The sequence below is a fragment of the Glandiceps talaboti genome, chromosome 3, assembly GCF_964340395.1.
Source record: "Glandiceps talaboti chromosome 3, keGlaTala1.1, whole genome shotgun sequence".
In the NCBI taxonomy this organism is placed as follows: domain Eukaryota; kingdom Metazoa; phylum Hemichordata; class Enteropneusta; family Spengelidae; genus Glandiceps; species Glandiceps talaboti.
The window spans coordinates 8,352,600-8,424,688 of record NC_135551.1 but is presented as its reverse complement, the minus strand read 5'-3'; the positions used below and the strand labels follow the sequence as shown (position 1 = coordinate 8,424,688).

General features: G+C 36.7%; 2 protein-coding genes across 2 annotated transcripts; both read right to left on the bottom strand.

Moving 5' to 3' along the window:
- Window positions 1-32,512: 32,512 nt before the first annotated feature.
- On the bottom strand, window positions 32,513-35,123 carry LOC144432994 (uncharacterized). Its single transcript, XM_078121306.1, has 4 exons — window positions 34,941-35,123; window positions 34,306-34,452; window positions 34,002-34,127; window positions 32,513-33,388 (listed from the first exon to the last, which is right to left on the bottom strand). Exons 1-4 carry the CDS (start codon window positions 35,121-35,123, stop codon window positions 33,242-33,244), a joined length of 603 nt encoding a protein of 200 aa, XP_077977432.1. The 3' UTR covers window positions 32,513-33,241.
- Window positions 35,124-42,059: 6,936 nt separating this feature from the next.
- Window positions 42,060-45,643, bottom strand: LOC144432993 (uncharacterized). Its single transcript, XM_078121305.1, has 5 exons — window positions 45,256-45,643; window positions 44,055-44,162; window positions 43,240-43,386; window positions 42,555-42,710; window positions 42,060-42,214 (listed from the first exon to the last, which is right to left on the bottom strand). Exons 1-5 carry the CDS (start codon window positions 45,635-45,637, stop codon window positions 42,060-42,062), a joined length of 948 nt encoding a protein of 315 aa, XP_077977431.1. The 5' UTR covers window positions 45,638-45,643.
- Window positions 45,644-72,089: the final 26,446 nt, after the last annotated feature.

The following is a 72,089-nucleotide window of genomic DNA, read 5'->3' as shown; positions in this document are numbered from 1 at the left end:
TCCCATTTCCATTGGGACGGTAAAACGCCATTTACTAGGGAAAAATTGAACAGATAATGTAAGGGACGGGCAATTTCGGAGGCAGCGAGTTTGTAAACCCTACTGGGTATGCAGTCAATCCCTCCAGCTTTCTTGGTAGAAAGCTTGTTGAGTTCTCTTTCAATGTCAGCTGCACATAATTTTTCAAAGGCAAATGGACTGCACTGTTTGACATCATGATTTGGTTGACAGGTGTTAATAAGGTTTACAGAGGAAAATTTGCAAGCTAGTTTTGCACCAATGGTACTAAAGAATTCATTGAATACAGATACAATGGATTTAGGTTCATTTACGATCTTGTTATCAATGTTTAGTTCATGAATATCTTTACACTGACTTTGTGGAATAATCTGTTTAGGCGTATGCCATTTTACCAATGTATTGAGACTGTCGCCAGTATATGCACTTTATAGCTCGCGCAACGACCACATAGCAGCTCGATGACTATTATGCATGCGTGTCCTATATAAGATACTCTCGAAGTTTTTGTGGTGGTTTTACCCAAGGATGCATTGCGGCGCACTGGCTACGCATGCGCATTCTATACTATACGCATTCTCCACGCGGAGGGCGCTATCTACAATATCATCGTGAGACAGCCGGTCGGTCACTGCACGAGCTTATGAGCTTTGCCTAGTTATGATATTAATCAATTATTGGTTCATTCGTTGTCAGAATTAGTTATACAAGGTCAGTAAAAAGCTCAGAATAGTAACAAATTGGTGTGTATATATAGATGTGTGTGTATACACACATACATACATACATACATACATACATACAGATAGACAGACAGACAGACAGACAGACATACATACATACATACATACATACATACATACATACATACATACAGGTAAGTGTATGTAAAGTCGTCTAATGGACCTTTAGATATGATACAATAAATATTATGCCGCTTTGAGACAAAGTAGACTCAAGTTTGGGAGTTTTCGAATTTTTAAAATAAGAATTGGATGTCACGGAATTGTTATATCTCAACATGAAGAGAGGCGAAACTCTGTCGGTCTTAGAAATGATTGCAATTGTTTCAGTCAGTATATATAGTAACTTTTGCTTGGAATCAGAAAAAGAAATTCCGTCACTTCCAGGTTGCAAACCAATCTACTCTGCATTTGCTGTGTATATGTTTAAAATAATGTTTTACTATGACATTTTAAAAGGTGCAATTGTTGACCTATGTACAGATTAGAAATCGGTGTATGGTATTATTGTAATCAAAACCAAACTGAGATATAGGAAAATCCAAAAACAGATATATGTATTTACGATTATCCGGACATATGAATCCAGTAGTGCATTCTGTAGTTTTAAAGTCGTCCCCTGAACAGGTTCCTCCACAGGTGGATGTACACGTTCGATATGCAGTTTTGATTCCTGTGCCTTGACAAGTAGCCGAGCAGGCTGACCAGCCCGTCCATCCCGACCAATCTGAAATAGAAAAAAAATTAAAATAAGATTGCAATTTACACATTATGAAACTATTATAATTATTAATATTACATACACACCACATTTTAAGTTTAAAGACACACAACTATAAGTTGATTGTCACAAAAGGATAAAGTTCAGTATTGCTGTTATTGCAATACTTATGGATATGATCGACCACTAATTAATATGTACAATATCTGATTATTGCATTGGTATTTCAACACTAGTGCAGTTATAACACGGTTACAGATTCAAAGGCAAGCTTTGGCACAAGATTAATACTTGTAACTATATATATATATATATATATATATATATATATATATATATATATATATATATATATATATATATATATATATATATATATATATATATATATATATATACCTACCTAGTGATAATGCTGTGCCATGATTCGCTAGAATTATGGAATCATAATATATTGCATAATTAGTTGATTTCATTAATATGTATATTTCTCTAACTAAACATTAACAGATCTGGCTCAAAACCCAATGAGGTCTAGCCATTGCCCTAGATATTTTATATTCCAAATTTCATTACAATTGAGCAAGCCAATTTTTAGAAAATGATGACACAGACAGACAGACAGACAGACAGACAGACAGACAGACAGACAGACAGACACACTGACAGACATTCCCTCCCGTACCATTACTGGAGCTAAAAATAATGATTTATAATCTTAATGACAAGTTCATTTTGCTTTTTTTCATAAAAGATAACAATATTTTGTTTAATATTGTTTTTTATTTGATAATTGTTCAATATAGGGGGATTGCACATTGTTGGGTTTAAATAAGGACTTCTCAGGCATCATTATCTAAGACTGCACAGTACAGCAAATTTCACATTATGCATATAACAGTGCAAGTGATTCAGAGTTAGCATTCCACATGGAGAAAAAATAATCATGGTAACCTTGCCCATGCCAAAATCAATCTAAATGTTAGAGACTAAATACATATGATGACATATAAAACCTCCAAAATTACCTCAGCAACAGGATCTATGGGTATTAAGATTGCAACCTGCCTTCATCCTGACAGCATGGACTACATTGTTAAATACAATGATAGCTACTAGTAGTATATTACAACATCCCCTTTTGTACGATTTATTAAAAAGAAAATTAAGCCGTTAACTGACCTGCAGAAGGGCAACATCCTTCATCACACAGTTCAGTTTCAGCTTCTGATGAAGGCGATGAACCCAAAGCACACAGTGTTGATCTTGTACGTGTTCCACTACCACAGCTAACCGAACAGCTTGTCCAAGGACCCCATTCAGACCATACTACAATTACAGAGGTATGTTAAACATATATCAAGTGAATCTAAACATACAGCTACATTCAGAGTGTATGGGGATCTAACTTTGATTCACAACCGTCCACACACACTCTCTCTCACTCTCACTCTCTCTCTCTCTCTCTCTCTCTCTCTCTCTCTCTCTCTCTCTCTCTCTCTCTCTCTCTCTCTCTCTCTCTCTCTCTCTCTCTCTCTAAATTTCCTTCTTTACCGGTTGCTTTTGTATCAACAATATAATACAATTGCGTTTTCTAGTCATATAATCTGCCCACATGTCATTTGAGAACTGCTGTGTCATTTTGACAACATTTGGCATGTGTTTTTTTATAACGAGATTTGGTCAATATTCTATAATGCGAAATTATGATCTGATCATAGACAGATGACTTTACGTTCCTACATTTAAAACAAACCGTTAAATTACTCAAATGTATGTTGTTTTTTCAAAATGATAAACAAGTACGAAATCAAAGGGTTATTTTTTACTTTTACTGTTTTATGTTTCACACAAGAACTACATCACGAACGAATGGCTATTAATGACACTAAGATGCACTTTCCCTTCAAATTGTGAAAATTTCTCGTGCTCGTCCATAAAGTTGTGGATTTGTGTTTGTGTGTGTGTGTCTTGTTTTGTTTTGTTTTTGTACTGAAGATTCCGTCCTTGCTACGAACTTTGCATTTCTTTCGAACGCTATGGTTATCAAGCAAAATAGTAGTGTCACCTGAGGCCATTTTTCGCGTTTTGACTGCCGGTCGATCGCTCGTATGCTACGCCGGTATTTGCCAAAAGCAAGAACAAATCAAACCCATCATCAGTTCACGTCTTGACGAAAATGGCGTTAGCTGCACATTTGAAGATGTATGCCTCATTATAATGGCAGTTAATATCGCTGATGATGTTCCATGAAGAATAATTCGAAAAGTCTGAGGAGTCGGTACCGAAATTAATTTGATCAGGACGTCCTGGTGTCTATATTTTCAATAACAAGATATGATGCGCTCCATTGTATGTATGTCAGCAAAGACATACACGAGAGCAAATCATGATGATCTAAATGAAACATTTCGACCTGAGAGTTTTATAGAGAGATGTTATAGAAAGGTAATATCAACAATTGGGTCATTCTGAAATGACATTATACCCTAATGGGCATCTGTAGAATAATCACTCTAGTTATCATCGACGTTGCAAAGTTTAAAAATATCACACCTGTATGTCGAGGAATCCGTGAAAGCGTCTTTTGTGATGTTCACAATGCAACGTTGAGTCGTTGAAGTAAAAACTCACAGGCAAAACGTTTCCTGTTGTGTGTCACAGTTCTTATAAGAGACATAATCAATTGTACACAATTCTTGACTTGTTTTTAAGCGCCGACGTTTTAACACACATCTTCCGATTATCTACAATGGTAAGAATTTACGGCGACATAAATCTCGTGACTACTATAGCTGTGTACAACAATAAAATCCTCCTTATGAATACAACAGGTAGAACTAACTTCACTCGAAAGGCTTTACCTTTACTATCTTTGAAATCGTTAAAACGATGTGGGTGGCGTTGCTCGTAAACTTTTACTGCAAGCTCAATAGGTTATATGGCAACATACCACCAGCATGCCAGAATAGAACACCCAAGTGCATTTTTTAGGTCACTTCTAGTTGGTCGGATTTCCAAACCCTGCTTTGTGTAGAACCTACCCTTTTATACCATAATGAGGGACTTTCAAAAAACACCATTTCAATCCTTCCTAGTGATCACTTACTATAGTGATCATTTCGTACTGCTCTTATTACATGGACTATAAAACACTACAAAGCTACTTACGCCGCCAGTTGTTGATTTCTGCAATCACCATTTCCAAGTTTGTGATTCGATCTTCTTGCTGATTTAGGACCATCGATTGATTTTCAAGTTGCTGTTTGAGATCGTCAATCAGAGCCGATTTCGCTTCTATGGTTTCATTTTGTTGGACAAGTTTTTCATTGACGTCTTGTAACTTCAATATCGCCTGTCGCACTCTAGGACAGTCCTCGCCTTCCTCGTTCCTCAGTGCAAAGGTAAACTGGCATTGGTTTTTATTGTGACACCGATCATATTTGCTTAAACACTGGAATCCTGGTGACGATGTCGATTGGGTGAGTACTGGTACACTCAAATGTATGAGTAGAAGAGCCGTTATTAGCATCTTACTTATGCCGTGTTTCGCCATTTTTTTCATTGTCACCTTTTGAGAGATTATTAGCATATTCTTAAATACTATTTGTATTGAAAGATTAGCGCCCCCAAGCACCAGTAGTTGACCAGTTTTAGAATCAATACCTAACTGCGAAGTAGGGTATATCAATCATTTTTATATTATCAAAATGGTCATATGATTAGCAGGTCAAAATATACAACCAGTAATGACTAAATTGTTATCTCTAATTTGTAAGTACAGTACTGTGGTTTTGTTAGTAAAGTACCATCAATATTGTACAAAGTAAGTGTTGAATTGATTAATTAATCTATAAACTAGGATTATTGATTAAAGTATGGACACTATTATTAGGTTTCGTGTTTACAGGTCAACAAACATTAATATATCCTCATTGGTGAATGACTGATTGACGTCTTACATTATGTCAACTGTAGGTAGGGTAGGGACGGGAGTAAAATACTGAAACAATTAAATCAGATCCTTAGACCGGGCATCATCCACTAACAATCTGGAAGCCAGACACCAGTTTTCTCTGAATCACCGTGAGAGGGCTCGATTTGGAGTCATCAATCGAAGGGAAGTATTGTATTGCCTTTCTTCCAAAAATAGTTTGAGATTTGAAATCTTAAACATGTCCCATACAATGTTAATATATAGAGAGAGAATAATGACAAAAATCATTGCTAGGCTTAAGCCTAGTGTGAAGCAATGTTAACACATGATAACACATTTTCAATAATTTATTAATGTTTAAAGAACAAAAATCATTTAGTTTCTGCAACATTGTTACATATTACAACACACTATCACGAAGAGCATTCCTGCAATTAGTACTTAACTAGTATGCACATACACTACAATATAGTACATGTTGACCTACATTTGTCTTTGATTTCGCCATTCTTTGAAATAAGGTTGAATCTAGCAATTTATTTTAGCCGTGGGCACTTTCTGTGCCTTGTGACATTGAAAAGGACACGTGAAAGACATCGAATAAAATAAAGTGAATGTTATTTTCAGAAGAAAAGTGACACTTATTAGCACAAGACTTCCCTCCGGCTGTGCCCCACATGGTGAATCAGAGAAAACTGGTATCTAACTTACTGGTTTTCTAATAACTGATATTCAGTCTTAGTATCTGATTTAATTGTTTCAACAACCGTCTCTATATACTACCCGTGACAGGTGAAAAATTACACACAATCAATGTATCAATGCTAGCCAATTTTTATTTGCCATATATATGGAGTATTTAACCAGTACAAACGAGGCACACGGTCATCATAGAAAATCATATTGAATATTCTTCATGTGTTCAAAGAAGAATCAGTAAAAACGTGATTCATATGTTAGATTGAAATTATATTACAAATCATCAAACGTTACTGTGATATTCGGTTGATGTACTAACCAGGCAAATTCCTGTAGTGTTGCAAGGTAACAATAAAGCTCTGCGTTGTCAAGTAGAAATACCACTCGTAAATCGAAACAACTTGTAATTTCTTTGCAGGGAGTTAATTTCAGCACATGCAAACGTATTTTATTTTTTCACAATGTAAGTGTTCTAATTGTTTCTATCAATTACATAGTCAATACAAATGATGCGTATGTATATCTCCGATTTTATCAAACCACAACATTTTCGAAAAAAATATATGTTGGTCATCATCGTTACACAGCATGTGTAATTCGTATTAACTGGTATGCAAATGTCTAGGATCACTAATCTACGAATCGAATGACCTGGTCACACCCTCCACATTGCTTTGTAATTTCAACCGTGCCATTCGGAGGAAGTTGTATGCCTGACTCTGGAGATGCGAGCGGCAAGATATGACACATGTTTGGATTCGCACAGCCATCATGTGGGGAGGGGTAGAGACAAAGGACCCCCAAGGTGTAGGTTGCAGCGAGGTGTGCGACCGTCCTGTTCCAAATTTCTTCCAAGTACATGTTTAGCTCATGCAAGATTTGGAGTGGATTATTTCCACTTGTCGGTCTCACGATGACCTTTATCATGTGTTGCTCAGCTAAGCAGTCAAGAAGTTCCAGTCGTAAAAAGAACTTGCCATCGGCACTGAAATATGCAACATTTCGATAAACTCTGACAAATTGACAAACTGGTATATACTTTGATATTAACTGGTAGAGGATGATGCTTGGTTCAAAGAATCCAAAATCGATGTAATACACCTTGGACAAATAGGTTGGGGGTCCTAATATTTCTGGACTATCGTGATAGTTTGGAAGCACTAAGGGGAAGAAATATTCCTCTGGTTTCAATGGAAAGATGAACTTGTATTCTTCAAGGACAGCCGTAAGAACTCTGATAAATTCTGGATAGATGCTTCTCGTCACATCCAATAGTAGATGGTAATGGCATATACCACATGTTTCCAACCGCTTCCACCATCTTGCCATGTCAGGTGTTATATCTCTGGTGCAAGGGGTAGTCAGAAGCAAGCTTAAAGCACTGATGATAAACTTGGGATCTAGGACTACGAAATTTGAAAGCATTGGATTATCTGCTTTATAGATGATACTTCCACATCGATGGTGATAAGTTAACATTCTCCTGACATCTTCTTCTGATATACTGAAGTCTGTTGTTTCTTCTTTGACCGTTTCAAGATTGATAACTGGCCCTTCCTGTTGCACCCGTCTCAGTTGAGTGGTGCAAGGCTTCACCCAGGTAAATAGATGACATTTTGAGAAATAGTCAATCCATCTATCCTTTAGACTTGAAGTTTTATCATTCCGCAAGTATTTGTCAAAGAAACCATACCAGCGAATTGGAATTTCGGTTGCCTGGCTCAGACTTGTAGCTGCTTCTCTTAATGTTGTGAGCAAGACTTCCCTGTCTTCACGTGCACATTTCTGTGTCCATGTTTTATTGTCAATAACAAATAATGGAGCGTGGTTATTTTTATTTATTGCTAGTTTACCACTATATATCGAATTACTCATGTGAAGCTTGTCACAAAGATATGAGGCAATTTCATTTCGGACTGTCTTTTTCACATCATCTTTGTGAGTACCAACAAGGAAGATAGATGAGCTTGGACCTGTTCTGTGCATTACTATGGAACTAAGCCAAAACAGAAGCCTAGATAGTTCTTTGTCTCTATCAGCTACCCTTTGAAACTTTCTTAGATCAAATACAACTATAAATATTGCCGTCACTGGCATCAACAATCGGTGGACATCGCGATAAATATTACCGATGGCGAAATCTACGAATTCCATCGTTACTTGAACGGCTCTACGGTTTTGCAGTCGTACAATATCATTTGCAATCTTTTCAATTGGTACAGATTTACTGTAAAAGACTTGTCGGTACAGTTCTCCTGTTGTCATGGCAATGAATGAGAAGATCGCAACAATTGAAGACATAGATACTTCTAAGGGTAATTTCAAACCAATAAGATGACCATAAATGAAACCAAGTATTACCATGAAAGGTAACAACATGGGATTACCCATGTCGATAAGAATATTCAGTTGAGCACCGTATGGTACCCCTATCATCATGAAAAAACCTGGCATGTAACCAAAAGTAAAAAATAACCGGGCATCACTTATGACATTTGGTGTGCCATGGGCACAAACTATCATAGAACAAAAAAGGCATACCAAACATGAGCCCAGTGCTTTTGGCCATGGCTTAATAGAAAATAATTTGTTAATCATCAAGTAAGAAATAACCCCACTTAAACCTCCAACAACCGCTGCAGCTTTTTGGTCAAACGTCGGTGGTGAGAGCTTTGTACATGATATAATATTGTCCGCTGTATTTTGGAATTCACTGTGTGGAACAACCATACTGCAAAAGGCAATCATTACACCAGGGCGAAATCTCGAACCCGTCACAACCCCATTGGAGAAACTGAATACTCCGAGAAGGACGAGGAATATATAGTAATGTATCACTAAATAATCATTCTCATAACAAAAATAATCATGTGCCATAAAAATTCCATCCACTATCACAAAGAAAATGGCATAACCACCAGCAATCTTTGAAGTTGTGATCGGACCATAAATGGGGCTACCAATCACCAAGGTGAGGATTGTTACCAAAGCAGCGATGTTTGGATTTAAAATTATTCTGTCGCTCAAAAATAATACCCAAAAAATTGAAGATAAGCAAAATATACTAATATAGTACGGGGTTTCCCAGTTTGCAAGGCCATATAGCTCCGTTTCCTCAACTTCTCGTTCGCGTGCAAGATTCTTTGCAATGTAGCGTTGTACTCTTTCTTCATAGGTAGGGGTTTGTTCGATACGTTGAAACACTTCATCTACTGTTCCACGATGAATGTCATTTGTGAAAACATTTTCTTTCTCTTTTGATTGTTTTCTGGTAATGTTCTGCCAGAACACTGTCTTACCACTGCCTTCATCTCCAACTATTTGGATGTTGATTTTGTCAATTGTATCCACTGCTCTCGTCTTTGCTTGTCTGTATAACTCTGTGCAACGATCAATTTCATGTTCAGAAAGATCGTTCGGCGTCATTAATCTCAGCCGTCGATACTTGTATGTGTTGTGGGCTCCGGCCATCCTGTGGGTGTTGTATGCCTGAAACAAATGTAACAGAATATACAGAATATGTACACAAATAATTATAATTATACATGCCCTATCTTCATAATTAAAACTGCTATGACAAACTTTTTAGAGATAACATACCATGTCCTCCAAATCGAATCGAACGGTTTTCGACAGCATTGTTACAATATGGCACGACCTAAAAATTACCAGCATAAAAACCGGATATAACTACTAGATACCGTCCGCAGCCTGATATTGGCCGATCGAACGGTATGTAGGGAGGCTCATACGACACCTAGCTGAGCATGGTATCTATTTTGTAACAACAGACCATTCTCGTAGCATTTATCATACACCTTTTCCCCATAGACTACCCATTCACTGCTACATACATCGCAACAATTATTATCTTTTAATAAGAGTCCGCCCATAGACAAAGCATTGGCTGTTTCATTTTATTCGTTCAACGTAAATGTTGCTTTGTCTAAATCCCATAACCTCTGTGATGTGCGGTTAATTATAAAACGACATCACACCTTCATGGCGGCTGGTTATAGAAACGTTGACCCACCCCCTTGGGAAATGAAAAGAAATCATTCAGGGCTTCAACCCATTCCTCCAAAGACGAAATGAGATCATCCTGAAAATGTCACAGCTACTGCTCACCAGAAATGTCGATGGACAACGAAAAAAAAGGCATACAACACTTTCATCAATATGCCAGTCATTGTATTTAAGATATATTACATCGGATCGTCTACTTAAGACTCTGCTATCCACCAATGCAGTACATATATTCATGAAATTATCTTTCAGAATTTAATTCAATACATCAGCCATTGTTTCAATACAAACTACATTGAAATATTATCCAATAAAAAGTTCAAGAAATAAACTAACCGTCGAAAGTAAAAAGCTACTCGTGCCAAGTTTTTTATCAATTTTTTTGAATATTTGACATTGAATAATGTGATGTTTGTGTAGCAATTGGGCAACTGGTAAGGGGCCGGGTGGGGGCGGTAAATCGGGGGGGGGGGGGCAATTATTTTCAACAACTGAACGAAATCATGAACCACCCTGCTGTACTTAAATTTCCATACATCAAATTTATGTGCATACAATAAACCATAAACAAGCTATAAATATACGTTCAAATATAACAAACTCTTTGTCTCTTGATACATCCCAAGCATGTGACTTGGAGTCATAACATTGCACCTTTTAAGGGGGGAGCTGTCAAATTCACAAAAGTAGATAGATTTTTCTTATACTTTGCATACCTAAGCAGTGATATCTGAATATGTAAAAAAATCCAAAAAAAAAATACTATGTCACCACCTTTGTTTTCAAGATAATGACCGTTTCTTCTATCTACACATATTGGTTTAGGTCAAAATAAGTAGATTTACAACAATTAACTTCATCATAATTTTTGATGGTTAAAGATTATCCCTGGAGCACTTAATGAACTTACATATTTTAGTGCAATGCATATTATGTCCAGACATATTTGTTTGTAATTTTTTTTTCATTATTTCATACAATACTATGTTATTTTATCCCCAGCTGCTTTACGATTTTTAAAGAAAAATGTAAGAAAACTGCAAAATAGGATAAAAGTCTGTGATAGATTATTTTTTGTGCTGTATGTGTACAATGTATTATTCCAGCTATTTATCAATGACAAAAAAATAGTGGGTCACCACATCTGTTTAAATTCTAGAATTGAAATTGTAACCCCACATCCCATCTAAATTTATAAATTTTTGACAGACATTTGTTATGAAATATTGTTGAATTTTAACAAAAATTAAAATGAGCTTGTTTAACTTTGCACATATGTATAATGTACCAATGCCTCTTTATAATTATACAATAAAAATAATTGTGTGTATCCTAACTTTAAAATGCCACTAAAAAATTAGACCCCCACCCCATCAAAATTTCAACATCACTTGACATTGTATAATGTTGGAACACACATGCACCAAGGTATATTTCTGTCAGTTCATATGTATGCTAAATCAACTGAACTATTCATGTGTAGAGTTTATGTATTTCTCCCAAAGCCAAAGTGGTCATAATATTCATAATTATGACCCCCCCCCCCTTCCAAACATTGTTTGGACAAAATTCACATGACATTTCATAATGTTGGAACACATGGGCACCAAGGGATAGTTCTGTCAGTACAAAATTATGTATGGTAAATCAATACATTAGGGGTGAGGTCAATAGTTCAATGTAGGACAAAAAAAATTAGTCCCTTCCCCCTAACTTAATTGGCCAAAATTTAAAATGTCCATCCAATTCCAAATCACTATGTAGTTATACTGTGAATACAAATCCAGTATGCAGTGAGGAAAAATAGTTCTTTTGTTGACACTTTATGTTAGTGATTTGCTATAGTGACAATTCTTCCATTTCTCAATTTGTGGGATATTTTAAAAAAAGAAATAATTGCATGTTTAGGGGTACAAACAGACCCATTAAAAAGTAAAATCGTTTCTGTAGGATGAGAACTAGACAACTAAAAAAACACCCCAAAAGTAAAAGAATTTAATTTTTATCCTACATTGATTTGAAAAATATATTGATCTCACACCTTGTATCTCATTCTCGCATTGTTGAAACAGTTAAATGTTGATTTCATGTAAGGAAATTGCTAGTGTTGTATTGTGGGGTGTGGTCACTATGAAATAGGAAATAACTCATATCAGTACCTGTTGATCCACTGAACACGACCTGCAATATACGTACCTAGCCACATGATAAAGTGCACACTGTTATCATTTCGAGCAGTACACACTGAACTGTGAGACTCAAAAGTTATGCTACTAGATGTATTTATTGATTTTGGGTACAATATATAGAATCCCTCATTGAAATCTTAATAATGTTACCATGGATACTTCTTTCATGGGGAGACAATGTAGATAGTTTTTATACAACTTGTATAATTTGATGCAATTCGAACGGTAGGCTTTACGATACATAAACACTCAGTCAGTGTGACTAGTTACTAATACTATAAATTATAATACTAGTAAAGTCGGCGAGACAGCTGAAAAATTATCTATTTTTGATTGAATACATCTACTGAAAAACAAACCATAAATTCATTTATTTTAAATTGGCACGACGTTACTATCCTGATACAGGGATGTGTAATGGCCCGGGGTTCCATTGGGAATGAATACATGTTTCGGAAATTCATAGACCCCTGTAGTCCATCTTGCTCGCATATAGCAACAATGTGTATCATGCAAAACAGTGAACAGCAAAAGGGGTTCCTATCCCAAGGTGAAAGATGGCGATATTGAACCAATAGAACCTTTGAAAAAGTCTTCCATGATATACCGAGCACTAAAGGAAAAAATAGTGGAGTATGGTGATATTACCAAAGATGTTTCTATCGGTACTTTTGGATGAGTGGTGAGAACTTGATTATAAGGTGCGCTAGGTGGTATGTCGTACGGTCTTGGCCCAGTGAAGAAGTATTTTTTTTCACTGTCTATTGTCCACGACCAGTCGCACGGTCACGGCCCAGTGAAGTAGAAGTATTTTTTTCACTGTCTATTGTCAATACGGTCGTAGCCAAATTTTAAATACGGGAATTAGCTTTTTCACTTTTTTCTCCACGATCGGTCGTACGGTTTCTAATAATTATCATTGTTGTTTTTCTTGTAATGACAAACATTGTTTTAGGATGGATAAGACATCAATGGTTTGAGAAAATACGCACAAACAATCAAATTATTGAAATAGTGATTTGACCCCATCAATCACCCTCTAGCTCTGGTGACACTGCTGACCTATCGAGCGATATGCTTCCAAAACGACGTATAGCAAATCTCGTTACCATAGTAACAAAGCAAAAACCAAAACACAGTACTTCATTTAATGGCGATATGGAATTATGGTCAGTATGTAAATTTTATGTGAATACCATACGATACATTGTTTTGAAATAATGCAATTAAAGTTTCTGAGTGTCATGTCAGTTTCATTTCGAGCAGTCGAAATCAAAGCAACTAAGGAGAAAATTAAAAGAAAATATAGGGAATGTGGTTGTTGATACATTTCATCAAGTCTAACATTTATAAGACAGTTTATAAGACAGTTCCTCTTTAAGTCATGGTAGTAAAGCTAATTTTCTTCGCAAGGACTTCTGAAACTCACACGAAATTACCTTCCGTTCACCCAAAATCTCCAATTCATACAGCGTACATACAGCGATCGAAAAACATATAACACTTCACTTCACTTCCAAAAGTAGTATAAAAACTTGCATGTGTAGCTGTACACGTAACACATAAAAAATGAAATACCTTGTAATTTACTGGATGGACTGACTCTAAATTCTGTGCCTCCATTGACCCGAACATATTGAATTGCACACAAACATAGCTAATAATAGAGACACACTTTCAAATAATTTAATGAATTTGTATATCTAAATGGTAACTGACCTCCACAGTGTGCATGTTTTTCACAAATTTTCTCACTTTCTACTTGATCTTTATTTATTATTATTTATGTCAGTATGACTTGAAATGATTTAAACTTTTGAAACCCTTAATTCGTGATATTTTTATGATATAACTAAGTTGGGTTTTACTTCTGGATGGTGCTCTAAGTGGCCTCCAAAGGAGGGGTGTTCATTTTCCAAAGCACTTACCATGGGAGGGGCGACACCCCCTCCCAACCCCCCAACCCCCCATGCCTGCATAGCAGGCGGGGCACGACTTGAAATGATTGAACTTTTGAAACCAAAAAATCTTGATACTTTTATGATAGAACTAAGTTGTGTTTTACTTCTGAATGGTGCTCTACATGGCCTCCAAAGGGAAGGGTGTTCATTTTCTAAAGCACTTACTACGGGAGGGGCGACACCCCCTCCCATAGCAGGCAGGGGGGCACAACTTGAAATGATTTAAACTTTTGAAACCAAAAATTTCGTGATACTTTAATCATATAACTAATACGTTGTGTTTTACTTTGAATGGTGCTCTAAATGGTCTCCAAAAGGTGTTCATTTTTCAAAATGTTCTTACCATGGGATGGGGACCCCCCCCCCCCCTTGTATAGTAGGAGAGCACGCGCATGGCGTGCACTTCTCCCCATACTGTTTCCAGTTCTCTCCCTACTTTGAAACTTACTGATTTCAATTATATTAACTCCATTTCTAATATTGCACTTCATAATTAGCTGAATTAATCTATAATATTAATGGTAATAGTTCACCCAAACTTAGAAATATGCTAGAATTTTTGGTTACTAATCCATGAATATTTTGCATGGCCATAAACAGACAATCATACTTCTTATAGGGTTCCTGTCTAAAGAGCTTTATATAAGTGAAGCAATGGATTTGGAATAGCAACTTAAAAGTACCGTAAATATAACAAGTAGAATTAACTATGCAGTGTGCTGTATTGTGCTTTAAGAATCTAGAGTGTCATTTGCAAGAACAAGAAGAATGTTTCTTGTCGACAGATTTCGGGGAGGGGGTTCAGTGGGGTTTTTGTATTTGTCAGAGGGGGGTTGGATTGTTTTGTGGGTGAATCGCAGGGGGAGGGATTATTTTTAAGTACAACACGAACAAGAAGTCACTGGCCCACCCCGGCCATAAAAACTGATCGCTCCCTAAGTTGTTGGACATTTTTCTTAGCTAGCAATTCAATTCCTTTGTTTATTTGTCAGACTAAATATAACATTCTGATATATATCTGTCTAGCAGCGTTTGGTAGTCTGAGCGTAAAGAATGGCGACCTTGACATTTTTAGTATAAGAAATGTATACAACTCTATGACTGATGAGATCACTGTATAGTCCTCGAGCCATTGTATTGTAAATTTCATAAAGGCCTGAACCAAATACAAATAAAGGCATACAATATGGCAATAACGACGTGTACATGTATAGTCATTCAGTAGAACTTTTGGTTCCCCTACACACCAAATAATGCTCTTGGAATCGTTGGTGAATTTATTACTTTAGTCGTTCTGTTGTTTCATGTTTCTTATGTTTGCTAGTAAGGTAAATCTGTTTCTCCTTGGTCCTGACATAGTTGTTAGTGTCTGAATTTACAGCGTTGTATTATGTAAATTCCCCGGTTACTATAACGACACTGGTAGTTGTCCTAGTTTCCTTATTTATATATACTCATCTACGACTACACGTGGGCGACGTCGTGAAAGAAAAGTAGCGATTCCATGTATTTAACATATACAAGCACGTTAAATATCGTATTTCACGGTAGCCGTCGCCGCTGTTGTTACATGTTAACACTACATACACTTAAAAAAAGTGACGCCATTGATAAACACTGACAGGATAACATATGCCCCTCTTAAGGGACGATCGCACAATGCCCATAGGGTTTTTTCGTTCTTTAACTTTAACTTTAAGACAAATCAACGGACGTGCACAAGCGCGACATCGACACGCCATGCATAAACATTATGGTAAATCCAATACAATACTACCAGAAACCCAGTACTGTATATCCATTAGAGTACATTTTAATCACAGATAAGTAACACTATCTGTGTTTTAATCAACAAATTACAGTAGTAAGTATAGTAGTAGTATAGAACTGGTTATCATTAAAGGTGGGAAAGTTTGTTGACATTGTGCGATCGTCCCTTAGTGTCTGGAATACTTGACCACACAATATGTCTACGACTTGTCGCAATGGTGCAAACACGGAAACAGTTTACTTACTGTCAAATCACAGATGTATCCGGGATGTCACGTTATTTGTCTCTCTGTAACTTCCCAACCTTTTCTTCTTCAGACTACAATTACACAACACACTCTTTTCAAACCAAAAAGATTTCCTGAGACAAATCCACCACCACTAAACGAACGTGGCATAGACGCGACATCGACACTTGTAGCTGTCACACCACTACGTGTACGATCGATGCAATGTCTGTTTGTCCAAACGTTCTTTTGTTAGTACACTTAAGACAAGTCATGGCCTGTTCACAGCAAGGTGAATAGAGGACACACACGACAGGTGCACCCTGGGTAGTAAGTTGTAAGTCATAGTAAGCTGTATGTGTTGAATCAAATACATTGGACGGAAATGGATATACTAATGCGAACATTCTTCATGAATTTTCGATTATTTAAACAACAGCCCCAAACGTTGTTTGAACAAGTCCCATCAGCCAATGTACAGCCGAACTTTAAGCTAGATTTGGTAATTTTTACAACTCTATTTTAGTGAAGTCATGTGATAAATGATTGATAGAAACAAGATGGAAATTGACTTTTATGGGTCCCATAGCCATACAAAAACACTGCTACGACAGCATCAGCCTCACCTTTGGTCCCCATTAACGACCTGTAGATTGGCACCGGTATTTTCGGAGTTTTTTGAGTATCACATTCATCAAATGATTTGAGTTTGTTATTCACTTTTAGATTTGTATTAGATTATGCCCCCAACTGTTTATTTTTACGCCAGTTACTAGTGGTCGCCGAAGACCGGTTTAAGTAATGTCACTAGCGCCTGTATGTCTTAATCAATGGAAAGTGGCTATCAAGATTATATTTATCAGTATTGAGCAAAGATAGAATGATAGGTCCAAAGATTACTAGCTATTAAGCTGACAAGATGACAATTAAGAATAATTTGCACAACTTAAGGTTGACCACGCAAAAATTAGAAAAAAAATACAAAATTTACATTTTTTGGGGGAAATGACTTCCAACCATCTCAGCTATCCGATTGTATGAAATCGAATTTCATGTAACCCTTCTCAATCATGAGATATGGGCACGAATAAAAAACCAAAACAAATGCAAGTGGTTTTTACAACTATTACTACTGATCTTCGCACACAGCTGATAGACCAAGTAATAACACTCGAATCACTCTCATATCTCGTATCCGACTCAACTTCTGTATGTACGTACCAGGATCACACTTGAACTTTAGGGAATTAGCTCAGACTACACACAGTGTTCATGGTTAACCTGGATCATTTGGAAGTGGCCACGGAGCAGATCGAAGCTCCTGACCTGGGACCGTCTCTTCCAAAGACTGAATCCATAATTTTATTATTCCATTAAATTCTTATAAACGTAAAATATACAATACTCAAATGATTGGGTGATAAAATAATCAGCACCATAAATGACTAAAACGGAAGTATTGCCGTCGTCTTAATTCAATGCAAATGATATTGACAAATATGAAAACTAGCTAAACAATGTGATCACGTCATTGTTCTTCCAACTGTCTGTAATTAGACCTCGCAAAACATCAAAACTTAGCGAATATCAAAAAGTTGTATTCTGTCATCCGTAACACTATCACCTTTTCCCAAAGTGTGGCGTCCCCGCCACACATTAAAATATTCAAAATAATTGCCTTTCATAAATGAAACACTTTCTATGATTTTGTAAATCGATAGAAAAGGATAAAAGTACAAGCAATTAAAGAAATTAAACTTGGAATATTATGGATGTGTGCTCATTTCTTGAAAAAACGGTCTGGTTTCGAGACAGGCAGTTTACTTTCAAAGATTGGAATTGCAGCCATTATCTTTTTCAACATTGACGATAATGCGAGAGGTTATTCAAGAAGTACCTTTAGAGTCCCTCTGTCATACAGCGTCTTGACCAGACTATACAATCACTCACACAGCCGTGCCTATCTTTTACCCAGAAAAAAATGAAATCCTTTTGAATTTTGACTTGTAAAATCTATCATACAGGTACTCTTCAATGACAACTCAAAAATCGTGAAATAGATGATATATTCATTAAACAAGTGATGTCATTCTTTTTTGTGAAAAAACAACAACTTTACGTCGTGTACGATTGAAAAAAAGTTGGACTAGCAGTTATCATACGGGTTTTTAGCATTTGAGGCATTTCAGAAATTGTGGAATTTGAAAGGAATTTTTGCATAGACAATAATACAGCTCATTTCGGTCGGATCTCTGATTTACACTCAAATTTGAAAATCAAATATTTATCTTGTACTGCAGATTCAATAAAATACTATATTAACATGGTTCCTTCCTTTACTGTAGGAACTTTAAACCACACAGTCCGACTCAACGTGTGAGCAACGCATTTCTGTAGCGTTTTCGGCTCACAATAACTCAGAGTCAATAAAGCTTCGAGGAGTTTCCAATACTCCATACTTCAATAAATATTCTTATTAAAACAAATATTTTCTCCATAGATAAATCAATAATATTCTTTCTGCTTGTACGCGACCGTTGAGATGTAAAACAGCATCACTAAAATGATTCTGCTAAGAAAATAGATTTCAAAAAGTGTTCATCGTCAAACTAAATCGAACATACAATTATTATTTCTTACACATGTCTCTCATGATTAGCTTTGTACACACAGTAACAAACTCGCTGATCGTGAATAGAAATGAATTGAGCAATAATAATAATGTCAATCTTTAAAAAAAAAATTACTACCGTATGATTAATGAGTTGTTTGTCCTTCAAAAGTCTTAAACATGTAGTTCACATGCGAACTGCTTCGGTCTACATCAGCGTCCGATACGCGATATCTCCAATCGCCTGTCAGCTGTTCGGTCCCCGTTGAAGGTTTCACTGCTACAACGTTTGTCAAAGTCTCTATCGCTGTCTGTTTATTCACAATTCCACGTTTTGAAACACAATCCCTCCTTCTGCGTTGTCTTAGTCCATCACTGCAATATTGTACAAGTTCTAGTTCGAGTTGAATTCCTACCATTGCGACATAATCATTAAAAGTTTCCTTTCGAAAAGTTCTCGAGTCATCGATTTGTCACTCACCCAGCGGCGTTGTGTTTTTTTCTTCTCAAAGGTTGTCAATTGTTCTTCATAAAGTTTAAATTTGTCTCATTACGCGCACAATGGTCCTTCTAGTGCAAGGCCGGTTTTTCCACCAATGTAACAAATTGGGGGGGGGGGCTCTATTGTTTAGGTAAACCCCTAACCCCCTTCATGTTACTCTCTCTCTCTTCACTCTGTACTCTCCACTCTCCACTCTGTACACGGGATCGACTTGGACTTTTAGCTCAGACTACACACAGTGTTCATGGTTAACCTGGATCATTTGGAAGTGGCCACGGAGCAGATCGAAGCTCCTGACCTAGGACCGTCTCTTCCAAAGACTGAATCCATAATTTTATTATTTCATTAAATTCTTATAAACGTAAAATATACAATACTCAAATGATTGGGTGATAAAATAATCAGCACCATAAATGACTAAAACGGAAGTATTGCCGTCGTCTTAATTCAATGCAAATGATATTGACAAATATGAAAACTAGCTAAACAATGTGATCACGTCATTGTTCTTCCAACTGTCTGTAATTAGTCATTATTTGACACTGTTGATCTTATAATAACTTAAAGTTGTCATCTTACAGAAGAATACTATTCGCGATATGCAAACATTTGTTCAAAGTATTAATTCATGACAGCTGAGAGTTCACGGTGACCTCGCAAAACATCAAAACTTAGCGAATATCAAAAAGTTGTATTCTGTCATCCGTAACACAACCATTTATCAAACGGCTACACTCCGTCCACCAATCAGGGTCCAGGATTGCCGTAGGTTATAAGCCATAACCCACTCTTCACTAGTGCATTATGACCATAATCCACGGCACGAGTCTTGCCTCTGATTGGTTGACAGGATATAGCCACCTGATATATGGTATGCAACAATACATTCATCAACATGAACATCAACATCAACAAATACACTTCTAGGCATGACAAACAATCAGTTTTATTCAAGACGATGTGTGACTGCAATTTGAAAACGCATTCATTGCTAGAAAGCATTAGAAGTCAAACGTAATTGTCATTTTCCCCGGATCGTTCCAAACACACTGAGTCAACTCCGTCAGGAACAACGATGTGTAACACGTTACTCTGAGTACAAGACGTACGTTCTGCTCTCTTTGGACAATATTTAGCGTCCGGTGTTCTCTCGTGGGAGAGCTAGAGATCTTTAACTCCTTAGGTTTAGGAGGCTGGAGGCACTGTGCAATATCTTACCCACAACTCTCTCTGATTGGTATGCTTGGAAGTTCCTTATTTTATAACTTCTTCAATAACCCATATTTGTCAACATTTTAAGCGCAGTAATTACGTTTAATTAATATGTAACAAAAGTACGTTTGGGAATCAAGAATAAAGTTCTAAATTTTGCATAAAATGTGCTAACAAGTAAATGAAACATGTACTGTGAATAAAACACTTTTCGATGTCAAAGTATCAATAACTTGGGTAGACAGTGTTTATGATGAGTTTTAGTATGTAAATTTCTTTTGTCATACCTATTCAAATAAATCTATATCTTTGGCAAACACATAACAGGTGCATATATTTTCCTCAGTTTAGTGAAAAATATTCTGCATGTCTTTCAAGAAAATCTGTTGACAAATTTCTAAAATTGCTACTGCCTCTACAATAAATCATTGATACCAGAACCAATGAAAATAATATTCAGAAACTCATCAGTGTCAATTCTATGTTTTGAAAATGGCAAAAATATTCTTACAAAATCCTGTACACAGGTGAGATTTGTCTGACTTCAAGGAGATGATGTCCATAAGTACAATTCAGAGAGAGTTGTGGGTAAAATCTAGTACAGTGGGAGGGTGTTTGAAATATTTTGCAATAAATCTTCCGATGGGCGTTTGTAGCTTCTCACGGCTGTCGAACGATGACCACTTCTTCCGGTTATTGACTGTTCATCGAACCCTTTTTCGCACAGTCATGTGCAACAGGTAAATATACCACTGTGGTTTGTAATGTTCCGATTTTGAGATTCGTAGTCGATTCCGGCTTCTTTGTACATGGCCTTCAGATATTTTCTGAATGCCTATAGCTTGCTGTGAAAAGACTATTTGACATGAACTGTCTGTTTGTCTATTTGGCATAGGTCGTCGATAAAAGCGTCCCGATGAACCTATCAGTCGTAGATATTGCTCAAAAAATGGGAACAACACATCGTTGATTAGATGGGTCAGAATACTGTCTAATTACCTTAGGGCTTGATTTGCAATCAATGTGTTTCCAGTGCACGTCTTAGATAAACGACCGTCGTACTGCAAAAACTTTCGTCCCTTGTCATCCAATCCGACAGGAAACTGACTGGCATCCATCTTTACATGCTCATCCATGGCTCAGAACCCAAACATTTTACAGTTATAAAAGTAGACGATATATGACAGCCCTCGCGCTGTCTTTGTATCGAAAACGCCACTTTCCCATAGAACCTTCTCGTCATCTTCCGTCACAGGATCGGCTTTTCTCACAACAACCCTTACACTTTCAGACATTAACTCTTTCTTACGCTTTTCCAATACATCCCGAAATGTTTTGAATGTCCCTTCGGTCTTTTTAAACAAATGGCCATCCCTACGATCACAGAGGTCGACTAAGTGACGTTGCAATCCGGCAGCTACATTCGTCAATGTATTAGGGGGATACGGCTTGCCATCTTTTCGCTTTATTTCGTATATAAACCTTGCTAACCAGTAATCAAGGGATTCTAGTGAACCGGATTCCAAAGTGGGTATCGGCCAATGATAGTCTACAACGCTGTAAGTCTGAACTTTTCTCCAAGTTGCCCATTCATTGTAGAGAGACAAAGCCCAACTGTTGGCATGCCTAGTTCGCACTGGTATTCTTTCGCTCAAACTTTGTCGAAATTGAGACTCCGTTAAGGGTTTGGCAAATCGATTTTCATTAATCGGTCCACTCACAGGACAGAGCTCTTGTGTTGGAATTGAATCGAGTTGAGTTAAAGTCACTTCGTCCCACTGAACCCCGAAATTGAAGGATGTTTCGAGAATCATACTTAGGCCATCAATCACTGCATTTGCTCAACTGAACAAAGTGTGGGAAGAGTCAATAGCAAAAACAAAAAGATTGTAAAACTAGTTCTAGCTTGCCACCTGACAGACTTGGAATACATGCAAATTCTATTGTTATGGTCGTGGTGATAAGTGAGGTAATGAACTCGTTTGAATTGGTTGATTATGCGTCAAACACTCGGGCTACGCCCCCTCGTGTTATAACGCATAATCAACCAAACTCGTTCATTATCTATCACTTGCTCATGTCATTATAATATAGCGGAAAGTGTCAAGTTCTTGACAGCTTATTAGCATACATTTGATAAAATGTGTCAAGTACGAGTCAATTCATTTACATAAACTTGAGTTGCATACTGGGTACAGGGTATCACAAGTACGAGTAACTGATGAAGTGCTAATCAAAATGTGTCGTAAAAGAAGAGGACGTCCTTCAAGTTCCAGACTAAAAAAGATGGCGAATAATGTAAAGGACGAGCTTAAAAATCTGACCAAGGCTCGTACTATCGCCAAGAAGAGTTGTTACATACGGGGTCAGATCTGTGCACACCAATTCAACGCAGAACATTGGTATTTCGAAAAGGAAAATACCCGAAATACCCGAGGATAAAACGGAGAACGAAGAAGAAGTTTCAGATTAAGGAGGATCAATTCGCTTATCGATCTAGATATCATTTCTGAACAACTCCTTAAACGAGCAGTATGTGGCTTGTGTAAAACGGGTATTCTAAACCTCGGTGAGAATCCCGAAACGATGGGATGGGATGGGGCTCGTATCTGGAGCTTAAATACTCCAACCTCAAGTGTGATACCCCATCTGAACCGTTCCCGTCGTCAACCAAAAATGAGAGTTTTTTTAAATAAACCGGAAATCAGTTATTGCGGGTAGGTGTATTGGAAAAGGTCGCCGTGGTCTGACAAAATTTGCCAGTTTCATGGGATTACCTCCTCCAGTTCGGAAAACACCGTTTTCCCGTTTTCCGAACACACCAGAGTCTTAACAGATGCGGCCAATAAGGCACTGCTAGCCGAACTTGATGATGCGGCTAAGGAGTTGAAGAAACGAAGGACGATTGAAGAAGCTTTAGGTGAAAATGAAGATGAAGCAAAAAATGTAACAGTGTCTGTATATGGCTCTTGGTCCTCACGAGGATTTGTCGCCAAAAATGGTGTTGTTTCTGCAATATCACTCGACACCGGTAAGTAACATATGTTGTCGTTTAACATGCATTGTGTATCGGCATTCGCCCAGGTATTTATCAACATATGTCTGACCGTCGTTATTTACGTGTTTTATTTTTGCATAAAAATGTTACATTGCTTGGAATTTGTTAATCGACGTGTGAAAACATGAATAATATGTCCCACTTCGTTTACATTTCGTCTTTCATGTCTGTAGCTTCATTTATACATCTGTCATCTGTCGTGTTTCCACAGCTTTGAACTGGTTGTGCAGCTCTACTTTTATAAACCTTCCATTTTGTCTCTAATTGTCATATGAAATTAGCAAGGATGAATTTGTATAAAATTGGATTTACATATAAGGCGTAAAAAACAATTGTGTGGTTCTGATTACTTTCAATTTTAAAATAGATGGGGTTAGGTAGATTTTTTATTTTATTTTATTATATTTTATTGTCATGTGTGAGTATCTAGTTCAGGTTTTCCATTGTTTTCCTAATGGTCTCTGTGTTGTTTATTTCTTCCTATGAGAGGTACAGCCATTACAGATTGGAAGAATAGTTTTTTATTGTATTTTTCAAGTTGATGTCAGTTTCCGCACCCACTATTTCTTGCGAGACATTACGATTTTCGCAATTTTATTATTATTTTTCTCGAATACGTAAAAAAAAAGGTTTAGGGTCGGCGTGAAAAACAAGATGGGGTCGGGTAACCGGAACCAAACAACTTTTTTTAATTTGGCCTAATGGATGTTTGAATGAATAAACCGAGAAGTATCCATTAGGCTGATAATCTCTATTCACTAATGATATTGGAATCATATGATATTTGAAATTTTCATTTATTTATATAATAACATGGTTACCATGATAGATAGATAGATAGATAGTAAGATAGGGAGAAAACCACAAAGGTTTATGTAACCCCATCTAGTGTTTGGTCAAATCTAATTAGTTAAGAACTATATTGACTTGAATAACATGTTCTGATAATTTCGTCCATTGACTTATGACGTGTTGAAACAATGCACGTATGGTGTGAATGCAGTGACTTGCAATGATAAAGGCATTTGACATGTGTTTGTTTGGCATAAGGTGGTTTCTAGTCCTGTAGGATAAATGCGTTTAATTAAGTGTTGAATTCGCATTTATACAGGCCTGTACATGAATGAAAAAGCTTCATAGTGTTGTCCTCATAGGAAGCATGCAGTTCACGTCTTGCCTATTATCTCGGTTTTTTTTACACTACACAAGCGACGTATCATAGTTTCGGTCAGAATAGATCTGCTGGGTTTTTGTTGTTTTTTTTTTGTGTGTGTGTGTGTGTGTGTGTGTGTGTGTTTGTTGAGTGTTTTAAATTGTAATGTGTAGAGGTGGTTCTGTTGTTCAACTCTTCCACTATGGAGTAATACAGCAATTTTCCCAAAAAATTTATTTTACCCCTAATTTACATATTAATGACCCAGTCAATTTGTCTTGAAGAAACTTATATCTGCTCATCCCAAAACATCTACACAACAAATATCAACTCAATTGTTCAATTCAGTTTACAACAGACAGCTGTCCTTGAGATTTGATGATCATTTACTTGCCAAAGTTAGTTTTATTAACGAATTACATCAGTGTACCCGGCACCAATGTCTCTTATCAGTATCAAATGTCGCACTAAATAATTTCAAAATGTGTTGCTTCCCATCAGAATATTTAACTGACAGTCTTGGATTTCTTGATTGTATCATATACAGTCATAATATCATCAGGTTTCTGACAATTTCCAATACTTGTTAAGAAAGAATGCAGTCCAAGAACATTTGAAAACAACACTCAAAGAAGATACAAACAAGACTAATGTAGAACTATATGAACTAAGACAAAAGGTCCTTAAAGCTTGATGTTTAATTCAACCAACTTTGATTTGAAAGCAGTGACGAGAAGACACGTTTTTATACAGGCTTGCCAAACTTCACAATTTTACTTGTAGTGTTTGAGTTTTGTTCAACATTTATCTAATCCACACATACAAATATTCTTCCAAAATTTGAGGAATTTATTTTAGTTCTATTGAGACTTAGACTTAACTTACAGCTTCAAGATTTAGCTTATATGTTTCAAATATCCCAATCTACAGCCTCAAGAATATTTACAAAATGGATAGATGTAATGTCAGTTAGTCTTCATTTTCTCATTATTTGGCCGGAGAGAGAAGTTCTAAGAGAAACTATTCTAGCCGAGTTCCGTAAGTCTTTTTGAACCTTACTATATACTACTGTTCCTATCAAATCATGAAATGTAAAACAAGTCTCTGCTATTCCAACATGCTGTATCAAGTGTTATTAATCCAATTCATTTTTTTCACTTTCTCTGTTTGTAACAGGTACCATTCATCAAAGGTCTGATGTCTGTACAATTGTTAGACAATGAACGTGTCTTAATATTTGTAAAATCACAACTGTTTACACTATGAGCATACAGTTTTCACTAGCCGAGGCATCAAACTGAGGTTAATCGCAAGGTGCCATGTTTAAAGACAAACAAACTAAAGATAGCATACAATCATTGCTTCCAAATTAAAGCTTCTTTTTTGTGTGGTTAGTATGATGAAACAGACTTTTTACAAAGCTGCATATTACCCACTACTAATTTCAGAAGAAGAAAAAACATGATAGAATGCATATGTTTAAACATTCGCATATCCAACTTCACATATCCAACTAAACAACCAGACAATGGGACTATTCTACAGTCACAGGTCAATGTTTGGTATGTGTATGGTAATTAGGTTCATAAAAAGAATGGACTATGTGCTATCATAATATAGCCTTGGCTATGTACTATGATGGAAATATATCTGGCTATGTACTATCATGGAAATATAGCTGGCTATGCACTATGATGGAAGTATACCCGGGTATGTATTATCATGGAAATATAGCTGGCTATGTACTTTCATGGAAGTATACCTGGGTTAGTCTAGAATTCTAAACTGGTACAGTGTATTTATGTATTAAAAACTTCATTGCACTTCTCCAGTTTAGTCAAGACGATTGTTCGAACACATATATCTGTGCTACCCCCAACCACGTTCATATAAACACAATGACGACGGCGCATCCCCATGTGATTTTAGACTGGAGGTGGAGTCCTGGTTGGACATTTGCATATCGATGCAGTCCTAGAAACGTTTGAATGGTCAAAAACGTTGCTGTATCAAATGAATAGTAATGATCGATGACATCAGCCTGTCAGTTTGTGATGGATTACTACTGACATGCACCCTTTGCGCATCATTCACTACAGGGGATCCCCACAATATAACACATTTTGTAACCATCTTGACTAGACTGGAGAAGTGTAATGAAGTTTTTAATAGTAATACAGTACCAGTTTAGAATTCTAAAATATACCTGGGTATGTTCTATCATTGAAATATAGCTGGACTATGTACGAGTGACCTACAGTCATAGCTGGGCTATGTACTTTCATGTATTTGGTCTGGAATGCCAGTGGGCAAGCAATTCTGGAAGGATACCACATTTGAAAAAGGTGGTCACCTTTTCCACTGTTTCCTCCCAGAATTGCTTGTCTGGATATACTCTCTCGATGTGCATTTCAGTTGTTGTCCACACAACGAAGTCACAGTAGTCAATTTCCATGATATGGATCTGTGCCTGCACTTGGAAGTAATAGCTGTGACGACGATTGAGTCTAATGTTGCCATCCTTGTCTCTAGCAAAACACTTATTTAGACCAATAATGGTTTCTAAAGTTTCACATAGTGGGCTCTGTAAAACAGAAAATTAAAGAAAGAAAATAGCTTGTTACCAAACTAAGTTATTTACAGATTTATTTATGTGCAGATTCCTCTAAAAATTAATATTTTAATTTTTCACTATACGTTTACAAATCAGCTGAATTCCACTCACTGATACAATAAAGTTATCATATCTACTTTCTGTTGTGCTTTTTCATACTCTCTCCGAGCCATATCTTCATGCAATATTCCCCAACTGAAAGGTTATACATTGATAATCAGTTAGAAAAGAACAAAAAATTGCATACATTTGTTCTACCTGTGAATAAATTTTTACAATTTATTTTAGTTGAAATGCAAACACAAAAGCTTTGTCCACAATGGAGCCAGTTTTAGCTTGCAAACAACTTTGGTAATACATTACTCATGTAAGTGCCACACATCGTCTATGCTCGCCATGTCTAACAGTAGTATGCATGTGATATCACATCATGTGATCGTGAATGTGGATGTTAACATGTGACTTAATTACTATCATGTTAACTAAAACTATTTCAATATTGTATTTTCACTACACTTATATACAGTTGTAAAAAGGTATTTGTCATTACCCAAGATAAGCTTAGCGATGGTGTGTGGTTCCCCTAACCCAATCAATGATCTAAAACTTGCAATACTTACTCTGTGGCCTTACTGCTGAACTGGTGTTCCTCAGGGTAACAGATTATTTGTATTAAACTCATTGATGGGTCAGATTGAGCAGCTGCATTCATATTTGAAGTTGTCACTCGTCCAGCTCTGTGTTGGAACCACAAATGTGATTTAGCTTCTTTCCTAGTTTCTAGTTCTATAGATTTACAGTCCCTCTCTTTCAGCTCAAAAGAGAATGTCTTGCATTCATTAAGTAACTATGAATATTTCAAGACTGCATACTTGACATCAAAATAACTTGTCAGTGGCTTTAGCAGGCAGTTCTTTGTGCATGATGAAATATAGGCTTTGTGATAATTTGGCACGAAAGCATGCATTGTGATTTGGTTTTAGCCTGTGAATTTTTGTGAAAAAAAAACACTTTGCAATACTGTCATGTAGATTTCTAACAATTTATTTTTCCTTCTCCTTTACAGTTTTATCAACAACTTCGCCACCCTCCAATACAGTGTCAATTTTTTTTCCTTTCGTTTGGCGGATGTAAAGTCTATATTTCGGCATTCTTCATAAGTGACCTGTGAAGAGAAAATATTTTCCCCTTGGGAACACTCCTACGTTACTTATTACCACTTTCCTGTGACAAATCCTCAGTATTTCAATCAGTATACAGGGGTTCATCCACAGATGACTGGGAACGCTGTCTTTTTATCACAGGGAGCAGTACCCTATTTACCACAGGGAACAGCACCCTCTATGGTACGAGTGTTTCCAATGCCTGGCAGCAAACCATTCAACATGGTTTTCAAGGGTGGACTCCACCTGTTGCTAATTTCATTAGAAATTACAAATTTGAGAATAAGTCTTTATTTCTACAACAAAAGTGTTCAACAACATCCTAGTTGCAGCTTGTACAGCTTTTAAACCTGAAAAAGGGACAACTTTAACTCTGCCATACAATTACAGTGAGCAGTTATGACAGTGCCATTCTGTTCAGCTAATATCCATGTTTTGAGAGGTGTCTCCCTCGACCTTTTGGAGTGATTAGTGCCGCTATATGCCTAGCAAATATAAGCTTCGAAATAAAAAAGACATCTCTCCCAAGTCAACAAATTCAGAAAAAAAAACTTTCATACATGATTGAAAGATATTATAGACTTAAAAAAGTAATCTTGGTTTGATATAATACGTGATAATAAATAATAATAAAAAATTATTGTTTAAAGACAACTACACAAACAGTCTCATCAGCAGTCTGAACATTACTAAATGAGAAAGACTAGCAAAAAAGCAACAACAACAAAAATCTAGCATAAGAACACATTGTATATTTAAAAAGCGCCTCTAAAAACAAGAATCGGATTTACAAATTAGCAATCAATTTAAAAACATCAGTATCTGTCGTCACTAACTAATTTAGCCGTGCAACTATTTCACAGTCAAAAAAATACTTGGACAGTCTAAGCTTATGAGAACATAAAAAAAAACGTGAAGAAAAATACGATTCTTCATCGAAATTTACCAGGCAGGTATTCATAAGCGACATGCGAATGGTCGAACAATCTTAACTAGGTATATGATATTTTAAAACAAGTTAAAAGAAGAGAAAACGTTGAAAAACATGAAAAAGGGGATAAAGTATGAACAATAATTCAATCACAGTGATTCCATTGAGTACAAATAGATTTGGAGTACATGTGAAATTAAACATAATCAATTGTCAGTTCGATGCTGCACACGAATCACTGAAATTCTTGTCAAAATCATGCATACCAATTTAAAGTAAATCCCCAGAAGTTATCTTTCCTAGTCTGTTTTGCGTACATTGTTACGAACTTGAAAGATCCCCACAATTCAATGAAATGACGTCCAGCATCCATATTCTTTGAGTCCTGCCATCCATTCTTCTGATAAATTGGTCTCAGCTCCGTAACACATACCAGCGCAAGTCATCAGTTGTTGGGCCTTCGTGCAGCTGAGCTATGGTGTCATTGACATTCCCATCGGCGAAACAGTCTGATCCGTTCAGTGGTCGTCAGGATGAGGACAGCCATCATGATCGATGATAGTCTTCTATAACTGGGGTAGTGCCGATGGCTGTGGCAGTGGCGGTGCTAATTGAATGTCTGCTTCTGCCATCTTTGAGTGTCTCGTTGTCAGCAAATGTCTGCCAGAGCGTAATATCATCATACATCATACTTTCCACCATAATATTTAAGATTGAGATTCAAGATCATGCCATATGTAAATGTTCACGTGTAAGACAAGTGTTGATCACGCCATTGGAAAATTAAGTATTAATTTGAATTCGATAATGAGAAGTTATCTTGTTTACAAGAAATCTAAGTATGTTGTTTGATCAAGACACTTGACATTTGCTAGCTACTAGAGATAAATGTAATTAGTACCAGATTAGTAGATAAATCAACATATTTGTAGATTACGCTGTTGTTAGCTACTGTTTGTGAGTAAGTAGTGTAAATGTGAATTTTTACGTTAATTTAGGTGAAATATGCCAAATTTCCAAATGTGAAATCTGGATTGTAACAGTAGTATAGAACTGGTTACCATTATAGGTGTGAAAGTTTGTTGACCTTGTGTACATTGTGCAATGGTCCCTAGGTTTCTGGATACTCGACCACACAATATGTCTAAGACTTGTCTAAATGGTGCAAATACGAAAGCAGTGTACTTGCTGTCAAATCACAGGTTTATTCGTGATGTCGCGGTTTTTCTGTCTGTAACTCCTCAACCTTTTCTTTGTGAAGTTTTCAATACTCCTTTGAAGACTACAGTTACACAAACACCTTTTCAAACCATAAACAGTGCCCACCATTGTCTGTTTGTCTATCAGTATTTGTCTACTGGGTGTAAACACACTTAAGACAAGTCATGGCGTGATCACAGCAAGGTGAGCAGAGGACACACACGACAGGTGCACCCTGGGTACTAAGTTGTAAGTCATAGTACGAATGCGATCATTAAATATTATTGATGAAGTTTCAATTATTTAAACAATAGCCCCAACGTTGTTTAAACACAATGTTAAAGAGGTATGAAGCTCATAAAATGCCCGTCTCCCAGGATATCCCGGGCTCATGTAGATTTGGTAATGTTTTCAGTTCTATTTTAGTGAAGTCATGTGATAAATGATTGATGGAAACTCAGCAATCAAACGGGATGGGAGTTGATTTTTATAGGTCACATCGCCATACAAATAATATTTCGACAACATCAGCCTCACCTTTGTTACACTTTGACTACCTGGTAGACTGCCACCAGTCTCTTGGGAGATTTTTGAGTATCACATTCTCCAAATGCTCTGAGTTTGTTATTTCTATTTAGATTTGTACAAGAATACGTCCTCCACTATTTAGTTTTTCCAATGATATGAGGATAAGTATACATTAGGTTGATAATTTCTATTCACTTATGACATTGCAATTATATTTTACAAGCAATTGTCATTTATTTATCACGATTACCTTGGTAGCATTTTAATCATTGCAAGACAGGGGAGAAAAACACAACAATTATATCATCCCTTGTCGTTGAAGTTAAGAACTATATTGACTTGCATAACATGTTTTGGTAATTTCATTCATCGGGTTATGACGCTATAAATCAAAACCCTTGTAGTTTGCATCCAGTGACTTGCAATGATAAAAGCATTTGACATATATTTGGTTGGCATAAGGTGGTTTCGAGTTCTGTAGGATAGATTCATTTCGTTAACTGTTAATTTCGATTGAAAAGGCTTCGTCGTGTTGTCCTTATTCAGTTCCCGTCTTGCTTATTATCCTGTGTATTTATATTAAAGAGGAGGAGCTGGAGGGGCATTTATAGGATGTATTAATGGCATGTTGCATACATTTGTATTTGAAACACTGCCATTTTTATTAGAAGAACAGTATTAAAATATTACAATATAATGAGCAAAGGAGTAAAGGTAATTTTCACAAAATAGACTCTCAAAGCCAGAATTGATTAGACAGAGTAACTGTTGTACTTTCTGTTTCGTTTGGATACTGTGGTTAGAATGAAACTAGCGGAGCTGCTCAAGGTCAATGTTTTGTTTCGACACGAAAAGTATTGTTTTGAGAAGTATCTGGATTTATCTAGCCCTATGACATTCAGAATAAACAAGTAACCAGTACAGATATGTCAATATTATTCCAAAATAGTTCTCTTCGTTCAACCGAGAAAAATAAGAGTGATTTAAGGGGCCTTTTCCAGTATGAGGCACTAGGTCACGAGTATCTCCCGGCTGAATGAAAAACTAATATTGAAGAATAACATATTATTTATACCAGGGCCAGTAATATCAAAGAAAAGTCGGGGAAAGTCAAGGCAATTTTGAACTTTTTGACTCACATTTCGAACACAGTGACGAAGACATTCATTGTGACGCAGAATGACCAGAGTATACATTCCATATAATTTGTTCAACTTGGTAGATTTTAACAAAAATAGTCATTTTTTTATTCCCCATCACCACTATAGACATACAGTCACGCGTAAATACATATACAAGAATACAACAGTGGTAATAAAAGTAATCGATAACTATCACAATTCACAGTTATTACAAGTTGTGGTTGAACAGCCCAAAATATGTTACAGATATCTTCCATCACTACATGTCCGTACACTACGGTGGACTTATATAGATCTTCTAATAACTTTCTAATAAATTTTAGTGGTGAGATTCATTAACCTGATCATTTGTGTCTGCCCATGCGTAGTGGAGAAGAATTCTGTCTTGACCAAACAACGTGTAGTTTAGAGTCGACCCGTGAATTCCAGTCGGCAAGTGCACTTGTTCGGTGGTTGATGGCGGCGGAGGTTTGATACTTGGTTGTGTATTTGTCAAGATCCAATACTTCGGAAATTGACGATCTGGTTGTTATCTCGACTGAACCAACCAATCTGATTTACGTCCCATGTATCCAGGGGAGGTCGGCATGGTAAAATCGTGACAATATTACAGAATCCATAACTTGCACTTACCAATGCTTTGTTCAAAATCCAAAGTGGTGAGAATTGATGGGTTTGGTCCTGGTACTAACAGACTAGTTCACAGTATAATTATATAATTAGCTAGGCAAACCATCCATTTAATGACTAAACAATTTATCATTTAACATAGTAATAACAATTTCAGCCTTCAGTAAAATTTTAAACCAATTGTTTTGCAACAAATTCATTAGCAATTATAATCGCTCGTATTGGCATATTCGATAGTCTTCTGCTGTTTTTGTACGTTGAGTGTTGGAGAATGGGTTGTTATAATTGTTAGCAGGGTTACTATATCGTGTCCACTTTCTATGTATGCAGCGTTTATGGAATTTGCCCATCACCTGTATAAATGACACAAAATATAAATTTTGATTTGATTTGATTTTAACAAGAGTAATCGTGATAGTGGAAACGTGTATATGCAAATGTCATATATACGAACATTTGGGTGTTGACGTCGTCCTTCCTGTGCTACTAACGTATACAATAACTCACAAACACACATGCACACACGCAGTTAAACAGAGAGACATACACACACACACACTTATATATATACATCTTGGTCCTTAGATAATCGCAATAACCACACAAAGAATTTGGTGCAAACCGTAAACAGGAGAACATATTAGTAATTGTTTTAAAGCTTGTACATATGTGTATGTAGAGCTGAATACATCAGAAAGCTAAATAATTGCCAATAGGTGTGATGCTACCAATAACAAACAACCATTACTTGTGAAGTTCAAACACAGTTTAAGGAAATCTGGTGAGTACTGCCGCCAACTTTAACCACGGCTGTACGAGACATGGGAATGAATAAACGTATATAATGGTAACATATATGTAACAAATTTTGTACAAATTAACATTTGTATATTATGAAAGCAATTGCTGCGCTATGTCTTTCTAAAACAGTACTCTACTGGCATGTCTGTAAATAATAGAACTCACAATTCCAACACGAGATGGTCTTGGAGCTAGATCCACTACAAGTTCCTGTTCCACATGGTCGAATACAGTAACGTGTTCGTAGTCCAGTGCAACTGCCTCTACAGCCTCCCTCCCAGCTACTCCAACCTGAGTGAAATCAAATTTTGATGCTGTGATAAGAGTTTGAATACGGGACTTAAATTGATGATAAAGTGGTTTTGAAAAGGTAAATATACATGTTCAAAAAGTCGACACAATTACATTTGAAGTGTCTTTGCCACAAACATATTGAAAGTATACATTAGTAACATTATATGTGCCTTACTTGCTGTGCAATCCTGAGGACAATCATGTGTATTACATGATGAAGTTGTTGAATCTGATCCAGGACAGGAGTTGCATGACCGAGTACCAGTTTGTGTTCCCCCACCACACGTTCTGGAACAAGTATTCCAAGTCCAAGTTCCCCAAGCTATAATGTAAGACACTAAGATGTTATAAATGTCAAATGACATGAGAAAGATATGGAAACTACGAACGACCAAATGCAATGACGAAATAAGCTTGGGGCATTGTAGAATTTACTGGGGGAAGAGCCGAAAGATGTGTATGTGGGTGTGTCGTCTTTCCCATTTTCTCCAGTACTTGTGGTCTCTAACGTAAAGTATGACGTCATAAATTTAAAAGCACTAGTTTTGTGACATATTTACGCAATAGCCAACGGTATTACATGTATCCAATTTCGTAGTTGTATCTCTAAAGAAGTGTGAAAGTGTGCAGAATACTCGAAACCAAGATATCCAAAGCCAGAATCACCATAAAGTTAAATTTGAGAACAAAATTCAATTTGAGAATAATATTCAATGTAAATTAAGTAAATGCATACGTTCGAATTTGTCTAAATGGCAGAATGACACACACGTAGTGTGCACGTTGTAAAGGAATGTAATTCATATTTACATGGACACGTAAATCCAACACTGCAAACGTTCGTTTCACGATTAGACCCAGGGCAGGTTCCTCCACAGGTTGATGTACATGTTCGACTTCTGGATTGTATTCCTGTACCTTCACAAGAGGTACTGCAAGATTCCCAGTTCGTCCATGTCTGCCATGCTGTAGTAAAGGTATGTGGATACTCATCGAAGTATGAAATATTTCTAACTAATGCACATTAATCCTAATACTTATCCCCACAATTCATTTCTGTAACTCACTAACAAGTATGTATTACTTAATATATCACATTTTGAGTTTCTAGCAAAGCGCAAAGACAGTGTACTATTTTTCAAGTTGATCAAATGGTGTGGGTTTTTTTACATCTAAAAGGAGAAATTTGATAGGTTTTCCATATAAAGTTCAGATATGATGCAAATGCCTTGCCTGCTTCTGGTCAGCAGTGTTAATTGTATTGACCACTACTTTCAGTTTCTGGTTATGGCGATGAACCCAAAGCACACAAACAGTAAAGACAAACTCTTATATCATTATTGCCTTCCAAGGCGTGAGTGAACACCATTCATATACCATTCATTGTGTTCACAGTAAGTTCTAGGAAGGTCAATTTGCGTCATATGTTGTATCCTCATGAAATATGACGTAAATGTTACACCATGTTATATTAATATAACAGGGTCGTCAAATTGATACTGGAATTGTTTGTAAAGTAATTCGGTTAAATGTAAGTGATCGCAAGAACAATGAGCAATCTTCTTTCAAGGACTTTGAACGTTGTGCAGCAATAGTAATCATTAGCAAAAGATACAATGTTGATGGTTGATGGAATAATTGTGCGTTCAAGGACTCGGTGGGCAGAAAAGGGGGAAAAAGTAATAAATATTTCTTAGGCTTAGAAAAGAGAAAATATCGTAAAAAACAATGCAATAATTTTAGACAATGGTACAGAACTTGTGGACTGTGATTCTATTTTAAAGGCACAGTATGAATATCACAACAACCTGTATAAATCTAAGACTATAGCAGATGTGTTTGACAGTGATATTCTTTCGTACTGTAATGACATTCCAAAGCTTCTTGAAGCGGATTCAAAACATTGTGAAGGCAATCTTTTATTGGGTGAATGTTTTAATGCACTTAGTAAAATGTCAAAGAATAGAAGCCCTGGTAATGATGGTCTATCTTGTGAATGGTATTTGCAGTTTTGGGGCAAAATTGGCTCTATTTTAGTTCATGTATTAAATATAGGTTTACATAGAGGAAAATGTCAACCAAGATGTTATTACCTTGATTGAGAAAGAGGGTAAAGACAGGTGTAACTTAAAGAATTGGAGGCCAATTTCTTTGTTAAATGTAGACTATAACGTTGCATCAAAAGCCCTAGCTATGCGTATTGACAGTGTCATTGGGAAATTGATTCATACAGATCAAAGCGGCTTTGTCAAAGGTAGATATATAGGGGAATCAGTTCGCACAATAGAGGACATTATGGATTATTCCAAAAATAAGAATATTCCTGGTTTATTACTTTTCTTAGACTTTGAAAAAGCATTTGATTCATTGGAATGGAATTTTATATTTAAAGCCCTTGAAAGTATGAATTTTGGTCCTGACATGGTCAGTTTTGTAAAGGCCCTGTAAAAGGACGTTAGTAGTTGTATTTTAAATAATGGATTTACTTCCAAGTATTCCCCCTTAGAGAGAGGGGTGCGCCAGGGTGACCCGTTGAGTTCTTATTTGTTTATTATAGCAATTGAACTGTTATCATGCACAGTTCGTGCGGATCCACTTATTTCTGGTATTGTTGTAAACCAAGTAGAGATTAAATTAGTCCAATATGCAGATGATACTACTTGTGTTTTAGATGGAGCACAATCTGCGAATCAGATGTTACATGTTCTTGAAAATGTTTCCAAGGTTTCCGGGTTAAAGTTAAATGTATCCAAATCTCAAGGTTTGTGGCTGGGTTCGAAAAGAAATTGTACTGATAAACCTTTCAATGTTTAAGTGGCCAACAGAACCTACTAAAGCATTAGGTGTTTACTTTTCATACGACTGTACTGCAGCCGAGAACATGAATTTCACATCAAAGATCCAACAGATTAGAACAACTCTCAATATTTGGAAATTAAGAAATTTAACGCTTATTGGCAAAATCCTATTGATTAAAACATTCGCACTGTCCAAATTTATTTATTTGTCCACTGTTATTCATATCCCTGATAAAATTATTCAGGAAATTAATAAGGTGATTTTTAGTTTCTTATGGAAAGGTGGTAAAGGCTTTATCAAAAAGAGTACGATCATTGTTGATTTGGACAAAGGTGGTTTAAAAACGGTTGATGTGAAATCCATGTTCGACGCTCAAAAGATTAAATGGGTTAATATGTACAACAGTACTTCCTCCTCACCTTGGGAAGTAATTTTTGATGCTTCATGTCTCCATATGGTGGAGGTGAGGTAATCTTTCATTGCAATGTTGATCAAAGGTTTATAAATAAGGCAGAGAACATTCCTAGATTCTATAAGATATTTTAATATGTTATTTTAACTTCATTAACCCTGATATTGTAAGTCCCCTACAGCAATGTATCTGGAATAATCGCCACATTCACATAGATAACAAGGCATGTTTTTATAAGCATTTCTTTGATTGTAATATTTGTATGGTGAGCGATCTCTTAAATACAGATGGTACAATTATTCCTTTCAATGTATTTATCCTGAGATGACTTTCTAACAGGTATTTTTTACAATGGAGAAGTCTTTTATCAGCTATTCCAGTTGTATGGAAACATATCATTTAAACAAGGTTTTGAGAGACACTCTTGTAAATTGAAAGGTTTCACCCTTTGTGAAGAAGGTGGGGATATAGAAATTAGCAATATGACTTCTCGTTGTATATATCGTATTTTAGTGAAGAGAATCTTTATTCCACCAACTTCTGAACATTGTTATAGTGAAGCGCTTGAGATAAACGATAGTGAATGGAGTAATATATACATAATGCCATTTAAGTCTTCCTATGACGTGCATACATGAGTTTTTCAATTTAAAATTAATCTCAACTGCTTAATGACAAATACCAGATTATACAAGATGAAACTTATTGATAGTGAATTGTGTTCCTTCTGTAATACTTTTTGTGAAACTTTGGAGCATTTGTTTTAGGATTGTACACACGTCAGTAATATCTGGAAAGACTTTAATACATGGTATAAAACATACTTCAATATTGATGTAGAACTCAACTACAAGAACATCATCTTGGGATTCGGGTCAGACCCATTGTTAAATATGTGTCTTACTTTAGTTAAAAAAGGTGATCTATGCAAGTAGATTTCATAAACGTGTCCCAACTTTTGACTCATGTAAATACTGGATTAAATTTCAGTATCAGTTAGAAAAACAAATAAGTATGAATATCAATTCAATGCACAAATTTACAATTAAATGGAACAATATTGAGATTTTTTGTAATGAACAAAAGATTGATGTTTTCAAAGCTATGTACATTCTTTTCTAATTTGTCCTGTTTTTTGTCATTTTCTGTATGTATTAAATTTTCTTGTTCTTTTTTCTTTTGACCCTTGAGCACAGGGAATAATATATATATAAATATATATATATATATATAACTCAGTGAGTATCAATCTGCTAAGACAGTGCTCTATACCGCAGTGGCAGAGCGTAATAGTTTTGGTAGTACTGGAACTCTTTCTTGGGTGTAACTCGGAGTTTCACGCATATTGCGATCATCAGACACTCTGAGGCCTACTCTCTGGGTGTGCTGTATATATAGAGTGTAGACAATAGAAATACCATCACTATTGTCTGTGTCGGTGGGTAAGTGTTGTATGTGTGGAGGTGTTGGTTGTTATTGTGTGGGTTATTGGGTGCGGACAAGTAAGTGTTGGCGGGTTGTTACATGTAGGGCTTTAATGTTCCGTTAGTTAACGGGTTTAGTTTAGGTGATAGATGCTCTATTGAAGTTGGACAAATAAAACTTATTCTCGTGTCGGCATTTGGATATCAACTCAGTTCTTTTGTTTAGTGTGGAGCTTTTGTCTGCTTTAATAATAGTTAGTTTTTCGGTTAAACACAGGTTGCATCGTTTTGTTTTATTGGTGTATGCTTGGGCTTTCTTGCTGATGGACCAGGATACGGAAAAAGGCTCATTGCTTCTTTTCAGTTTCCAAATGTGTTTTGATAGTTCTGTGCTGTTTTCGTGTTTTTCATGTTTGAATGACTGTTTGTGGTTGGCGTATCTCTGCTTGAAGTTGTTCTCTGTTAGACCGATATATACTTTTGTTTGTTTTCCGTGGACGGTGGCTTGGTATACGATGTTTTCCGTTTGGCATTCGCCGTTCAGAGGGCAGGTGTCTTTCTGTCTGCAATTACAGGGTTTTTGAGTGGGTTTAGTTTCGCTGTTGGATATGGTGGCGTTATGCGCTTTGATTATGGTAGCCATGTTTGGCATGCAGCTATAACTGACTTTGACATTGTTTCTGTTGAATATTTTGTGTAACTTAGAGTCTGCTGGGAAGTGTTTTGTGATTAGGTTGAGGAATCGTTTGCCTACATTGGTGGCTACGTTTTTGCTGTATGGTGGGTTAAACCAGATGGTGTTTCTATTTCTGTTTTTCTTGTTTTTCTGCGTCAGGGTGCTGGTGTACGTGATGTTCTCTTTGTGGCCGCTGGTTTTTAGTGCATTTTGGTACAGTGGGGCTGCCTGGTTGAAGATGTGTTCGTCGGATGATATGTCGGAAATTCTACGGCCGATGGCTGACGATATGTTCTTGATGATGCTGGGTGGGTGGTTAGACTGCGTGTGTATGTACATGGGGTTGTCGTTGGGTTTCCTGTAAGGGTAATATTTACCGTTGTTGAGGTTGAGCGTTATGTCTAGAAAGTTGACGGTTTTCAGATTGGTGAGTATGGTTATTTTTAACCCCATGGCTTTGAAGGTTTTAGTTATGTCTTTTCTGATACTTTCTGATTTACTTCCGGTGATGTTCTTGAAGGCGGCGAGTCCGTCGTCCCTATATAGACCTATGTTTTCTTTACCGTATTTTTTGGCTAATTTGTGTAGTATGAATATTCCGACCAGTTCGCATATTTCGGCCCCGTCGTTGCTTCCCATTGTGACGTCAAATGATCCATTGCTATTCTTTTTTACCCATGGTTTGGTTTTATCAAAGAGGAGAGATTTCCGCGCGTGCATGATAATTTGTTTGTCTTCATCTGATATGGTGGTGTATTGGCCGGCAAATTTGAGGGATTCTAATAACAATTTTTCGGTTATGGATGGGTAAAAGTCGCATATGTCGAAGCAGGCGAAAGTGTGTTTGTTTTTGTCCTCTAAGTTCTTGAACCATTCGATGACTGACATAGAATTTTTCCATTGGTTGACGGCGACTATGGGTCTTATGTTTTGGAGGATGGTGTCAAGTATTTTTTTGCTAATAATGCCTATCTCGCTTTTTGCGGGGTTGATTAGTCTGCAAGGTAAACTGTGTTCGAAATTGTCTTTATGGTCTTTTAACGTTATAAAAGCTTCTTTCTTGGCGAGTGTTTCAGTCCTATCGTCTAAATCGAGTTTTTGTGCTATACTTTTTGCTTCTGCGTTAATGCTGTTGTAGGCTCTATCGCTGGCGGGTTTGTAGTGTTTGGTTATATTATCTCTAAGGAGTTTGTTGTATTGATCTTTTTGAAGGAGGTACAGGTTTCTGGTTTTATCGGCTGGGATGATCATTTCGCGGGAGTTTTTGATTTTTCGAACATCGTTTCTAAGTGTGGTTTGGAACGGGTCATTGATTTTACGGAATTTGATGTCTTCTATGAGTTTTAACATATCATTCTCGAATGGTCGAAGTTCGTCGATTTGTGGCGGGCATCTTTTGCTATTGAAACCGAAATTTGTTTTTGTAGTGGTGCTATCGTTTTCGCCTGATTGTTTTTTGAGAAAAAAGAATGCCTTCCATCGGCCACAAAGAGAACATCACGTACACCAGCACCCTGACGCAGAAAAACAAGAAAAAAAGAAATAGAAACACCATCTGGTTTAACCCACCATACAGCAAAAACGTAGCCACCAATGTAGGCAAACGATTCCTCAACCTAATCACAAAACACTTCCCAGCAGACTCTAAGTTACACAAAATATTCAACAGAAACAATGTCAAAGTCAGTTATAGCTGCATGCCAAACATGGCTACCATAATCAAAGCGCATAACGCCACCATATCCAACAGCGAAACTAAACCCACTCAAAAACCCTGTAATTGCAGACAGAAAGACACCTGCCCTCTGAACGGCGAATGCCAAACGGAAAACATCGTATACCAAGCCACCGTCCACGGAAAACAAACAAAAGTATATATCGGTCTAACAGAGAACAACTTCAAGCAGAGATACGCCAACCACAAACAGTCATTCAAACATGAAAAACACGAAAACAGCACAGAACTATCAAAACACATTTGGAAACTGAAAAGAAACAATGAGCCTTTTTCCGTATCCTGGTCCATCAGCAAGAAAGCCCAAGCATACACCAATAAAACAAAACAATGCAACCTGTGTTTAACCGAAAAACTAACTATTATTAAAGCAGACAAAAGCTCCACACTAAACAAAAGAACTGAGTTGATATCCAAATGCCGACACGAGAATAAGTTTTATTTGTCCAACTTCAATAGAGCATCTATCACCTAAACTAAACCCGTTAACTAACGGAACATTAAAGCCCTACATGTAACAACCCGCCAACACTTACTTGTCCGCACCCAATAACCCACACAATAACAACCAACACCTCCACACATACAACACTTACCCACCGACACAGACAATAGTGATGGTATTTCTATTGTCTACACTCTATATATACAGCACACCCAGAGAGTAGGCCTCAGAGTGTCTGATGATCGCAATATGCGTGAAACTCCGAGTTACACCCAAGAAAGAGTTCCAGTACTACCAAAACTATATATATATATATGTATATGTATATGTATATATATATATATATATATATATATATATATATAAGGTACAATGTTGATTGATATATATTATAATTAAATTAAGGAAAAGAACTAACACAATTACGAATTCATGTAATTACTTGCCTCCAGAAGGGCAACACTGTTCATTGCATTGTTGGCTTTCGGTCTCTGGTGTCATAGCTGGACATGACTGACATGTACGAGTTCTTGAATGTGTTTCTCCACCACAGGTCACTGGGCATATTGTCCAGATACTCCATCCTGACCAAACTAAATGAATATAGAGATATTGTGAAATCATATGTTGTACCTCTGTTATTTCATGTATTGAAACTTAATATGCCGAAGAGACATCCCAAAACTATGTTAAGTGTCATCATACAAAATAGAGATTATATTTACTAGGTAGTATATTGTCTTTTATAATGTTGCATTTAAAAGAAATACAAAATGTTTCATTGTATAAACTGTAATAATATAAACTTTTGCTACGTGTTAATTACCAAGGCATGGGCAATGTTAGTCCAATAAATAAAGTACCATATACATATACAATGTATTCCCAGGAACAATACCGGCTACCCTAACATGTTGATTTAAACATAATTACCTGGACAGGTGGGTCCAACACTGCAAGATGTTGTATCAACATCCGATCCAGGACATGTCCCTCCACATGATGCCGTACATGTTCTGGATCTGTGTTTTGTTCCTGAACCTTCACAGACGACACTGCAAGGTGACCAGGAGTTCCATGGGGACCAGGCTGAACAAGTACAGAGATGAAAAGTAAGTGACTAATTACAAGACAGATATGTGTTTATGTGTGCGTATAACACACACACGCGTGTGTGTGTGTGTGTGTGTGTGTGTGTGTGTGTGTGTGTGTGTGTGTGTGTGTGTGTGTGTGTGTGTGTGTGTGTGTGTGTGTGTAACCAAACTAGATTGGTTGGAACTTGAGGTGCTTAGTTGTTACTCCGAGTTTCACGCTCAATGCGGTCATGTTGTCTGATGACCGCCTTTAGCGTGAAACTCGGAATAACAACTAAGCACCTCAAGTTCCAAGCAACTTATTTTGATTATTCCCGCCCTGGTTACCCAAGCATCGAGCACTCTCTTCTACGAGATTGATACTATTAGTTTCCCCTTAAGTGTATGCGTGTGTGTGTATGCATGCATGATATGCAGCTGGTTCTTCATAAAATAAAGTATTAGTTGTAGCAATCTATTAGGTTCATAATATGACTTTAGAAATGTGAGAACAAATGGTCATTTACGATTCAAATATACTTTACCTGCAGTAGGACAGCAGTGATCATTGCACGATTCACTTTCAGTATCGAGGGATTGTGATGGACAGGAATCACATGTACGAGATCTTGAATGTATTCCACCACCACAGGTCACAGAACAGCTTGTCCAGCTTCCCCATTCAGACCAAACTATATGATTTGAAATTGAAATGCTGTTTATATCCATATGTATTGTGTTAAAATGAGCTTAATATTAGTTTTATTAGTACAACTCGCAATGTTAATTACTGAGGCAGGTGCTTTTTTATTAGATATATAGAACATTCTTACTAAATTAGCCAAAATCATGTTATTACATGTCCAATTACATCATTTATAACTACAAGTGAATACAAACAAACAATTGCCGTACAGGCTACGATTGCTACTGCCTGAAGAGTACAATATTTACAATTAGTTGTGGGTGGATGGATGGGTAATAAGAGTTCAATTCGCCCACTCTCACTAGTACTATAGGTTAAAGTTTAAAGGCTGACTCATTAGCTTGCACAATTAATTCCTTGGAGGGCGCCCTTATGAGGAGTGTTTCCCTCAAAAGGTACATAATTAACCCCTGTATGACCGTGACCCAAAGTTCAACCAAAATATATATTTCATCCTGTAATCACAGCAGTAAATTGTTTGAGAAGGTAACTCTTGTATGAAGACTTGTTTCATATATCATTTTGTGTTAAATTATTTTGCTATCCCTCAATGACATCAGAATCTTACTTTTGTCATGTACAAGCTGTGCAGTGATTCAAATAATGCGGATTTAGAATAACACGCCCAGTAGATAATACTATCTGAATACTTACGTCTCATGTTTCCTATTTCTTCAATCATCATTTCCAAGTTTGAAATTCGATTTTCAGTGCGATTCACAATCAATTCTTCCAGTTTGTTGAGGAGAACGTCGACATTTGCTGTTTCAATAATATAATTACAGTTATTATAAATATACATTACCTAGAATCATTAGCTTTGAATATGTAGCCAACTTCAAACAGGCAATATAATTTATACTATTACCTGGATATTTTTGGTTATGCATAAGGGCAATGATACACTCAGTACGATGCGTAGTGGAGTGCTGATAATACTATACCCTTGCACAGAAGACATAACTCAATATCAAGGTTATAATATTTATATTTTATGTTTCCGCAGGCATTATTTTCATACCAAAAATTTCATGTCAGAAAGTTTAAAAAAGAATAAAAAATTGACTTTGCGCTTACAATGTCAATGGCTTACAATGTATAGCTATACAAACGACGACGAATTACTATTTTCAGATTCACTGTTACCTGGTCAACCTGATTTGCATAATTTTAAAGAAAATAAATGTGTGTGTCAACTTTTGGAGTGTCGAGATTATCATATTCCACATCTTACATGTACACTGATCAGCTTTTCCGAACATCAAACGTGATAGTCTTGTAGTATGTTTTTCACCTTGGGTACGATTACTTATATCACTCGCTACACCATGAATCCCACCGACGCAGTGAGGAATGGTCACTCTTTAGCACGAAGGAATCAGGGGATGGCCACATTTTACGCAACAGCCCAGGCCTAATTCCACACCCCGTAATTACTGAAGGCTCCCTAACAATAGGCAATATTATGAGTGGAGTGATAAGACATTAAATACTATTTAGGTGTACTATATGATCACTACTGACATGCACCGTTTACGTTTTGCCAAGCATGGGGTTTAGCCACATTTGACGTACACGATTCAATGTAGCGACATTGACTAGACGTGATGTGCGAAGATAAACATAGTGTAAATCGTAACATGAATCAGATTGGAACTAGGCTAAGTATATGTATAGCCAAGCAAATGTTGTCACAAAGTAATTTATAATTACGCTGCCAACGAAGCCCCCTTCAATCTTCTACGTTCTCTATATGCTAACTCTTGATAAGCACTACCAATACACATTAGTAACATACAGAAAGGCAAGGAAACAAGAGCCACCAAACAAAAGCAAATACCACCTGACTACTCACGTTTCCAATTCTGGATCTCTTCCACCATTGTTTCCAGGTTTGCGATTTGAGCTTCACGTTGAGTCAGCGTCAATTGTACGTTGTCAAGTTGGTGTTGCAGTACGTCAATTTGTGCTGATTTTTCTGCCACCATTGCCTTTTGCAGTGCTAGATCAGCGTTGACGTCTTTCAAATCGAGAACTACCTTCCTCACTTTGGGACAGTCCAGCCCGTCTTCCTTCAGCTCAAACATGTACACGCATCGGTCTTTATTGTGACATCGATCATAGTTACTTAAACACTGGAATCCCGGTGACGATGTCAATTGGGTGAACACTGATACACTTTGTGTTAAGAGGATGAAAGCTGTTATCGACCCAGCACCAACCCGGAGCTTGGCCATGTTCGCTCTCTTCAAGGAAGTACGAATATTTGACAGGAACACTGAAGTAAACACTGCGTCGTTAAGAACGTCGAAGTAAACCCAGGGCGTCATTAACATGACTGTGTGCCTATTTTTATATTTTATGTTAACGTTATATAGAGGCTTGCCACTTGTATTATAGTCTCTAGCGGAAATAAAATAAATGTGTTTTGTATGAATTCAGACGCAGTACAAAAGTACTATTGTGTATTTCAGACACAACAAACACTTCAACTTTAAAGGACTGCTCATCATAGATTATTAACTGCATGTTAGTCTTTTGTTGCAATACACTATACGAAAAGTCATATTTACCCACCTTTACCCAACCTTTACCCTACCTGCGACCAACCTAACTACCATTTCTGTCAAACAAGGAGTAGTACGAGACCAAATGATACTTTTGACTTTACAACCCCCAGGGGAGAGATCACCGGGGGTAAATTAAGTCAAAGGTGTCGTCTCATACTCGCCACATTTACACATCCCTTGCTAAATATTTACCCCGGTGGAAAGACATGGCCAAATATGACTTTCGTATAGTAAATATTCAAATAAATTGTATTTTCTGACGCATGTTCTTTCGGATTATATATACTAAATACACATTGCTCGTTGATACCATCCTCGCTTAATAGTCCTCCGAAGGGAGATCTATCACAATGGATTCCGTCCATCTGTCAGTCCGTAGTACATAATTTCTTGGATATGCAATATCTGATTTCACTCGAAACCTGGCACAAGGGCGACATACCATAAATATTCGGGTATAAATGATTTCTGACAATGCTACTTCACCGGAGGTCATACTTTCGAAAACAACACATTTACTGAAAGTGGATATTTTGGCGAAAACTCTGAATGTATGGGTTGACAAAAGACTGAAAGCACACACATAATTCAGCGGCTACCTTAGACAGTGTGGTCAAGGAAATGTATTAATTCATCACAGATTATTCGTGCTTCTATCTCAAACCGTTCGAATTTACTACAGTATAAACATAACACACTTACAGAGTGCCATGGGTGACAACATATGATCCCAGTTAGTTGCATCTACAAAAAAGTGAATGCTTAACATCTAATAATGCCCTCGGGCTGGCTCTCTTTACCGAAATTTTGATGATGTCCTCGGTTCAATAAATATATCAAGAAAGACATCTCTCTGGAGAGAACTGTACTCAATGCAGTATGAGTAGCAGATCTCAAGCATAATATACTTAATACTTAACTCGCCTGAGTTGATAACTCGCTCGATTTCATTTTTACCTTCCGTAAGGAAGGTTATAATATACATACCGATGAAGTCTGTGTGTGTGTGTGTCTGTATCACCATTTCCGAATAAACGGCTGCATCAATTCAAAAGAAATTTCATAGACATGTTTCGTAGGGTAATGGCAAGAACTTATTAGGTTTTAGTAATAATCCGATGAATATTAATGACCAATTAGAGTAATTAATCGATCGAATGAATATAAAGTTGGTGTTAGATTCAGATTCAGATTCGGGTAGCGTTATCTTATGAACGTTATATTGAGCGTCAGATGGCCTCAGATCCAAATCTGAATCTGACGCCAACTTTATACTCGTTCTCTACACTACTGAGAAAGACTCTATTTTCAGGGGTTTCATGCCAACTTTATTTTGTGTTTCCCTTTGATCTGCACTCTGCATTGGCTGCACAAACACGAGAAAAAAAGAAGACCAAGGCAGGGTATTTAAGTGATTCAAACTCACCAGAAAACAATGTTTTTTCTTGGCCTTAAAATAGGTGTACAATGAGCGCAGAGTCAAATACGGACATTTTCAAATTTCACACACTGATGCACAGATGAATAAAGAGAAATCATGTCTTTTTAGATTTTCGAGTAGAAGTTTAGGAAGTATTATATTGAACTTGAACCGTCTCCTTTTTACCGTGTTCTTTTCCGATTTCTCTCGATAACAAACTACCGCTGTGTGTTGCAAGGCTTGTACATAATGTGGCAATCTTCCATAGAAAAATCCCTAGTAATTGACTAGGTTTTTTACTGACTAGACTGTAAGATACGTCGTGACGTTTCGCCCTCACCGGCCTCCTCTCAGGGTTGCCTGATGATTGAGGGCGCCCCATCACGGCGTACCTTACAGACTACGTTTTCACATGCTTACCAAGATTGTTATCTACAGTATGGCCTTTATTCCAAGTTGAATATAATATTGCTGTAAACTCTGTTTATTTCGTATACTTTTTCATCATCATTGTATTACAATAATTAACGTATTTAATATACACATGCTAACTTTTGAAGGTGAAATCATTAATATATTAGAAATATGAAGTCGTATTTGCATAATAAAAAAATAAAACGGATTATAAACCTTGTAGACGAAATCGGGTACGTTGAAAATAAAATCTGAAGTACTGTAAGTATATAGTGAATTACATAATACCAGTAAATTGATGGTGCAAATCACGAGAACTGATTGGTCAACACATCAAACTAACTGTGTTAAAATAGTGATATGGCGTAGTTAGCATGATTCTAAGTGGCACTGAACGACAATAACATACTCATTTTTGATGGATGTCGTACCCTGTACCATCATTCACCCGCACAGCACAAGTCGTCCATGTCGATCGCTAATAGTTTACCTAGATGGGGGAAAATGAATACACACAAGATATCCAAAGCCCCAGAATTGGCCGATATTTACTAAGAAACATCAGATTAGTGCGGCTCAGCATATGCCTACCGCATGGTTCTTGACTTCAACAAATGCGCAAAAACAGTGAGGCTGATCATGTACGTCAATCCGTCACATGACGAATCTAGCTTCAAATCATTCGCAAATGAACTTGCCATTGTACAAACTAAACAAAACTCTATGTATATGCGATGCACAGTATTAATTGAATGATTCATCGTTTAAATAACCAACGTTGTCCTTGACTTCATTTCGTACGATCAACAGACATTCAGATTCTGGGGCCGATCTACACCAACACCTCATTTCCACTCGAAACTGCAATTTGTGTTACCGTTACTATTATTTGTTTTTGCATATTTCAATACACTGCTATAATATACTAGCAATATGCCACCAAATGGGAATGGCATAGTATTTGGTTTTGACCAGTTAACGTGTTGTCAGATGCTAGTGCACACGTTGTCAAATGGTCAAAACCTTTGGGTATGACCATCCCCAGTGATGGGTTATTTAGCAGTATAATGATTCAATAATATCTGATAATTTATTGGAAAATATTATGGATAAAATAACTTATAAGTTATTGTATGACTGCGTGCCGGCTTGATGGTTTGAACAGGACAATTACGGCAGTTGTCTATTATTCGTCAGATTTGAAGGTTGTGTGCACTACATGTGTTCTGTTACGACCACATGGTGTAAGTTCTACTTACAAAGCAATGAGTTTTGTCACATTTGTTTTTCATTTGTAGGTGACGTCAGTAGATTTGGAAAAGAACTTAACCCCATTAGTATATATAAGTATGTATGAAATGCAATGGAGGCACGTGACTAGAATTATCACAATGGAGAGGCAAATATCGACGCTAATATTTGTCAAGTTTTTAAAAATCCTCAATCCATTTATGTCAGCTTTAATTCGCTTCTAAATGATGCTTGGTAGTTCGATAAAAAAAAATTTAAAAAACGAGAATTTGTTTTGTCTTCATCTTGAATACCAGTGTCATCCATGATGAGTTAAGGACATTCTAATCCCATTGATGAGCATGCACTGAAATCTGTGGATAACAAATTAAAAACAGGAGTACAATAGTATCGACTATGTAATGTATGGAATAACAGAATTACAATATGTGAAAAACATATTACATGTTAACGGCACACTTGCACTGTTGACGTATAAATTTAACTTCCCAGTGATGCTGTACTTGACAAGATGATAGTAAATGATTATCATTAATGTGAATATCTTCGTCGTCCGACAGTCACTGTATCACTCTATATATTTATCCATACATTGAAATATATATACACCATACCTATTCTCAAACTTAAGCAATGTGATTCACCTCTTAAAAGTAAATAAGGTGTTCTGCACTTGACATGGGTTCAGCTATTTAGGACATTTCATTCTAACCTTTCACTCTTTGCACTTCAATGTTTTTTTTTGTTTTAATAAAAAAATTCAACAATGCTAGCTGGACGGACCGGAGTGACAGAGTAATTTTGCGAACTTTAGAAGAATTGTTTACATAGTAGTTTTATTTGACAAATATGTGTTTGAGGGGTCCACGAATAATCCCAGATAGCCAACAAGCTGCAGTACAGCGTCAACAAAAACAACACGTACTATACTCTCTAGATATTTTTTAAAACTGTAATGGTTCAGAAATGTCTCGACACGCAATATAGCTGACTGAGCAAATATCAAGCGACGGGTGCACGTTGTTTGCAAACATAGCTCGCTATGCAAAATAAGATAATAACATGTGACTTGACGTAAGCCAATTACAATCAAAATTATGTAGGAAAGCGATGTGTTTATAAATATTTTAATTCTATTAATCAATAAGGTGTACAAAGCGTGATTACGCACATCAACAGTGACGTATTTATTTGTAAACTCACCACAGTTGCACCAAATTTCACTACTACTAGATCCACTACAGCTTCCTGTTCCGCACGGTTTAATACAAGTACGTGTACCTGTAACGGTGTGCTCCCTGCATACTTGTCGGCAGCTATAGTTCCAGCTAGTCCAGTCTGTGGTTGGATTAAAAATCAAAACTGTTAAACATATAACGTATATGCGCCCATATGTGCTTGAACTGGAACAGAGAATCCAATATGTATGCAAGTACTACAAATTTCCATTTTGTGGAAATGTGTTCGTTTGTATTCTCGCAAGCTAGCCGTTAATTTGTGACACACAGCAAAACAAACCCTAACTGCAAGCGATGAATAAAATACCATTTTTGAATTTGTAAAAAATATTTATGACAATCTCACAAATCAATGACCTACAGTTTCAAAACATATCGTAGTAATGGAAGTATGTTCCACTATGTATCTAACACTGATTGGTGATTCCTAATTTGTCACTGTGAATGAAATACATGACTATACATGGCAGACGTCAGTTTCAGTAAACATTACTGTTCATAGGGCTATTCCCCTAGAACAAGGGTGTGTTCCAACTATATTAAGTGAGGGCATATAGTGTATGTGAGTCGATATGATTGGTTCTATGCGACTGTGATAAATAACATTCTTTTTTATTTGTTCGTGGTAAAGGCTATGTGTTGGCTGTCAAGCTGAAATTCTCTTCCAACGGCTAGGGAATGCCTTAATCCAGCACTGCATTGCGTGCTAAATTTTGATTTCTCACCAACAGCTCTACGACTCGAATTGGTTCATTAATTGTGTTATCGTGCCATCACGTGAGTTATTTTTTTTATGGCTGGATCGCAATAATTGGGTAAGAAGTACCCGATTACAAACGCCTATCAATGTGTGTGACTTATTTACTGATGTGCTGTTGGATAGTAATATCAGTATGTGGGCTAGGTAGAATTTGGTGCAGGAGATCTTCAGATCGAAAGCCAACACAAATCCTATTGGACGTGTCGTGCCATAAAAGAGGCTTTAGTTCATGTACAGAACCGAGTATTATATACTATATCGTTAACACTGTCATTACCGTTGTCAATGATGAATTTCATAATCGTCGATTTTACATATTATTTTTTTTTCGAGATTGATAATATCAACTTCTAGGATACGTACGTGTTGAACAATCTACACAACCTTGCGTATTGCAAGATGTTGAGCTTGAGTCACTGCCCGAACAAGAGTTACATGAACGACTTTTGCTTTTGGTTCCTCCACCACACGATCTTGAACAGCTCCCCCATGATCCCCAGCTTGACCAAGCTAACAACCCAAATAAAGGATATATGCACACTTAAACAATCATGTCTTGAAAAATATATTTTTTCTTTGACACATTACACTTAACTACTATATGAATGGATTGATAGAAGCATGGATGGATGGATGGATGGATGGATGGATGGATGGATGAATGATTGAATGAACGAACGAATGAATGAATGAATGAATGAATGGATGAATTAATTAATTAATTAATTAATTAATTAATTAATTAATGAAAACAAAACAAAATGTAAGTGAAAACGATGAGCCAAAAAGTTTAACGACACCAGAAAAGAATAGCGAATTCAGTTTGCACAAACATATCTATTTAATGTATATGGTTTTGACTCCCAACAAAAACTACAAGTGACATAAGGTGCATTTTCATTGCGAATCGGAAAGAGAAAACGTCATAAACACATCATAGTAAAGTATTACAATCTTTCCTAGTCACCAACTACTTATTAGATACCTACACGGACAGGTAAATCCTACACTACACAATGTGGACGAAGAGTCACTTCCAGGACACGTTCCCCCGCAAGATGATGAACAGGTGCGCCATCTCTGTCTTGTTCCTGTACCCTGGCAAGTGGTACTGCAAGATGACCAAGACCGCCAAGACTGCCAAGCTACATATATGATAACGAAAGCAATGGTCATTTTGCGTCGATTTAGTTTTACTTCATCATGTCAAGATGTAGATTCTAGATCAGAAAATATGGCATTTATTTCAATATCTCGCAAATCTTTTAAAATGATAATTTAGCATCTCAATTTTCATGAATTAAGCTTGAGCAGGTTTCATCATCTTATGTGTTTTAATTGTTCGTCATTCAGTCAGTAGTGACAACATAAAAACTGTTATGTCATAAATATTTTCGTCGACATGAGTGAACACCATTCACATACCATTCATTGTGCTCACAGTAAGTTCTCGGCAAGTAAATTATGGTCTGTTTTGAGCGAAATGTAAGTCATCCTCATGAAACATGATGTAAATGTTAAACAAATTAAAATTATATCAATGTGTTATGCGTGTTATATTGATTTTAACATTCCTTGCAAAGGTAGATAACAATGCGAATTTATGAATGTAATTACTTGCCTGCATAAGGGCAACACTGTTCATTGCATTGTCGGCTTTCGGTCTCTGGTGTCATAGCTGGGCATGACTGACATGTACGAGTTCTTGAATGTGTTCCACCACCACACGTCACTGGGCATATTGTCCAGCTACTCCATCCTGCCCACACTATATATGGATTGGGATATAGAGATATTGTGACATTATGTTTTTTTTATCTCCATGTTATTACATGTATAAAAATATTATGTGCTGATGACAAATCCCCATATCAAATGCCTTCGAACAAAATTGAGAGTGTATTTACTAGAAAGTATGTTAACATTGATAATGTTAACATTTATAATGTTAAATTTTGAAGACAAAAGTGTTTCAAACTGATGATATAAGCTCTTACTGTGTGTTATTACAAGTAGCCAAGCGTGAGCAATAGCCGTTCAATAAACAACATACCAAATCCACAACATGCCCAGCAACGATCCGGGCTACCCTAACACGTGACTTAAAAATTATTACCTGGACAGGTTGGTCCAACACTGCAAGATGTTGTATCAATATTCGATCCAGGACAAGTCCCGCCACATGATGCCGTACATGTTCTGGATCTTTGTTGTGTTCCTGAACCTTCACAGGTGACACTACAAGATGACCAGGAGTTCCACAAGGACCAGGCTAAACAATTACAAAGATGAAAACTAAGTGTAAAATCATAATAAAGCTACGTATAACTGTGTGTATGTAGACATGTATGTGTCTGTGTCTGTCTGTCTATCTGTGCGTTTCCTTCAAGACCAAACTTTTAATTTAATAACTTAGAACCCATATGGCATTAGATGTAATGAATAATAAATATATGTTAAATTGATGCTATTATTCCTTGAACAGATAAGTCGCTTTGGATTTAAGTGTTTGCGAGAATAGAGTATCATCGTATTGCACAGACAGGGTATTAAAATGGTAACCATTATTAAATTGATGAAAGATATGACGAATAAATTAAGGAAAGATACTAATGCAATTAACAAAATTAACAAAAGGACGAAATTAATAATGTGAATTTATGAATGTAATTACTTGCCTGCATAAGGGCAACACTGTTCATTGCATTGTCGGCTTTCGGTCTCTGGTGTCATAGCTGGGCATGACTGACATGTACGAGTTCTTGAATGTGTTCCACCACCACACGTCACTGGGCATATTGTCCAGCTACTCCATCCTGCCCACACTATATGGATATACAGATAATGTGAAATCATATTTTTTTATCTCCTTGTCATTACATGTATATAACTATTTTGTGCTGAAGAGAAATTCACATGTCAAATGTCATCAAACAAAATTGAGATTGTATTTACTAGGAAGTATTTTAAGATTAATGTTAACATTTATAATGTTAAATTTTGAAGACAAAAGAAAGTGTTTCATCTATCAAAAGTGATGATATAAGCTCTTGTGGTGTTTTATTACAAGTAGCCAAGCGTGGGCAATGGCCGTTTAATAAATAACATACCAAATCCCCAAACTACCCAGCAACAATCTGGGCTATGGTAACACGTGACTTAAAATAATTACCTGGGCAGGTGGGTCCAACACTGCAAGATGCTGTATCAATATTCGATCCAGGACAAATCCCTCCACATGATGCCGTACATGTTCTATACCTTTGTTTTGTTCCAGACCCTTCGCAGGTGACACTACAAGATGACCAGGAGTTCCACGAGGACCAGGCTAAATAATTACAGAGATGGAAACTATGTGAGAAATTGGAATTCAGTTGGGTATACCTGTGTGTATATCGACGTATGTGTGTGTGTGTCTCTGTTTCTGTTTTTGTGTGGGTGCATATGCGGGTGTGCACTTCAAGACCACCAAACTATTCACTTAATAAATCAGACACAATATGACATATGTTTCCTACCTGCAGTAGGACAGCACTGATCATTGCAAGATTCACTTTCACCGTCAGGGGATGTTGATGGACACGAAATGCATGTACGAGATCTAGAATGTGTTCCATCACCACATGTTACAGAACAGCTTGTCCAGCTTCCCCATATAGACCAACCTAGGTATATATATTTTGAATATTTTTTAAAATTTGAAATTATTTTTTTTACATTGCAACAATGACTCAAGTTTGAGTCATGGGCAAGCGTTTACTACGTCTAGACATATGTAAAAACTCAAAGAACTGTGTGTAAAGGCTAGGTTATGAACGTCGTTCATAAAGTGACACAAATACAGTTTATATCTTCGCCTTATGTTCTAAGGTAGCTCATTTTCTTGTGCCAGGTCTGAACAAATCGGAAGGTAACTGGTAAATTAACATATGGGCATACATTTGTACATATAGCGACAGCTGAGATCCGGTCTTTAGGCGTCAACTATTAACATCGGTTTAAAAGTCAACCCATCACATACAGTAAGTATCTCATATATTATTGTACATATACATGAACTGGCCATTCAAATATCTGCGTGTGCCAATCATCATAGAAATTCATGAGAGGAAAACTCACCTGAACATCCATGACTGCAAGCTTTGGTATCAACATCAGAACCAGAACAAGTCCCTCCACATGATGCCGTACACGTACGAGATCTTTGTTGTGTTCCTGAACCTTCACAGGTGACACTGCAAGATGACCACGAGTTCCACGAGGACCAAGCTGAACAATTACAGAGATAATAACTAAGGGAATAATTTGAAGTCAGCTATAGTATATACCACTATGTATATATATATATTTGATAGTTCTGGAACTCTTTCTTGGTTGTAACTCGGAGTTTCACGCATAGTGCGATCATCAGACATTATATATATATATATATATATATATATATATATATATAATATACATACTACGAGGTAATTAAAGCTCAGACATATTATAGGATTAGTTTTAAGAAATAATAAATCTATGTTTTCTACCTGCAGTTGGACAGCATTGGTCATTACAAGATACACTTTCAGCGTCAGGGGAGGTTGATGGACACGAAATGCATGTACGAGATCTAGAATGTGTACCACCACCACAGGTTACAGAACAACTTGTCCAGCCTCCCCATGCAGACCATGCTATATAAGTTGAAATTGAAATATTTTGCAATTTATTTGACATTGTATCAGTAATAGTGACTCGGCTGAGTCATGTGGAAGTATTAAATTATTTGACCAAAATCGTTCCAGATAATCACACACAGAAAGTTGTTATATGTATACACGTGTTATTGACTTTACGATCCAGAAATATCATATTTGGAATTTTGGCATGTTTTACCTAAATTAACGTAAAATTCACATTTATACTACTTACTCACAAAAGGGAGCTAACAACAGCATGGTCAAACAATATGTTGATTAATCTACTAATCCTGTGTTATTTATATTGATGTCTAGTAGCTAACAAATGTCAAGTGTTTTGATTAAACAATATATATTAGTTCTTGTAAACAAGATAACTTGTTGATTATCGAATTCAAATTAATACTTAATTTTCCAACGTCGTGATCAACGCTTGTCTTACACGTGAACAATTTACATATGGCATGATCTTGAATCTCAATCTTAAATATTCTGGTGGAAAGTTCACCATGTCTTCTAGAACAATGAATCTATTTTAGAGACCATTTGTCTATAGCAAACTATGTTTAAAATAATGGCCACCATAATTTCAAGGTGACAACCAGAACTTATATGTGAAGGACATGGACAAATAAACTTTACTCTAAGATTTTGATTACAATGCAACTGTTAATATGCGGTGTCTCTCTCTCTGCCTGAGTATAAGAGCGAACGTGTATGTGACGATACCTGTGTAGTTAATTCCTAACTTAGACAAGCTCGTAAATCCTGGTACCCAAGGAAGACAGTTAGAGTCGAGAATCGTTTACGTTCTGCCGATCTACCCACAACTACCATACTTAGACAATGAAACGTTATATTAGGATTCCTCAGAAAGTAACATTATAACTCAAACAACTATGTATAGAGGTTAGGATATGAACGTCATTCAGAAGTAGCATACATATAGTTTGTAACTTTGCCCTCTGCTCTAAGATAGCTCATTTTATTGCGCCAGATATGACCACATGGGAAGCTGACGACACCATTAACTACAGTTTGCCAATCATCCTAGAAATTAATGAGAGGAATAGTCACCTGGACATGTTGATCCAAGACTGCAAGCTTTGGTATCAACATCAGAACCAGAACAAGTCCCTCCACATGATGCCGTACACGTACGAGATCTATGTAGCGTGCCTGAACCTTCACAGGTGACACTGCAAGATGACCAGGAGTTCCACGAGGACCAGGCTGAACAAGTACAGAAATAACAACTTAGTGAATAATTAGAAGTCAGCTATATAAAGCTCAGACATAATATAGCATTAGTTTACAAAAAATTATCAATCTTTCTTTTCTACCTGCAGTTGGACAGCACTGATCATTGCAAGATTCACTTTCAGCGTCCTGGGATGTTGATGGACAAGAATCACATGTACGAGATCTTGAATGTATTCCACCACCACAGGTCACAGAACAGCTTGTCCAGCTTCCCCATACAGACCAAGCTATATAAGATGAAATTGAAATTTATTTTACATTGTAACAGTAATAGTGACTCGGCTGTGAGTCATGTGGAAGTATTAAATTATTTGACCAAACTCGTTCCAGATAATAACACACAGAAGCTTTTGATATGTATACACATGTGTAATAACTCAAACAACCGTGTATAGAGGTTAGGATATGAACGTCATTCAGAATTGGCAGACAAATAGTTTGTAACTTCGCCCTCTGTTCTAAGGTAGTTCATTTTATTGTGCCAGATATGACCAAATGGGAAGCTGACGACACCCATTAACAACAGTTTGAAAGAAGACCCATTACATACTGTAAGCATTTTATATATAATTGGACATATACATGAACAGACCATGTAAAGCCGTGTGCAGGCGACACAATCATCCTAGAAATTAATGAGAGGAATAGTCACCTGGACATGTTGATCCAAGACTGCAAGCTTTGGTATCAACATCAGAACCAGAACAAGTCCCTCCACATGATGCCGTACACGTACGAGATCTTTGTTGTGTTCCTGAACCTTCACAGGTGACACTGCAAGATGACCAGGAGTTCCACGAGGACCAGGCTGAACAAGTACAGAAATAACAACTTAGTGAATAATTAGAAGTCAGCTATATAAAGCTCAGACATAATATGGCATTAGTTTAAACAAATAAAAAAATCTGTCTTTTCTACCTGCAGTTGGACAGCACTCATCACTGCAAGCTTGACTTTCAACGTCCGGTGATGTTGATGGACACGGAATGCATGTACGAGATCTAGAATGTGTTCCACCACCACAGGTCACAGAACAGCTTGTCCAGCTTCCCCATACAGACCATGCTATGTAAGTTGAAATTGAAATATTTTGAAAAATAATTTACATTGTAAGAGTAATAGTGACTCTACTGTGAGTCATGTAGAAGTACTAAATTATTTGACCAAACTCGTTCCAGATAATCACACGCAGACGCTTTCGATATGTATACACATGTTTAATAACTCAAACAACCGTGTATAGAGGTTAGGATATGAACGTCATTCTGAATTGGCAGACAAATAGTTTGTAACTTCGCCCTCTGTTCTAAGGTAGGTTCATTTTATTGTGCCAGGTATGACCAAATGGGAAGCTGACGACACCCATTAACAACAGTTTAAAAGGAGACCCATCACATGCTGTAAGTATCTAATATATAATTGAACATATACATGAAATGACCATTTAAATCCATGTGGGTGCCAATCATCCTAGAAATTAATGAGAGGAATAGTCACCTGGACATGTTGATCCAAGACTGCAAGCTTTGGTATCAACATCAGAACCAGAACAGGTCCCTCCACATGATGCCGTACACGTACGAGATCTTTGTTGTGTTCCTGAACCTTCGCAGGTGACACTGCAAGATGACCAGAGGTTCCACGAGGACCAGGCTAAATCATTACAAAGATAAAAAGCTTAGCGAATAATTAGAAGTGAGATAGGTATTCCTATACGCCTGTGTGATTATGCGTGTAACACATGTCACACACACACACACACACACACACACACACACACACACACACACACATACACACACACATATATATATATATATATATATATATATATATATGTATATATATACATATATATATACATATATATATATATATATATATATATATATATATATATATATATATATATATATATATATATATATATATATATAGTTTTGGTAGTACTTGAACTCTTTCTTGGTTGTAACTCGGAGTTTCACGCATAGTGCGATCATCAGGTCTGATTATCGCACTATGCGTACGTGAAACTCCGAGTTACAACCAAGAAAGAGTTCCAGTACTACCAAAACTATTACGCTCTGCCACTGCGGTATAGAGCACTGTCTTAGCAGATTGATACTCACCAAGTTATATATATATATATATATATATATATATATATATAACTTGGTTATATATATATATATATATATATATATATATATTGTAGGATGAGATTATATATATATATATAATGTTATATATATATATATATATATATATATATATATATATATATATGTATGTATGTATGTATGTATGTATGTATGTATGTATGTATGTGTGTGTGTATGTGTGTTGTGTGCGCGCGCGTATATTTAAGTGTGTATGCGTGCTTGTGTATGTATGTGTCATCTGGCTGATGCTTCAAAACCAACTATCGCCATAAAATGGTATCTCAGTAGTTGCAAAAATCATAAGTTCAAAGTGTGACCAGAAATGTGAGAGCAGATGTCGTTTACAATCCAAATATACTCTACCTGCAGTAGAACAGCACTGATCATTACATGTTTCACTTTCAGTATCTGGGGATGTTGATGGACAAGAATCACATGTACGAGATCTTGAACGTATTCCATCACCACAGGTCACGGAACAGCTTGTCCAGCTTCCCCATTCAGACCAAACTATATGATTTGAAATTGAAATGTCGTTCATTCCATATTTAGTGTTTTAAAACGAGCTTAATAGTAGGTTTTAATAGAGCTCGCATTGTTGATTAACCTTGTATATCAGTGACTCAATCTTTAACCAAAACATCTATTTCATCCAATAATCACCAAAGTAAATTATTTGATGAGATGGTAAGTTTTCCATGAAGACATGTTTCATATATCATTTTGTGTTAAATTGTTTTGCTATCACCCAATATGGCATCAGAATCATATATTTGTACAAGTTGTGCGGTGATTCATGTAATATTGTACTTTACGTCAATAACGCGTCCAGTAGATAATACTATCTGAATACTTACGTCTCATGTTTCCTATTTCTTCAATCATCATTTCCAAGTTTGAAATTCGATTTTCAGTGCGATTCACAATCAGTTCTTCAAGTTCGTGAAAGAGATCATCAATATTTACCATTTCTTCGTGAAAATAAATATAGGATATAATTATATATATATATATATGTATATATATATATATATATATATATATATATATATATATATATATTTATTTATTTGTGTGTGTGTGTGTATATGAGTAATATGTATGTTTGTATGTATGTATGTATGTATGTATGTATGTATGTATGTATGTATGTATGTATGTATGTATGTATGTTTAATGTTAGCTTTTAATATATGGCCAACGTTTTACGGACATAAAACGATTGTAATTGTAAATTAAGGGGACAAAAGACGAGGCTGATATTACCTTTTAGCTAGCTTTGCGCATATGGTGCTCCAAAGAAGTTATTTACATAATTGTTGCATTGCTTGACTTCTCTACAATAGAGTAACAGAAATTGCCAAACTGACATAGAAGTGGCCTAGGGTTCATCTGAGTGATATTTCATAGCTTCTCTGTTGCCCTAACCCCCCCCCCCCTCCCCAACCCCGACCACCCCACCCCAACCATACAGAAGCGCAGCTAAGATAAAACAGTCATCGGCCTAATCGGGCGCCCTCACACATAGGCCAGCCTTATTTAGTGATTACTTATAGCGCACGTGCACGCATGGCACAAACGAACCTTACTGACTAACGTAAAACAAAGAGACATTACAAAAGTAAGTATCACACGCCTTTTGTAAATGTATTTGATTATCTAACCAACCGTTCCACCACTTCACTAATCCCACCTCCCTCCTTTCAGCTTTGATCTTATTCGAATTGTTCATCAACTCTTTCGGCTAACCCTTTTGACGACCATGAATTCGCGATGGCCTTCGTCAAGGTTATGATGAACTTCGTAAAATATATGACAAAGTAAAAACCACGAACTTTAAGTATGGCGACGAAACAGCAATAAATTCATTGTATGGTTCGTGGCTTAGAAACACACTATGCAAAAAAAAGATATTTTTCACTAAAGGTATTTCAAAACATAATTAACGAATATACTTAGCAGGGAAAGAGATTTTGGTTCAACGGTCATTACATGCATTATGTGATAAATGAAGGAAAACATATACAGCTGACTTCACAGTCAAGTCAAATCCTGGCCCTTACACAATATTCGACTTAAGGAAAAAGCAAGAAATATCGCCCATAAATCTAAACATTATTTCGTCAACACTGTACTGTGACCAATCTGATTTCATTGTGAATGCAGAATTATGTAATACTAATATATCGATTGCGCAAGTCGAGAGATCTGATCGGTCAAGACATCGAACTAGCATGTCTCAAATGAGCGATAAAAAACAGTTGGCACGCGTCCAAATTTTGAAGGTCACTTTTCGTCTACGAACATTATAGTCCACAGTGATAGTGTACTCTGCGATTTTTCAGAGGAGTGTTGAGACAATAGTTTATGGGAAATTATGAAGGAAATTTCGAAAGTAGCCGAGTTATCGCGTATGTTTACAAACATCATCGCCTACTAAGGTCAAGGCATGCACGCGATCGGTTCTTCTGCTAGCCTTGACTGGAGTATATAACAAGTGAGCGTGTCCCGTCATAAAAATGAAGCAAGTGTAAGGGCTTACACTGACCGAATAACAACTAATCTAAATACAAATTGGTCTGGGATCCTGCCCTAGAGTATCTGTCACCAATCCGAGCATAGACCCTACACGAACGAGAGGGAAATCCCCAAACCCGAACATCTAGTGACGTAGCTTCCAGTAAACACATTGTAAATGTCAACCTGAACCGTATGTCTATCTTCTCACTCCACCCAATCGCGAAGCCGGCTGGGCACGAAGCATGCTGTATTCAATAAGCCGCTTAAGGTTTATACCTTTAGTCAAACATGATGTTTATTCATCACTGTATACTGTTAATAAGCTTACCAACGTACAGATTATCTCTAGAAACCAGTAGCAGATAAATTAAATCCAGTCGCTGCAGGACGCTCATGGTCAGTTCGTCAGATCAACTGTCTTGAAAGTAGCGTTATCGTTATGCAAATTATTAATGGCGAGCGCAAATGAAACCAGAAAACGTTAGTTCTTATCTTGTTTCCGATTTTTTTTCAATATACTGGTATAATATAATAGCGATAAACCACCCCTAGGGATGGTAAACCACTTGGTTTGGACCAGTGAACTCAATATATATGCACTCGCTATCGCTCCTGCATATATTTCGTCCACTGGTCAAAACCTTTATCTTCGTATACCATTCCCATGGGGGTAGTGTATTGCTTAAACAATACATAGAATAAAAGAATGGCATGTGTGAGCGCGATGACACGGAACCATGTATAGAGTCTAAAGTTTATGACCAGAACTTAGAAAGTAATTGAGAAGATGAAAAGGTGACGTTTCAGTCAATTGCACTTTTTTGGCCGAGGACGTATCGACCTGTGCACTTCGTACATGCATGTCTTGTATTTGGAACAGGTATCTTTTTTGCTCTAAATATCGATGACTTCTCTTTACCAAAGCAGAACATTCAAACCACCACCTTCTATTTTCAATCAGTAGTGGACAATTTAAATGCCAGGATGATCTCATTACTTAAGGGACATAAGACTATTTGTTGATTAGTATAAAATCTTCTCTTTTATCGGGGACTTGTAGTACAGGATAAACTGCATACGAGACAATGTAGGTTGTATAACTGGAACATAGACTTTATAAATCAAAAAAGTAAAACACAGATCTGGGATATTTAGAATATGCGATCATTTCTGATAGAAATTTACTAACCATAGTTGACAATAACATGTGGTTGTATGCGTAGTCAAAAAACATTCACGTCATAGGACACATTACAAAATTGGCGAAATCCGAGGCCAGAAAACGACTACCACTAAACAAATGTAATATCGATGTGATCAGGGACATCATAGAATTAAAAATCTCTCCCAATCCCCTTCCAAACCCACACGAAGAAAGCGCTTGATGAATAGAAGTAGAATATTCGTCGATAGGAATTCTCGTCTCTTACATAGTAAGGTCAGACATAACAATAAACCAGTGAAATCGGCTTTCTCTGTCGAAGTGCAACAATATCGAAACTTTTAACCAAATTAATCCAACTAATATAAGTGACCACGAGACCTCCGCATAAAGTTGTCGAACATGAAAAGCTAAAGTCATATAGAAATAATATTACTCAAAATATTACTCAAAGTGTTAAAGTCATTGGATAGACAAAATAGCATATACGACAAATTAAATACTGTACACTTAAACAGCTGTCAGTGTTCAATTTTCACCATATAAGAGAGTTCACACTCTGTTGTTTGGTTTTCTTTCCTTAAGTTTTCTCTTGTCTTCTCTTCTTGTGTTTCTTGTTAGGATATCAGTCGGGTTTCCGAAATTTAACTTCATCGTCAGGCGTCAACGGCTTGGCATGTTGTTTGCTTCTCACGGTTCCAAACTTGGTATGACGTGCATGTTCCAAATTCTCTATGGACGTGGCAATCCTCGTCGGTCATATTCCTAGACTGGGAAAGTTCTTTTCCCTTGACACCTTCATGTGATTTATTTCTCTGCCAGTAGAATCAGTATAAATCGTGAAGAAATTCTTCTCTGGTGTTTGTTTGTTTGTTTGTTTGTTTGTTTGTTTGTTTGTTTGTTTGTTTGTTTGGATAGTTGGTTGGTTGGTTGGTTGGTTAGTTAGTGGTTTCTTTACTTACTTGATTACTTATTTACTTACTTAATTACTTACTTCCTAATTTAATTATTTATTTTACCATAGTTTATGAGCTCCAAGTGGGCCAATGTGCGTCCGGTGACTGATTATTTCGTCCCATTTCAACATGTCCAATTGAACTCGACGTACTTTCAACTCGACCCAATTTTAATACATCGGATTTGTGGGCTGATTGTTTGCTTTTTTTCCAAACAAAAGCAAATACCTCCCGACTACTTACGTTTCCAATTCTGGATCTCTTCCACCATTCTTTCCAGGTTTGCGATTTGAACTTCACGCTGAGCCAGCGTCAACTGTACGTTGTCAAGTTGGTGTTGCAGTACGTCAATATGTGCAGATTTTTCTGCCACCATTGCCTTTTGCAGTGCAAGATCGCCGTTGATGTTTTTCAAATCGTAAATAACCTTCCTCACTTTGGGACAGTCCAGCCCGTCTTCTTCCTTCAGGTCAAACGTGTAAACACACCGGTCTTTATTTTGACACCGATCATAGTTACTTAAACACTGGAATCCTGGTGACGATATCGATTGGGTGAACACTAATACACTTTGTGTTAAGAGAACGAAAGCTGTTATCGACACAGCACCAAACCTGAGCATGGCCATGTCCGCTCTCTTCAGCAAGTATGCAAATTTGAGAGAAGGCTATAATTCATGTTTTGCATGAATTCCGATGCACTACAAACGTATCATTTTGTCTTTCAGACACTGCAAGCAATTCAGTGGTCAACTACACCTCATTGTCTATTGTACATGTTGGTATCTTGTTGCAATACTCACTTAGATATTCTGACGCATTTTCTATTAGTCAGTATTTCGTATTATACTAAATAGCATATACGACAAATTAAATACTGTACACTTAAACAGCTGTCAGTGTTCAATTTTCACCATATAAGAGAGTTCACACTCTGTTGTTTGGTTTTCTTTCCTTAAGTTTTCTCTTGTCTTCTCTTCTTGTGTTTCTTGTTAGGATATCAGTCGGGTTTCAACTTCATCGTCAGGCGTCAACAGCTTGGCATGTTGTTTGCTTCTCACGGTTCCAAACTTGGTATGACGTGCATGGTTCCAAATTCTCTATGGACGTGGCAATCCTCGTCGGTCATATTCCTAGACTGGGAAAGTTGTTTTCCCTTGACACCGTTATGAGATTTATTTCTCTGCCAGTAGATTCAGTAGAATCGTGAAGGAAGTTCTTCTCTGGTGTTTGTTTGTTTGTTTGCATGTTTGTTTGTTTGTTTGTTTGTTTGGTTGGTTGGTTAGTGGTTACTTTACTTACTTACTTAATTACTTACTTCCTAATCTAATTATTTATTTAACCATAGTTTATGAGCTCCAAGTGGGCCAATGTGCGTCTGCGGAGGGTACATAATGCGTACAGACGTTGTATTTCCACTTTGAACCTGTTGAAAGTGTTACGCCTTTTCGTAACAGGTGACTGATTATTTCGTTCCATTTCAACATGTCCCATTTAATTCGACCCAATTTTAATGCATCGGATTTGTGGGCTGATTGCTTGCTTTTTTTCCAAACAAAAGCAAATACCTCCCGACTACTTACGTTTCCAATTCTGGATCTCTTCCACCATTCTTTCCAGGTTTGCGATTTGAACTTCACGCTGAGCCAGCGTCAACTGTACGTTGTCAAGTTGGTATTGCAGTACGTCAATATGTGCAGATTTTTCTGCCACCATTGCCTTTTGTAGTGCAAGGTCGCCGTTGATGTTTTTCAAATCGTAAATAACCTTCCTCACTTTGGGACAGTCCAGCCCGTCTTCTTCCCTCAGCTCAAACGTGTAAACACACCGGTCTTTATTTTGACACCGATCATAGTTACTTAAACACTTGAATCCTGGTGACGATGTCGATTGGGTGAACACTAATACACTTTGTGTTAAGAGAACGAAAGCTGTTATCGACACAGCACCAAACCTGAGCGTGGCCATGTCCGCTCTCTTCAGCAAGTATGCAAATTTGAGAGAAGGCTATAATTCATGTTTTGCATGAATTCCGATGCACTACAAACGTATCATTTTGTCTTTGCAATACTCACTTAGATATTCTGACGCATTTTCTATTAGTCAGTATTTCGTATTATACTAAATATCCATTGATTATTCACCATTTCGTCCACCGAATGGAGAATTATTACAATGAACTCAGTCCATTTGCCTGTTCGTAATATATTACTGTAGTGGGTCAATCGGTTGACAAACACTGAAGGGTGCAGTCGAAAATTTCAGGTAAATTTTCAATTTGTATTTGGAACAAAGGTTCGATTGAATATTAAAGTATATTATTACAAGATAATTCGATATACATATTGCAAACGTTTCTATCATACAACCATACTGTAATTCTCTACGTTTCCCACACAACCACGCATTTAAAATTAAATCAATATCAAAATGGCACAACCTGATTCTGTAACCTTTGTACTTGCGTGAAAACATTTCTCGATTTTAATTTATTCTAGTATAATGTTAACATTGATGTATGCCTTCTGTGATGTCACAGTTCTCTTCTGTCATTGTTATATAACTTGATTGCATAATAATCAATTACCTAACATGTTGTACATGTATAAGTATAATCAATTATACGTCATTGGATCATTTATTTTAAATCTTAATACCAAATTAGACTTCAATCAATTGTAAGTGATCGGTCAAATATGTTTCTAAAGATGGCCACACGTTCGACAGTTATTTTGATAAATAGTATTTCAGTGAAGGTATAACTATCATGCAAAGTGCCATTCGCATTTGTACATGCGCGAAAGCAATGTTTCACGCTTCTGTCAGTCCCAGCTCTGTTTGGGTGCATGTTTGCACTTTCGTTACCAGTGACACTATCCATATGCCAATTATTAGTTTCAGTGTTATCATGTTTTGGGCGGTGAAATACAAACACTTTTGACGGTATAGACTGTAGAGAAATACAGGCTTGGGGTCTGAAAGTTTTGGGCTCGAACCATACGACCATCCTCTGTCACAGTTTAACATTAAACAAGATTTCAACCAAAGTTGTACTTCGGTCAATCAAGCTGTATAATAGGGGACCCAGTAGGACATACGATACCATGTGAATGCTTTAATCCAATCCACATACCGAGGCTGCAATGGACAGTATGCTACCCAAAGAGTTGAGAAAGTTATATATACTGTCATTTTACAAATGTAGGTATGTGTCTATGGTAATAAGCAATGAAGTGGCATGATTAAGACAATTACTGAGAAAAGGGCATAAAATAAATATACATATTTTACAAATGTTTTGACACCAGTCTTTATCTGCAAAGACTTAGAAGAACAATGATTCCTGGACATTGTCAAAAGCAATGTGAAGAGATTACTAAACATACCCAATAGATATATGAATTTGTATCAACTCTTCCCAGCTAGATAGAAGCTACTCTAAACGTAGCTATACACTCTTACTCTTGAACAATGCATAGTAGGTGCAACTATTAATTTGAAATATAAACGTAGAAGCAGTATCGAAGTTGAAGTTTAGTTAAGACATTGTTTGGGCTCTGTAATATACAGACAGTACATTTGTAGACCATGAATTCTGACTTGCAACATATTTATTTTACAAGAAATACAAATTGCAGACATACAAGAGCATAAAATACCGCCAATGGCGTTGTAGCACAACTGTACAGTTTTTAAAAATGCTAACATGCGAACAATAAGTGTTCATTTGGTGAATGACTATCCAGTTGCCTATCCAACAATGTTGCTATCTTTACGATATATGCTATCATTTGGCTGTTGCTATGGATGTGGTCTTGTTGCTAGGCATATTTACATACATTTTTTGAACGTTTATTCAATTGTCTATTAATCCCTGTTGTTATCTTTGTGAAATACACGACCGTTTGGCTGTTGCTATGGGCGTGGTCATGGTTGCTACGGTATTTGCATACATTTTTTGAATGTTTATTCATTTGCCTACCATATGATGTTATTTGACCAAAATATACTGCCATTTGGTTGTTGCTAAGGGCGTGGTCATGGTTGCTAGGGCCAATTTTGTCAAAATATTTTGAAGAATAACATGCAGAAACATCTCACCAAGTTTCAGACTCCGTGACCAAGTACTTTTTGAGATACAAGTTTTTGACCAAAAATGAACATTTTTACACCTAATTTGCATATCACTCATGGAATCATGGTATGCTTAATATTTCTTTGTCCATACATCCCTAGATACATTCCCATTAAATTTCAGCCCAATCTGCTCAGTAGTTTTGGAATTATAGATTTTTAACCAAAAAGACACATTTTTAGCCCTAATTTGCATATCACTGATGGAATCATCCCGTCATGGACAAATCTTACTTTACATCCCCTTAAGAATGTTCCCACCAAATTTCGTACCAATCTGCCCAGTAGTTTCTGAGTTTAAGTTTTTTGACCAAAAATCACATTTTTTGACCCAAATCACACATCTGTGATGCGATCATTTTGATTTGAACAATTTCCCAACTAGACACCCAAGGTAATGGACCCACCAAATATCATGGCAATCGGTTCAGCAGTTTTTGAGTTTAAGTTGTTTACACACATACATACACACACACACACAGATAGACAGACAGACAGACAGACAGACAGACAGACAGACAGACAGACAGACGCCGGGCGATCCCTATAGCACTACTGAACCTCAGTTCAGAGTTCAGTTGTGCTAATAAAAGCAATTTAGAAATTAAATGTAGATATTATCACGACTAACAACAAATAATTGGTATTTGAAGTTATGACTTGTAAGTTTAGAATAATGGCTTCCAACATTACTCACATGCATTATGCTATTTGAATGTTGAAGCTATTGTGCAAATATCAATTTGACATTGAATACGAAAATTAATGGCAGAAGTCCGTCTGGTTATTAGTGAGCTAACCTTTAACAATGTTAGTGCATACATTTGAATGGTTACTCTAGGTATAAATCTTCAAAGGATATTGAACAATTTCCCAGATAAAGGGAATGTCAAAGCCTATCTAGCTTACCTCTATGAATACATGTACATATACTTAAATGATGTCTCTAGATATAATTCTTCAGTACCTTTTAACCAGTTCACAGTAGAATTTTAACATTGACCTCAGATGCAATAAACCTTACCCGTGATTATATCGGGGTTACGATGTTACCCGTGATTATATCGGGGTTCAGATATTGCTGACAGTTCAACTTAAAATAACTATATATAGTTGTTGAATAAATCTATCTAGCTAACACTACACCCAACCATTCGAAATTGGTTTGAAAAAAAACTACGAACCACATCCATCAAACTAACATTGCGCCAAACACTTCATATTTAAACTTGATGTAAACATTGACCTTGTCACCCATACCTAAAAAAAGGTGTACTACAATCTAACCAACATTGCGGTTTGCTACTGACATTTGAGCTTGTAATAACTATTGAAAACATCAAGCTGGGTAATATCACATCTAACAATAATCATATTTGAATTTGAACTAAATATTGATTCTATCAACCTAGATAATATTATTCCTAACAGTTGCCCTATAAACTGGACGTTACTATTCACAAAAACTTGGGTATCAAAACACCTTAATAGTTGACCATCTACCATGAAATAACAAATAACAATATCAATATAGCTAAAATTACTCCAATAATTGAACATTAAGTAACTATCGATTCCACAAACCTAACTAATACAATTCGTCTCAGCTGACATTTGACTTGCTATAACTATCGATTTCTTTAATCTATTTAATTACCCACCGTTCAGCTGACCTTTGAACTTGACATAACTTTGAACAGAAATGTATTTTATATCAAATTTCTTCCTTGACTTTTCGCGTTTTTCTGCTCGTGCTCTGATCTGTCATGTGGATGTACATGCTTCCTCCTTACCTGGGTTAATATTTGTGCGTTTGTGTGCCCCCCTCCCCCTTTCTCTTGTTGGATTCATAGTATCTCCAATGGGTTTAGTGTTCCCTTTAGTCATAATCTCGGTCTTATCGCTTGCTTTCTTTGTTTCCAGCCTGGGATTACTCTCCTCTTCCCTTGGTACAGCTGTCCATCCACTGCCTTATCGGTCTCTTCCCTTGGTTTCTTTACCGTTTCCGGTGACTTGGTTGACAGTCGCATTTTATATTTGTCTCACCTCGCACTTTCCTTGTAGCTTTTGTCCCATTCCTTGGATTATTAATCTCCTCGTCTTGAAGCCCTCTCTCTTCCCTTTGATGGCTTGTGTCCTTGTCAGGTTTCTTTGATGATTTCTTTATCTCTGTTGATTTTTAAAATGACACTATTTTCTTCTTTGATGTCTTTTTCGTATTTTCTCTTGACAGTCCTGTTCCTTTTCCATGCTCTGCTACCTTCTCTTCTGACTTCTTTGTATTTTCTGTAAGAGGTTTGTTTTGCTTGTCAACTCTCTCTATTTTATCACTTTCATCATTTGTCTCATCTCTTTGGTCGTCATTGCCTGACTCTGATTTGTTTTTTTCCTCCTCTGGTGTCCTCTTTAGCGCCTTCCGAGCGGCCGTTCCTTCTTTCTGTTGATCCCGTGTTTCCCCCACTGGCCCACCTTTGTCTCTTCCAGGTTTGTTAGCTTCTTCCTTCAATCCGTTTGTCTTTTCCTTTGACTTAATTCCTTCCCTCCCTATACCTTTGGTTTCTTCCACCGGCTTCAGTGCGACTCTTTTTAACTTCTTTGACGTCTGTTGATGCCTTGTATTTTCCTGCACCTTTTTCTTAAAGTGATCATTCATCAGAAATGCTCCAAGCAATACACCCTGTGAAGAATATTGTTATACAAAGTTCTTAGTATATTTCCTGCACGTGTTGTGACATTAATGTCAAGTTTTTTTAATGTTACAAAGAAGAAGCATGCCATGCTAATAATAAATACTAAATGAGAAATATGAATACATTTATTTCAGTGCCTCTCATCACAATCTAATACTTATGTCTTGTTTTCTTTGTTTCCTGTCCGAGTTTACTTGCCTTTTGATATAGATGTTTCATCCATTACCATATTAGTCTCTTCCTTGTGTTTTCCTATGGCTACTTTGACTCTCACCTCTCCCTCTTTATTTTACCTCTTACCTTGCCTGTTCGCGTCCCAGTTGTCTCATTTCTTGGATTATCGATAGTTTTGTTCGGATGATGTTCCTCTTTCCGTTGATGCTTTCTGTCTTCTTCAGTCGTCTTTAAGGGTTTCATTGACTCTGTCGACTCTTCACATGTCCCTTCCTTCTTCTGCGTTGACTTTGTTCTGTTTTCCCTTGACTCTGCTGTCCCTTTTCCTTGTTTTCTTATCTCCTCGTCTGATTTATTTTTATTTTCCGTAGGTAAGTTGTTTTTCCCGTTAGGTTTATATATTTCGGTTTTCTTCTCCTCGGACGTTTTCTTTGGCTTTACTTTGACTTCTTTCAACTTCTGTGGTTTCTGTGGCCGTCTTGTAATGTCCATTGGTGTTTCCTTCACTTTTTCACTTGTCGGAAATGCTCCATAGCCCAAACTCTGTTAAAATAGTTGTACAAATTATCTAGTACCTTTCATGTGTCTTATGACCCCACTTCAATCTCTTTAAACAAAATAATTAACAAGTACTGTTAAAGCAAAAAAAATAATGTAAAAGAGAAATAGGAATGGTTCACAAGCGAATGAGTTCACTGTTAATTGTTTTAGTCACTGGAGTATATATTTTTATAAAACTAAAGCAACAACGTAAACGTTGTTTTGAAGACATACCACTCCATACGTTCAATGTCGTTCAAATGTTTTAAAACTATTGATTAATATAATCTAAAACGTAGACGATACTGTTTTGAAGGGCATCGAGCTTTTCGTCTAGGGTCTATGGGAAAACTTACATCGGATTTATCTATAAGTACATTGTCAACTATGATGTTGCCATGGTAATATTTTTCATGGTGAAGAAATTTCACTGCAGTATACAGATCTTCAATAATTCGTTGAGTGTCGGCTGCTTCAAAGCTTTCCCATTCATTGAAGTCTGTTAGTTTTATCATCGTGTCTAATTCAACACCGTGGATGTTCTGTTCCGAACAGAGTCGGGATTTTCCCGTCATTCGTAAAATCTCTCGCTTAAAACCCACCGGTATTCCTATGAAAAACAATAACAACAAATAGTGGAAGTCCACACAGAAACACCATTACTCTGTTTTTCTGACAATAAATTATTCTGTATTCTTGTAAGTTGCGAATTATCATTCAAACATATCGAAATTTTATAAAATGTCTCGAG

Coding starts and splice junctions, on each gene's coding strand:
- LOC144432994 (XM_078121306.1), bottom strand. CDS start 35,123: ATGAGTATCCACATACCTTTACTACAGCATGGCAGACATGGACGAACT. Junction 34,453..34,940: donor TGTTGGATTTACGTGTCCAT/GTAAATATGAAT, acceptor CTTACATTATAG/CTTGGGGAACTTGGACTTGG. Junction 33,389..34,001: donor GACCATCTCGTGTTGGAATT/GTGAGTTCTATT, acceptor TCATTTATACAG/GTGATGGGCAAATTCCATAA.
- LOC144432993 (XM_078121305.1), bottom strand. CDS start 45,637: ATGGCCAAGCTCCGGGTTGGTGCTGGGTCGATAACAGCTTTCATCCTC. Junction 42,711..43,239: donor TCACTGCTGTCCTACTGCAG/GTAAAGTATATT, acceptor GTACTTGTTCAG/CCTGGTCCCCATGGAACTCC. Junction 42,215..42,554: donor TGTTGGACCCACCTGTCCAG/GTAATTATGTTT, acceptor ATATTCATTTAG/TTTGGTCAGGATGGAGTATC.